This window comes from Channa argus, chromosome 8, assembly GCF_033026475.1.
Source record: "Channa argus isolate prfri chromosome 8, Channa argus male v1.0, whole genome shotgun sequence".
Lineage (NCBI taxonomy): Eukaryota > Metazoa > Chordata > Actinopteri > Anabantiformes > Channidae > Channa > Channa argus.
The window spans coordinates 19,107,144-19,168,091 of NC_090204.1; the positions used below are offsets into that span (position 1 = coordinate 19,107,144).

At 38.4% G+C, this 60,948-nt stretch overlaps 3 protein-coding genes across 23 annotated transcripts; 1 reads left to right on the forward strand and 2 right to left on the reverse strand.

The window, feature by feature from the left end:
• Nucleotides 1-1,337: 1,337 nt before the first annotated feature.
• atg4c (autophagy related 4C, cysteine peptidase) lies at nucleotides 1,338-11,833 on the reverse strand. Of its 2 annotated transcripts, none has more exons than XM_067514344.1 (11): nucleotides 11,673-11,833; nucleotides 11,429-11,554; nucleotides 10,699-10,782; nucleotides 9,875-10,105; nucleotides 7,959-8,298; nucleotides 7,367-7,437; nucleotides 5,544-5,746; nucleotides 5,270-5,348; nucleotides 4,415-4,491; nucleotides 3,864-3,983; nucleotides 1,338-3,416 (listed from the first exon to the last, which is right to left on the reverse strand). In XM_067514344.1, the coding sequence occupies exons 2-11, from the start codon at nucleotides 11,502-11,504 to the stop codon at nucleotides 3,249-3,251; spliced, it is 1,449 nt and encodes a 482-aa protein (XP_067370445.1). In that variant the 5' UTR covers nucleotides 11,505-11,554; nucleotides 11,673-11,833; the 3' UTR covers nucleotides 1,338-3,248. The 2 variants fall into 2 exon arrangements, with proteins under 2 accessions (XP_067370445.1, XP_067370446.1); XM_067514345.1 differs by lacking the exon at nucleotides 1,338-3,416 and adding an exon at nucleotides 3,516-3,542.
• A 1,115-nt stretch (nucleotides 11,834-12,948) lies between these two features.
• On the forward strand, nucleotides 12,949-60,728 carry dock7 (dedicator of cytokinesis 7). 20 transcript variants are annotated; one of them, XM_067514326.1, is made up of 53 exons: nucleotides 12,949-13,106; nucleotides 16,574-16,673; nucleotides 19,106-19,281; nucleotides 19,903-19,971; nucleotides 20,057-20,186; nucleotides 20,462-20,674; nucleotides 20,823-20,908; nucleotides 21,033-21,099; nucleotides 21,624-21,773; nucleotides 22,111-22,191; nucleotides 22,394-22,556; nucleotides 22,966-23,108; nucleotides 23,280-23,373; nucleotides 23,564-23,726; nucleotides 36,516-36,633; nucleotides 36,872-36,942; nucleotides 37,585-37,723; nucleotides 37,941-38,042; nucleotides 38,226-38,312; nucleotides 39,068-39,299; nucleotides 39,972-40,136; nucleotides 40,339-40,359; nucleotides 40,711-40,880; nucleotides 43,171-43,263; nucleotides 44,782-44,871; nucleotides 46,692-46,787; nucleotides 46,883-47,023; nucleotides 47,221-47,334; nucleotides 47,681-47,848; nucleotides 48,203-48,342; nucleotides 48,807-48,976; nucleotides 49,328-49,506; nucleotides 49,647-49,829; nucleotides 50,185-50,344; nucleotides 50,600-50,696; nucleotides 50,998-51,015; nucleotides 51,944-52,040; nucleotides 52,168-52,302; nucleotides 52,419-52,571; nucleotides 52,997-53,155; nucleotides 53,236-53,336; nucleotides 53,483-53,675; nucleotides 53,801-53,944; nucleotides 54,127-54,258; nucleotides 55,277-55,291; nucleotides 57,672-57,797; nucleotides 57,883-57,972; nucleotides 58,090-58,326; nucleotides 58,535-58,678; nucleotides 58,903-59,009; nucleotides 59,217-59,384; nucleotides 59,547-59,566; nucleotides 59,895-60,728. In XM_067514326.1, the coding sequence occupies exons 1-52, from the start codon at nucleotides 13,069-13,071 to the stop codon at nucleotides 59,560-59,562; spliced, it is 6,444 nt and encodes a 2,147-aa protein (XP_067370427.1). In that variant the 5' UTR covers nucleotides 12,949-13,068; the 3' UTR covers nucleotides 59,563-59,566; nucleotides 59,895-60,728. The 20 variants fall into 20 exon arrangements, with proteins under 20 accessions (XP_067370427.1, XP_067370419.1, XP_067370426.1 ...); XM_067514318.1 differs by lacking the exon at nucleotides 59,547-59,566; XM_067514325.1 differs by lacking the exon at nucleotides 59,547-59,566 and having other exon boundaries at nucleotides 50,209-50,344.
• On the reverse strand, nucleotides 24,710-31,457 carry angptl3 (angiopoietin-like 3). The gene is made up of 7 exons (XM_067514343.1): nucleotides 30,783-31,457; nucleotides 30,247-30,357; nucleotides 29,970-30,081; nucleotides 29,376-29,489; nucleotides 28,522-28,617; nucleotides 26,396-26,668; nucleotides 24,710-26,198 (listed from the first exon to the last, which is right to left on the reverse strand). Exons 1-7 carry the CDS (start codon nucleotides 31,389-31,391, stop codon nucleotides 26,014-26,016), a joined length of 1,500 nt encoding a protein of 499 aa, XP_067370444.1. The 5' UTR covers nucleotides 31,392-31,457; the 3' UTR covers nucleotides 24,710-26,013.
• Nucleotides 60,729-60,948: the final 220 nt, after the last annotated feature.

Sequence of the window (60,948 nt, forward strand, 5' to 3'; positions counted from 1 at the left end):
CACCCCTGCACCTGGTGTGAAGACAGGGAGAGAGTGTGACACCTAAGATTTAGAATGACTTGCACACAAGCTGTACATGTGTAAACTACACACTCATCCATATAAATTTACACACTACTTATGAATGGGACAGACCAGACACATCACTTTTTAGCTCTTTACGATCCACACGGCTCCACACACATTTACAGTGACACACATACACAGACCATGCATATTACATTTTCCGCTGTGTCTTTTCCTTTTTGTTAAACCTAATTCTCGTGGATGTTCTCAGTGTCATCCATCAAGGTTGGCTGGAGGAGATCCTGAGAACCGGGGGGGGGGGGGGGGGGTGGGGGGGGGGGGGTCACGGTCTTCTTCAGCTCAGCTAAATGACAGAAATTTGATAATATTTTCATGCTAAAGAGAATTGTTTTATATGTTGACTTTGTGTGCACGAGAAGCTTAAGATGCCCCAATTAGTGCTGCTTCCTTCCAGGCCAGCTTCAGTATAGGCTAGGAAAGGAAGCTAATGCATTAAAAAGCACCTTCTTGCATTATATATGTCAATACCATTAATTTCACGGTAAAATTACATAATTAATCTTTTATTACATGCATTCACATTAATCTATGTTACTGCTCCTTTTTAAAATATCTAGAACTTTTGTATTACTGACGTTTTTCATCATCTTCTGTGTATCAGTAGAGAACTCCCGTACCTGATCACATCGTAGATGTGGTAATTGATAAAGGTAATAAAAAAAGTTCTTTTGACTCAGTTTTCTCGTGTTTAATATGTTTAGAGAGACTGAAACCTAATAAGCATTTTACATCTTATCTCAGGCAACTTTGGATTGTGGAAAAATCCCGAATGACTATAAGCTATAGATGAGCTTAAGATATTGTTGATCCCTCTAAAGTCTAAATGCCACGAGGAAAAAATGTATTGGTCATCTTTGTCTTTACATCCCCCCCCCACCTGTGGTAACCAGCAGGGCATGGGGTCTGCATTTCCCCTGAGCCTGTGACTCCCTAATTAAATATTCATACATCCCTCTGTAAATACATGAGAACTTCCAACCCTCAGAGCGCTCTGTGCCCCCCCCCCCCCCCCCCCCCCCCCCCCAAACATCCACTATAAATGTCCTTTCACGTTTTAGACAAAAATTCCCAAATGTCCTTTGTCACTCCCTACATCTCCACACTGTTCATTCAACCTTTCCGTCTCCCTAAGTTGAAATATGTCACTTCTCCTTCGCTCCTGCATATTTGATGTCCAGCTGGCCGGCCACTGACGAGTTAAAAAAAAACAAAAAAAAAACAAAAACAAGGATGAACACACATATCAGACAGAGGGTCTAAATGATGCCTTTATGAGCTTTGCCATTACTTGTCTCTGCTAGTGAACAAATGAATCTTTGTGAACAAATCATCTTTGCCCTGGCTCCCAGACAGAAGGGACAGTTCCATCCTTTAAAAAGCAGGGCTCATCATAATAAAAGAATTTGTACTGTACAGGAAAACAGTCTGGCACAGCTCAAACTGAGGGGGCAACAGACAGATTATCCATGGTAACAGAGCTTTGCACACAAGGATATTTTCTTTTCCTCTGCAGAGCAACACAATTGCTGCCAGTGACACGGGGTCACATTTTTCCCAGTTCTTGGTTAATGGGCTGTAGAGATGGTTAGCACGTACGATTAGTTTTAATCTACTACATTTGACTGGGAGAAAAAGGGATTGAATACATTTGAACACACCACTGAGGTTTGTATCTAGCACGATGCTAGTGCAGATGTAGTAATGTAGCAAACTATTGTTTTTCCTTATTCAACAAAAGTTGCTTCAAATTCTCCAAGTGGAACTAAAAACCTCAGATTTTGAATATCCGTATTAAAGCATTAAGGCGTGAGCACACTGACGCGTAGTTGTTTTGATGCAGGAAAGATTCAACAGTTGTAATAAATCAGTATTTTTGTACCCTAAACTGTATTGTTCACTTTAAGTTTATTCCAAAGGCATTCGTAAGAACAGTGAAAGATCATTGTGTCACAAAAAAACCTAACTTGAAATGTTGAAATGACATCAAAAAATACTTTGTAATACATAAGTGAGAGGCCGCAGGTTCCTACACAGCATCAGTATTTGATGCCCTGGATGGACTAATGCTAACTGTCACGCTACCACAAACTTGATTCCCACAGTTGCATATTGTAGCTTTAAGCATTTTGTTTTGAATGTGTTAAGATATATACAGTACACACAAATCAAAAACTTTCATTTGTAAAGTGTAAGTAATTACTTAGTGAGGTATAGCGACACTTTGACAAACTCTTCTGTCACCACTGGTCATTTGCACTGTGATGAATATTTCAGTCAAAATGGATACAACTCACACATATATAAGACTCGCAAACAATCATATCACCACACAACACCGTGATACATCACTGCTAGGAGAAAGAAATGAGCTCTAGGAAAGAAAAAATAAAGAAATGTTGGCAAAATAATGACAAGAGTGTCCTTCAAAGCATGTGTTATTCAGATGTTTCAGGCGGGTGCAGAAATTCGTCTTGTTTGATGAAATGTTTTTGCAAAGAGGTTTCAAAAAGTTCCTTAGTGCTGTCCATCCTCAGACTCTGCTCGGTCCATATTAAATATGTCTATGGCTGCTCAAAAACACCCTCTAAAGAATGTTTGAATGCTCTTCGTGTGGCCCAGTGAAAGTGTGGGCTAACACTGATATTTGCCCTAATGCTGTTCTGTACAAAGTGTGCTGACATAAGGATCTAGTGATTATTGTAGGTAAATCCCTTTGAGAACTCAACATGATGTAAGGTGCAAAAAACAAACAATCCTTCATAAAATCTCTAATCTCGAGTGTGTTGATAAAGTAGCTCTCAACATCCTGTCTTAAATCCAAAGCAATACAAATGATGGTGCATAATGAATAGTGTTCCCCTAGATGTTCGATGAGTTTATAACCTGCAGAGCACCAAAAAACGTATAAGGCTCCCTGACAAATTATTCAGTGTGCTCAAATTACCAGGCAACAAATATGTCCAACCTCTTAATAGCAGTTTGAGGTAAAAATGCCGGGTAAGAAAGCTTCCAGAGTGTATAAACTGAATTATTATAGTTTTAAAAAGTTGAAAAACCTTCAATGTCACAACATTCGGCAAAAGGATCTGAATACTGAGCAGTTTGAGTTTTAAAAAGAAGATAGTTCTTTAGACTTTTAGATAGACTTTTAAGCCGTGTGGTCATAGCAGAACAAAGTCCCCGGCAGCGATGACCGTCCTCTTTGGGTCACGGATGAAGGGCCACTCTCTCTTCTCTGGGGTCAGGCCTGCAGACAGATCATAATCTCTGCCATGACCTTGCACGAACGTGAACGCTGGGTATTTCTCCTTTGCTGACGGTTGCAGCACCTGGAACAACAGTAGGCCAGTGTTTCGGAGAAGTGCTACTTTTACAGCATACTGTACAAGTCTCAACAGACTGCCTTGAATTTACACTAACCATAGCATGCGGCTTCTTTTGTCTCAGATCTCCCACTAGAGAAATTATATTGATTGTAACGCATGCTATAGTGTTACACAGAAATCCAGTCCACTTAGCAGAGGCATAATAAGTTTTAGGAGGTTAGATTCTGGTTTACATCTACCTATGCATGGGGACTGGTATGGGAGGGAAGTCAGATTCATGGCTAAATGTTGCCACCTGCTGGTCAAATTCTATTACACCCTCACAAACATTTGCCAGTACACACACACAGCATAGTAAGTATACAGTGGCACTGAAATAATGATGGTAATTAGTATAGTTTCAGTGGTGAATATATATTTAGGAATATGAAGAAAAATTGCTTTCCCCACCTTGGACAACTCCTGGCTGATCTTCTCGTAGTCTTGGACACTTCGAGAGTAGAAACCTATGGTGCAGCTGGGGTCCATCTTGCTGAAAGGCATCTTCTTTGGTGAAGGGCAATGAAAGGACTAGACAAAAAAAGAGACATCTGAAAATACTCTTTAAGCTGAAGGGCTGGCTAACTGCGTACTGTGAACGACTTGATGAATGAAATCCTATTTACCTGCTGTCATGGCATCAATAAAGTTACAACTCTGGTGTGTTGTCAGATTTTATACCACAGCATGCAAAAGCATAAAACAATGTTGCTGTGCAGTACTGTGTCTTGTATTTTATGTACGAGCCCTGAAAAATTTAGGCTCACAGCACCTGATCTGTATTTGCCATATTTTTCTTAAGTGGCAGCTTCACACATCTGAGCAGCAAATAAATCAGCAGATAGGGACTCTGTAATTGGGCCGAGGGCTGCTTTAAGATTCATACCCTTAAGTACTAACAGAAACTATTAAATTCACATTACTGGGACCCCAGTCAGCTCGTCTGTGTAATTTCACATTACCTGGAGAGGGAAATCGCTGGTGCTGACATCCACAAAAGACTGACAGTAATGAGGGTCCATGTAAATCAAACTGTCATCTGCAAGGACAAAACAAAAGACAAGTTATTCAAAAACATCGGATTATTATAAAAGCGCACTTCTGTCCAATTTCTATGCAGAGTAGCTCAAAGTCACCCACTCGGCCCACTGTTAGGCTTCTGTGCGTCAAATATGCCTCCCAGAAGGTTGTTGCTTTTTAATATCCACCAGGGTGGATTAAATTCTGCATAATCAGATGCGTTTGTACAAGCACATTCTTTACACTCGCAAAAAAAAGAGCTTGTCATTTAATTTTTGTGTGGGGGAATTACTTTTACAAACACGCAATTATATTCGACCATTTGCATATGATAAATGCAGCGCCGAGCCGCGCCTTGGCAGGGAGAATGTATTGCTTGTCATTTAGACATCATCCACCACTGTATATCAAATTGGTAAAATGTAAATGCGTAAATATTGACTGCCAAGATGTACAACTGAAGGTTCTTCCTGGCTCCTGAAGGTGATGAAGAGTGGCTCACTTTGGGGCCCCGGTGAAATTTAATGCATGCCTCCTATGGAAATCAATTACAGCTCACAACTTGGGAGGTTTACTTGTGATAAATGAGTGAGGCTTTGATGGGTCAGAGAGAATAAAGCAAGCCCTGCTTCACTTTATTCCATCTCCACTCCTCTCCAGTTTCCTCATCCAAACAGGAATACATTAACTTACTTTGTCTCTCCACATATGAAGGGTATATTATGCAAAATAACCTGCTGTTCACACCAACCCCTCTCTGTGTCTCTTTCTCTGTTTAACATTACGCAAACACTAACCTTGAAATCCCACAAAGTAGCAGGCCTGTTTGGGCTTCCCTCCGATGATGCCTAAGCAGTACTCCAGGCTCAGTATGCTCTAAACGAACAGTGAAGGACGGAGAATTATTTAGCATGTCCAACTCAGTTGACGCTTTTTTATTTAAAGTATAATTCATCTCATTTACTTTACCAATCTTACAATCTTTGTTTAAGTACATAAATTCAAACCTTTCACAAAATTTTTTCTAAAAGTGAGATGTGAAGGCCAAACTAACTGAGGTGTGTCTCTCACCTTTGTAAACTCAAAATACTCCGGGTTTGTCTTTTCCCCTCCCAGTCTCACAGGGATAAGGATGATGACGGCTCGACTGTCTGGCAGGGTGGAGGCAGACGCTGGTTGGTTAGTTTGTGGTAAAGGCGGGGAGTCTGATCTCTCAGCAGAGGTCTGCCCCGCTTTTGGTGCCCTGTGGCTATCGATGACATCGGCACTGTACACTATTGGGGATCAATAACACAAAGGTCAGATGGAGGTCATTGTGTTTGCCTCGTCTATCAGCCTTCTGTCTGTTCATCGGGATCCCAATTGGCCCCGATTTTTCTTTTTGTAGCCTTCCCGCATTTGAAATATCAGCAAGCTGTCTATACATTACACTAGGTTTTTATATGCATAGTTTATCATTATACAAATTAGATATTGTTCTGGTTAGTTTTGAATTTTTATTGTATGCCTTGTCAATCCCTAAACATTTTGAAATTGAATCTTGATTTGTTCACCTGTTGTTTGGCTCGTGTGTGTCTTTTGGGATCCTTTTTAGGTTCTAAGTTTAACGTAACTGTTGGGATTATGATGCCCTTATTAAATGAATTAAATTCCAAGATGTGAGCTGAGAAAAGTAAGTCTTTCTTTAGACCCTCCAGTCCTACGTATGAGCGTCGTCAGTCCAAAAACGGACCTCTGTTTTGGCTCTGCACACCCACAAAGTAGACAGTCTCACTCATGCCCTCTCATCCTACATCCATGGCTCACTGCTCTGCTAAGCCCATGGGCAGGCGGCTGCACGCTGGCCGATCAGAACAGGGAGATCATGGGGGGAGGGGGATGTCTCAAAGACACGGGAGTTATAATAAACCGTTTCACACAAAGCTAAAGAAGAGCAACATAGTATAAAAGGTGTATTACAAGATAAATAAGCAGTCTTAGGAACAGTAAATCATCTAAAAACTGTTTTAGTTTAACAATTAAAAAATAAACTCAAAATGATGTATAATATGGCCTCGTTTATCTCTGAAATGTCACAAAAAAGTGTAATATCTCAGTATTCTAAAGGCCAAGGTCAGGTCTGTAAAGTGCTCATTATGTCTGATCAATGCAAAGATTCTCGGTTAACTGCACAATGAAGAAAAGCGTAAAATCAACGGTGGAAAACGATAAAATCTATTTGAGAAACTAGAGCCAGCAAATGTTGGCATGATGACAAAAGCAATTTGATGATATTAATAAGATTGCAGATTCCATTTTTTGTTGATTGATTAATGTTTGTCAGGGTTCTCTGTCTTTACTATTACGTCCATTTGTCTCAGGTCAAACAACTCTTTGATTATCCAATAGAAATCTCATACTCAAAACAATTCAATTTATAAGTTAAACCGCAGGGAAAAACAGCAAATCTCAAAATCAGCAAAAGCAGCAAAAATCAGCAAATAAATTTCAAGAGGAAAAACATTTTTGTTTGTTTGTTTTATTTTGGCTGTAAAATTATGTCAGTTATCAAAAACGTTAAGAACAAATTTTGTGCTGATTGACATTTCCCTGATTAAGAATTCATTGAGCCCTAAAATTTCAACAAATACACCCCGTCATAGTGTCAAAAGCACACAGCCTAAAAGCCCTCCTATTTTCTCTCCGTGAATCTTGAGAATCAAATTTATAGTGGAACCAGACACTCACTCTCACACAAACATATCTTCAGTTTTAGCTATTGAGAGGACGAACATGAATCAAAACACAGGTTATTGAGGTTAAGAAGAGGTTAGAGCGGGACGTTATGGATTTGGGTCAGTGTGGGCATCATGCCCAGTATCCTGCTTTATCAACAAAGGGCTCATATTTCATACCTGTGCAATCCTGGGAGACATAAGCACTTATACCCGCTAAGGCAGGGTCCATCGCATTCTCGACAGCTTTCCTGAGGAAACAAAAGTGAAGAGAGGAGAACAGAGTGTATTCGAGGTTATACTACTATATTACCACAACCTTGATGAGTACTAATATTACTGATTTTATATGTTTAAATTAACTAGTGTCAGGTTAGTGCAACTACTCAAAGATTTTTACAGCAGTATATTTTTTACCAGTTTATGAGTTTGACATTTATGAGCATCCTTGCAAAAAAAAGTTAAACATTTAAAATTACGGAGTCATACAAACTTTATTGCTCTAATAAAAGGGGTTCAAATGGCAGCAGTGTGGCTGCAAGCTCATTTCGATTATATTTATTTATCCGCAGGGTGTTAAAATTGTTTATACAATTTCATTGTACATTTATTTGTTACACACACTGTATATGATTACAGTCACTAAACTTACACAGTCACTAAGTAGGGAAGTATAAAATTCTTGCTGTCTCTTTATATTATCTGCATTTTACAAGAGTTTTTTTTATTTATTTTGTTAACTAATCTGCAAATTACAAGTGTTTAGACTTACTTTAGGATGTGTGCCACCACAGCAGGTCCATACCAGTCTCCGGCCCGTTTCCCCGTTGTCAGACCTAACCAGACCAGCTTGTGGAGGCCTAGTTGAGACGTGGAGGTGTCCCCAAACCAGGACACCAGATTGCGGTGGTACATTTCTTTTAAGTGGGCGTCTGCCTCCTCTGCGGATCCAGCAGCCTGTGTTTGGGGTATGGGGGATGATTCATGATCTGAGGGTCTGGGGGAACCTTGCAGAGATGCCTCCAGTGAGGCCACCAGACGTTTCGCGGCAGTGGTGGTCCACGTCTCGGTGTCTAACGGCTGAAGCCTCAGTGCCTCTGACCAGGTCCAGTCTGTGCAAAATGTGTAAAAATAAAAAAAACAACTCCTCTGAAATACTTTAGAAATTAAATGAAAAACTACGATTTACAACTGCATTTGGTTACAAATTGAGCAAAATATCTTTTATTTCTTAAACAACGTATATATTGAGATTTCCTATAATCAATTTCCCACATTTACATAGATGTGATTGAAAATGAAATCGCCATCTTACTGCCTGCCTAAAGCCATTGTATGTGTTCATATGCCACGCTATTGTACGCATAATTTTATGTTCCAGACAGGGTTGTATATAGGGTTTAAATGGTTAAAACTGTCATTTGCCTATCAATACAGAGACTTATATCAGAAGACGATTTCATCTGGATAACTTTCTAAAGATGCATTGCATAAGTGTACCAACATATGAGGACAGTAATGGTTACATATTTAGTATTAATACTGAAAAATAACTCTTTTAATTTGTGACATTTTGCAGATTTCAAAGGACATCTGAGACTTTATGTTTTTGAAGTTTTGAGTTTTAAGAACTGCCATCGAAGGGCTGCATTAACTTTCTCAAAGAAGCAGACAACAGCTAAACAAATAATATGTACTGTAGTTTTAACTCTAGTGAAAGGAAAGGGGGCCAGTTTTCAAACACCATTATTATATTATATTATTAAATTCATTATGAAATGAATGAAACTATGTCTACAGGAGCCTTTGAACCTAAATAATTCAACACATCAAAGTTGACCATGTCCATTAAAGACAAAAGGTCTTTCAGAACTTGTGAATTTAAAAGCTTTTGCCTTAAACAGACAGAACCTTGTGCTCTTCAGTCACAGAACTGGAGCAATACTGTTCAATTATAAGTTTAAGTGTTGCAGTATTTCACTTTAAGGGTGCCTTACCCTTACAAACAGGGTGGGAACTGAGGGCAGAGAGAATGGGAGTGGCTTAGGCAATAAAAATGGGACATAGTAGATTCTAAGGCATTAACAAAATGACCTTGATCCAAAGTGAACTAAAGTGAAATTGATTAATAAATATCCTTAAGTGTCTATTAGTCATTTTATAGAGAAATATTTCATTAGTGACATATTTTAGATTTGACTGAAGAACAAGTTTTAAATATTGTTTTCTAAATGGCTGCATTAAATGGGCAGTCATCTCATTATGTGGATCCATAAAGTCCAGGACACTTCACAGGCAATACACCTCACAGAGATGTGAGGAATTCACTCATTTTTAATGGCTCGCATCATCGAAATTAAACTTCTTGTATAAGGTTGAGAATGAGGAAACTCTCAAAACTGAATACATACTTAGAACTTAAGTTAAGATAAGTTTAAAAAGATGAACATAACTGGATTAACAAGATATATAGTTTGTACTGTTTCTTATTCTATCCACAATCTTGTCGTTTTATCATCCATCATCTCTGACCACCGTAACTTTAGACTACCACATGTTCCGGCTGTGACTTTGAACTGAGAAGAACAAAACTCCACTTTTGGCTTTTTCTGTTTATACTTTTCATGCATCCATACTACTGTACAGGGTTTTTCTGTATTTCAGGTTTGGTGCAATCCTTTCCCTCACCTCTGCCCAAGAAGTGTAAAATAAGCGCCTGTGCCAACATCATCTGCCCGGCCCTCAGCATGCAGCCCCAACCGCAGTCGGAGGTCAGCGAGGAGCCAGGCAGGGGAGGGAACTCCTCCCTGTACGTTAGCCATATTCGAGATGCAAAATCCTTCCGGAAACCCTCCACATTCCCCATGATGAAGTCCTCATCGGGTGATTCATAGCCGGCTTCTGTGTGATTGTCGTCATCTGGGACAAACAATATCAAAATCAGGCTTTGATCCAAATCCGCAAAGTCCACTGAGAACATTTTTATCTTATGTAAATTTGTTTCAAAGGGCTGCACAAGCAAAATATTTCCCGCTGTTTCACTACCTTAATGTTTGTGAAAGATGCCTCCCCTTACAGCGTGCAAATTACTGACAAAACTTTTTTTTGAATTAGTGGCCTGGCTTAAGTTACAGTAATACTGGCAATGGCATCTGTTCTGGTTCATGCAAATAATGTCCTGTAATGTCAATATCCTCATCAGACTCTACATGTGTCTCAAATATATCAAAGATGCCAAATGTAGTGAAACATTTCAAATTAAGAAATAAATCAAAAAATCGATCCAAATGGCAGCAGCTCCTTTGAAGACACATGATATTTTAGGTATGACTTTAGAATCTTCTGGTTGTTTTGCTTTGGTTCTTTGGGAAATATTTAGCAGGTTAAAGTTTTTGCTTATTTAACAGCTTAACATGGCAAACATCAGTGTGTGTGTGTGTGTGCATTAGTATGGATTTTTATTGTAATGATTGTAATTGTACATGTGCGCGCAGATTCATGTGCACCCATACCTTCAGCCTTAAAATGGTAACATTTTCCCAGAAGAAGCACAGGGGAATTTCTGCTGAATGAGGTTTTGGACTTCAGAGCCCAACCTACAGTATGATGCACAGTAACAAGACAGTATATCAGGGGTTGGTAAAGAGAAAGAAAAAGATGTACTATTTACTTAGCTGACAAGCACACCTACTCTACACCACCCATCAGTCATCATTCTGGCTCAGTCCCAAATTTCCTATCTACCACAGTTTTTTTTTTTTTTTTTTTTTAAAGCACACCTCCCCATTAAAAGAAAGACGAAAAAAACTATTGTTCAGAAAAATTAAAAAGGAACAACAGAAACTTAAGTCTTAGTGAGCTGAAAAAAATACAGTTTTGCACACAGACCAGTTTGGACAATGTGACAAAAGAACTATTTTAAGGGCTGACTCAACAGCATTAAGTTCTTGTCTCATTGAATTCTGGTGCTTGTTTTTATTTCTCTCCTGTGTCCTCAAGGCATGTTACTGTGGATCGCTCTCCAATTATACAAAATCCAACTTAGAGAACCTACTTTTTCAAATTTAGCCAAGAAAATAAAACTATACTATAAAACCATAGATCAACAGGTCAAAATAGCACAGCAGTGATGCATGAAATAATTGGAAACCAAGTGGACACAGAGAAATGAGCATGGGTGCCTAGGTTGTGTGTGTGTGTGTGCGTGTGTGTGTGTGTACTGGCCTCAAGCGAATTACTTACTGTACTTCACACTGTGCCACACCGACAAGAACTTTGTCTTCAATTTTTCCACCTCGTCGCTCCCTTTATTCTCCATTTGGACCAGCAGGAGATGGAACCCATTCCCAGACACACACCACACGAACCCTGGCACAAAGCGAAGACAGACAGACAGACACACACACGCAGTGGAATAAGTGAAGTACTTCCCACTTCACAGTGATAGATTACATGAAAACACACCCTGCAGTAAACATGTCGTTACCTTTAAGCCTCTTAGATCCAGTTGTTTCTACTAACAGCTAAAAAGTTAAACGTTCATATTATGTCAAACAGATATTTTACACAATGTATCGTCCATGACTGGTTCTGTTATTGCCCATATTCACATCTTGAGGAAGTAGAAGAGTAACGTCATCTGGTCTCGCGATGTTTCCGCCGGGACCAAGGTGAGGAGGAGTGGGGTGTTGATCATTGTTGTGTTGATCTCCGGAGTGGGCGGGGTTCAACTTTTTCACGCTTTCCAACATGGACACCAAGGCTTGGCCGGATTGTTCCGTATAACAAAGTAAGCGCCCCTGCTTGTCTACAAGTCAGGACCAAAATTAAAAAGTGAGATGCATCTCTGCCATTTACATTCAATCAGATCTGAAAAACAAATCGTTTCGTATTTATATTGATTTATTAACCAATCTTAAAAAATTGTTAATAATATCCCCACCTTTAATACCTGCTGTTTTTGCTCCTCACCGTATCAGAGGTAGATTTAATTTTAATTACTTTACTAGAATTCTTTGCCACATTTTTCTCCTTTGATTTTTTTTTCTGCAGTTTACACGGGACATAGTTCACAATATTTTCTCTGGCTTAGTTTAACGTGTAATGTGTACCTCACAACATAGTTTTAATAGCCTAAAGGTTGAATCATTTTTTTTGTTTCCTACACAATCTGTACACGAATTTGAACTAAACTCAAACATTATATCAATTGCCATATTTGTTTTTAAAATGTTCAACTCAAGTCCTATAAATTGCATGTTAACGGCAAAATTCTTTTTGCTGTTTTTTTTGCTCTCTTTTGCACACAAGCTTCCAGATTGTAATCACTTATATAACATTTATAATCAAAGCCTAAACTAAGCATTTTTATTGGTTACCTAAAGCACAATGATGTGTGTGAACACTATTTCTCCCGAGAAAATGGTTAACTAATTAAGAGAGAAATGTCTGCAAATGATTTAGCTAATATTTAAAGTTTTAGCTCAAATTAACGATTGATCATTTGATCATCATTGATTTTAAAGGGAGTTTTGATTTTATTTTGGCAATTTGATTGGGAAATTTAAAATCCAAAGTATGCAAAACCGGTATAAAGTTGTTGGTTTATGCTTTTTCGGTTGACTAAAATGTCTTTCACATTTCTAATGATAAAGTAGATGTAAACAAAGCGACCCAGCTCATGTGGTCCTCATAGTGCAATGCGCACGGGCTTTTGACTGGGCGTGTTCTGTTGCACGCGATAGCGGTCATTACGGTAATGATCCCATTCTCCCGTTTCCCAGTGTTCCCTGTGGCCGTTGTGAGTGAGTGGAAAACGGATCCTGGCTGCTGCCTGCCTGCCTGGCTGGGAATTTCTTCAAAGCACACCAGCGGGCACTGCCATGGCTGAACGCCGCGCCTTCGCCCAAAAAATCAGCAGGTAAAGACTCGGCACCCCGAAACGAGCTCGATAAAGACACACCGAGGACTTTGTCTCCTTTATGTAGGTCGTCCTCAGACCACCGCTGAGGGAAAACCCTGTGAGGGAGGCCCGGCCGTAACCATAGCCAGGCTGCTGCGAGCTAGCCGCTTGTTAGCCATAGAGATGCTCAGACCCACCCAGACAGACAGTCACACCGCTAGCGTCTCCTTTTCTCAGTGACCGCTAACAAAGGGGCGAGGTGCAATAATGTTGTGATGCATTTATTCCGAACAGAGAGAAACGCGGGTCTGAGTTATTCTCCCCAACATAAAGAACGAACTCCAAATAGAAAACATTTTTAATTTGAAAAGCTAGTTGGCTAACCGTTGCTAACGGTGACCAGCTAGTTCTACTGGCACTGGTGGATGTCAGTGAACTTCTCTGAATTATCTTTGTATTAAGATCTAATTTTACAAGAGGTTGTAAATGTCTGTAAGACAACAAGTCTGCAAACAAAAGCCTCCCACAGCAGCTATCACATAGCGATATGATTATCTCTTCCTCGCCCCTCAGACAGATCAAAGTAATCTCTTTAACAAAGGGCTTTGTGCTAGCTGTCAAATACCATGTTATAAATAGATAGATAGTTGGATAGATAGGCCTAAATTGATAGATGCAGAACTTTGGTAGAGATGAACAGTTTTGTCTATTATTGCTAATAAATACATGCTTGGTGTTATTGTTACTGCCGATCACTTAATTTACTGTCAGTTAAGTCATCCTGGCAACCACTGAATAAATAACATTACAGAAAGATCTTCCACTTTAATGGTAAAGTGTTCCCAGCATTAATGTCACATGAAACAAGCTGATGAAATAACATTGAACAGTCACTTAGGGTGGTTGTCACCAGGATCCGAGGTTTTTAAAAAGGAGGAATTCCTGCTTTCATTACTGTTGTCATTTCCCTCATTGAATAGCTGCAGATAATTACAAATTAAATTACAAAAAATGCTACTTACCTCTGCTTGTAATGATTTTCATCATTCATTCATTCATTCAATTATGGCTATTCTAAATCAATTACCTTTTAGTTTGAAAATCAAACCAGGTTTGCGGTAAGATTTAGATTTTGCTTGTATGTATTTGCAAAATGTAGTTTCTTTGTTGGTGCCATGATTCAACATGTGTGCATTGCGATAATGGTGTCCAGTTCCCATTGGTCAAAACCGCATCCAGTTATTGGAATTTCATGCACAGTTGTAATCTGCTTACAAGACTGGAGATAAACATTGACAACGGTTTAAAGCTCGCCACACATACCTCACAATATACTGCCACCTTTTACAACTATATGTCAAACTATGGCCTTGAAATCTATTGTAGAGAGAAGGCAACAACTTTGTGGCATAGCCTCAATAAGAAAATAACATTAGAATTTTTAGAAATGGCACATTTGGTGTTGTTTTTTGTATTGGATTGCATTGCAATTTGCACACCTTTGTGATGTAATCTCTACTGTCAGAATTTGGGAAGCTTGTATCCCAACTAAACTTCCCTGAATTCATGAAGTTAACAAATTCTTAACTGTTTCTCACAGGCTTCTCAATTGGTGGACTATGTTAACCTTTCTGATATTATTTGGTAGTAAATAAAGCCCATCTACTGTTTGGGATTGATTTTAGTTATGCGCTTCTAGTAGCCTTCCTCAGAAGTTTTCGTTCAAAGATTTCCAGTTGTCACCAGTTTATATTTTGTTTGTGGTATATGTTGTTTTCACTATCTTGATGTGATAGCAAAAACAGCTGTTTATTTAATGAAGTTCATCCTCTGTGTATTGACCAGTGCTAAGTAAAGATCTGGTTAGAGGCACTAGGGATGACTGTGGAATGTGTTTGTCATATCATATCGCTTCTTCCTTTCTCCACTGGTGACAGCACTGCGCTGCAGAGGTCACTGGATCGTCACTACAGCCCATTATCATGTTTGCCTAAGCTGACAAGTAGCCTTCAAACTAGTTGTTATGCTGCATTCAGGATAAAGAGCGACTACAGGCAGGCAAAGTTGAAAGCTTGTTGATTATGAACAAACATGTAATCAGAACACATTGTTAATCATAATTGTGTGTTCTCATAACACTGCGGTGTTGTTTTGTTCAAGGCACAATTCTCAGTAGTTTTGGCAGTTGTTGTGATTTAAAGGAGCTGTATCTGTGTGTGGATACTGCATCAGTTGAACACCAAGAACTTTGTGCTGACCGCTGCGGTCCAGGGGGGTTTATTTGTTTCTTTTATCTGTGTCTTGATGTAATATATGATTGTGTCAGGGTGACATGGTAAGGTCGTGAACAGAGAACACCAAAACCTCCTGCAATAGAGTCTAAATAATATTATTGGATATTATAAGCCACTTTATGATAACACTGAAGTTCCATATGTTCTTCAGAAATTGCTGTCTTTTACTAAAATAAATCATTTAAATTTGTTCTTTAAATTCTTGTAATTTAATTTTCAGCAGAAAAATGTCACCTAGGTTCCTCAGGTAATAGCTCTGTAGCTATGAAGAGAAGTTGGCTTTGAGGCTTTAACTTAAATATTCATTGCCCATTTATTCCTTGTCAGAATATAAGAAAGAATCAAAATCTATAATGGGAATCTATATTGCAAATCAGTATTGATAAACTGGCACCTAAATCTCATTTACATTTAGTCATTTATTTTATTCAAGCAACTTAAAACCAAGAGACACATAAGATTCCTTTCCTTGCGCAAGGACACTTGAGCATGTGGACTGGAGGAGCAGGAATTGATCGATTTAGTGGACAATCGCCCTTTTACCTCGTGAGCTACATGTCAGATCAGTACTATTCTCCATTCTAGTAGTTTATTATTTGTTCATTTTGCATTGGTTTCACATTTGTAAGGAGAAAAACAACCTCGTGTAAAAAGGTTTAATATGTTACTTAAACTAGTTCTGGTTCATGAGAAATCGGTCCACTCTGCTCTGGCCAGCTCTCCCCCTCCCTGTTCTGCTGGGCTATGCTACATTGTCCAACACTGTGAAATGCTTTGTCTATCACACGGGTAGTTGTCATTATGGAATTAGAATAAAAGAGAATGTTCCGATATTTATAAATAAAGCAGAAGTAATTGAGAATCTCAGATTGGTTGGAGGAGCACAAATAAAATTCTATTAATATTTTTATTATATAATATAGTTAGATGTAGCACGTTCTTATTTGCCAGGTCAATCTTTCTGATTGTCTACATTTAGCCTAGAAGAGGATTTGTTAATGGACTCTAAGAAATCTGGCAAAAAGAAAGCCCCAACCAGAAGCTAATGCTATTTTGGGGGCCTTGGCGTGGGAAAGTTTTGGAATATCTGGTTTATTATCCTAGGGTTTTTATACCTTGCAAATAGGTCAGCCACGTCTGTCTATATTGACCGTACTAACACTCTCTTCCCCCTCTCCCCTCTGTTTGCAGGACTGTGGCAGCAGAAGTCAGGAAGCAGATAGCTGGCCAGTATGGGGGATCCCCACAACTCTTTAAAAACCTCAATGTTGGTAACACATCAAGCAACACAGTGAGTAATCTTACAGAGGCTCAAAGGCCAGAGAAAATGGAGAAACTTAGTTCAATAACTTTGGTTTTACAGCAACTGAAACTACATTGTCTACAAAAATTGCAATGTATGTATGTTGTTCTTCACAGTTTAAATACTTTTGACTGTTTCCACTTGGTAAAATAAAATCTTGACATCCACTGTATTGGGAGAACAAACCCAAAGTGATAAAGTGTTATTTCACATGCCTTTATGCCGCTTGATGTAAAGAAACTGCAAGCTCTGCCCCTTTGAAGACAAGCATGTGCTGTGCTCAGCTCACTAATATATGATTTTTGGGTTTTGTTATTCTGACGACTGTCAACCCTCACTGGGTAAATGTTAAACATCCCATCTATTATCCCTCACTGCTTATACTATTTTGGTGTCTTTCATAGCATTCGTTACGTGTCTCTCATTGGGAACGCCTACAGTCTGATCTCTTCAGATGCTCCTATTGCACTCTGCCAGCAGGGATTGGCTGGGACTAAGCATGTCAGCGTCAAAGAGGGACAAGAACTCCCCTATGAAAGGGGGTGACACTGCATAAGCTGTCATTCAAAAACCTCTTCTCGCTACGAGCACAAGTCCCATTATACCCCCCTCCTCGTGCCAACTGTCTCTTCGGGACCTAGCTTAGCTGTTCAAAGAGACAAGAGCAAACTTGGTCACCGGGTGCGTTGTTCTCAGCGAACAGTATCTTGAGAGATTTGCTCATACTAGTCTGTCATCAAACAGTAGTTTGAACCTCGGACTGTGGAAAGGACATTTTCCTGCAGGACATGTTGGATAAAGGGGAGTCTTTTTCTGCCATTAAGGTGTACTTGGCAGCTATTTCTGGAGGGGAAGACTGTGAGACAGCACCCCCTGGTGGGCCATTTCATGAGGGGTGTTCGGTGTAAACTCTCCGTTTCCAGACTATTGACCCCTTCTTGGGACTTTCCTGTTGTGTTAGAGGCCCTTTCAGTTACACCTTTTGAACTATTAGAACCGGTGGTGTTGAAAATGGTGTCTTTAAAGTCACTGGCTCTCACTTCAGCGAAACAGGTGGGTGAGATTCAAGCCCTTCCAGTACAGAGTGACCTTACAACCTAACCCGGCCTTCATGCCTAAAGTTGTGGGCTCATTTTTCTCCAATTGAACTTGCGTCCTTCTTACCTACGCCATTTCCTCAGAGGAGCATCAGCGATTTCATATGCTTTGTCCAGTTCGGCCCTTGCATGTCTACATAGACAGAAATAGGGTTGTAGGACGAGTGAACAGCTTTTTGTACCATGGGTAAAGAACCAAATGCAGAAGCCTGTTTCTAAACAACTTCCCTCTTTGACACTGACATGCTTATTCCCAGGCAGAGTGCAATAGGAGCTTCTGATGAGGTCATGCTGAAGGCGTTGCCAATGTGAGGCACTCACTCATGTTACTCAGAGCGGTGGTTATGTAAATAACCCAAATTTCTGTTTATGTTTTGTAAAATATCACACGTGGTAAAATTGACTCGCCTTTTCACCACACCCATTCTGCTGCACTGTTTGTAGAACGAACAAAGTACATCCCCTCTCATTCTTAATTAGGCTACAGTTGGCTTTTAATTAAACTGTGAAATGCTTATGTGTTTAAATTCCTCAAGAGACAAGCATGCGCACAGACACACTTATTTCATTTGCACATTTGCCCTGCGTTAAAATTTTAGTCCTGCTTATGAGTATTACAAACTACTATGTTTTGTTTTGCCATCTCTGTGGATCCAACTAGGTGATCATGCTAAAAGATTCCTCAGTGTTTTATAATTTTTAAATGGAGATTAAGAAACCATCTGTCTACAGTTAAAGTAGCACACTTGCTAATCTTTAGCAACTGTGAGAAGTCTCACTTCTCTCACTTTGTCTTCAAACCATCCTACCTGTGCTTTTACTCTTAAAAACCCATTGCTTACCCTGTACATCCTTGTCGTTCCAAACGAAAATCGCAGCGTCGTTAACTCTGCCACCTCAAGTTCCTTCTCTTGTCTTTTTGTCAGTTCCACCTTCTCCAGGCCATACAGCCACGGCTGGACTTACCACTCTTGTCTTGTAATCTTTACTTTTATTCTTGCAGATACCCTTCTATAATCTAGAACCTCTTTCTGAAGTGAAATTATAGCATTGATGTCATATGTTCGACCTGTTTATTATGTGCATGGCGTAGATTCATAGAGAAACTAATAACTACTAATACTAATTATTACTTTATTACGAGCTTGTTTGAGATATCCATTCCCAAATCTTTTACTGAAAACTACAAATTTTAAGACTTTACCCAGTATTTACATTACAAAATAAGGAGTGGTGCCTGGTGCAGACAGTAGAACTAAACGGCTGGCTCTTTACAGCCAATTAAATTTCCCCATCCGTCTGATCTCTCCCTCTGCCCCTCAGGTTCCCCTCACAGAGGCGGTGGAGCCAGTAGATTTTGAGGAGTACCTCATCACTCACCCTCCCATTGTCGAGTCAGGTCCCCTGAGAGATCTGATTGAGTTTCCCCCAGATGACATTGAGGTCATCTACACACCCAGGGAGTGTCGCACAGTGGTACCAGCTGTCCCGGAGGAAGGGTAAGGATACTGTATGATCTTAAATCCACTATAGCAGCAAAAGTTTTACAATAATTGGTTATAACATGTTATAAAGAAAAATAATTTTGCATAGATTTGTTTATATGGCACTTTCATAGACTTAATTAGTTATAGCTTTTTTGAAAGTTGAAGCAACTTCAGAAAAAGCCAAAGCCAAAAGAAAAAGACATTATATTCATGTTTGCAGATTGGTGCTGGTTAATCACTACAATATTTTATGAGGAAAGCTGAGACACGTTTAGTTCTAATCTGACGTGTCTTTAGCTTCGACTGCTTTACCTAACTTAACTAAGGTTGTGTGTTCTGTAGGATTTTATTATTTATTTTAATTATTGGAAAAGTGTTCCAAATATTTAAAGATAAAGGAACTGCTAAATTCATGCACGATGAACACTTACTTTAGGTCTGGCCTTTGATATTTCAGAAGAGGTGACAAAAACATAGCAAGTGTTCTCGACTGTTTGATGTACGCACCAGAAAGATTAAATTATGTCAGTCACGTAGCCTGTCATCTTTATTTACTTGGATCAATGCATTTAATGTCTGATTCCTGTTATTAAAATAAAGCTTATCAGACTGATTGCATCTCTCTGGCTGCAGGGACACTGATCCACATGTGAGAGACTGCGTCAGATCCTACACAGAAGACTGGGCCATTGTCAGCAGAAAGTAAGGCTTTGTGTTGATGTCTTTGTCTTTAGACTACTGATTTATTTTTCTTTAGTTAATGTCCTGTGAAAACTTGCTTCTTCAGGTATCACAAGCTAGGTACAGGCTTTAATCCCAACACATTGGACAAGCAGAAGGAGCGTCAGAAAGGCCTGCCCAAACAAGTGTTTGAGGCTGATGAGATGCCAGAAAACAGCAGCTACCAGGATGACCAGGTACAATGCCGTTCAGTAGTAAATAGGATAATATCTGACTGCTAGTGTACTGAAGTGTACAGGTACACTTAAACATTTTTAGGTGGTATGAAGACCACAAGCAGCTAGGGATCTTTGCTTTTGTCATTGTTGTTGGAAAGATGTATCACTAGGATTGGTCTTAATTTTAAAACTGTGAGAATCTGGCTATATGACATAGCTTTGAATTTGATGGTTATACAAGTGTGTCCTGCAATACTGTGTGCAAGCTGTTACAAATGTTGGTTATTTTGTAGGATGACCTGAAGCGTCGGTCGATGTCTATAGATGACACTCCACGTGGCAGCTGGGCCTGCAGCATATTTGACTTGAAGAACTCCCTTCCCGATGCTCTCCTCCCTCACCTGCTTGACCGTGCTCCCAATGAGGAGATTGACAGGCACAATGAAGAGCAGCGCAAGGCCAACCGCCACCGCGAACTCTTCGCTCTGCACCCTGCCCTCGACGAGGTAAAATATTTGTCTATTTTTAGAACCAGTCCCAAAATGTTTATTTTTTTAGTAATGAATACATTTGCATGACTATTTTGTTTCTCATATCAGCATGGATATTATTTCATATTTTTAGTGTTTTGTTATTTTCAATTTAAATATGTAGGAGGAACCAATTGAGCGCCATTGTGTGCCTGAAGTACCTAAAGAACATTTTGGCCAGAGGCTACTTGTCAAGTGCTTGTCCTTGAAGTAAGTGGTGGACAGCCTTTTTTTTTTTTTTTTTTTTTTTTTTTTTTAAAGAAAAAAGGCCTTTAACTCATTTTATTTAACTGCTACTTTTTGCTGACCAAGTCATTTTTCTCTCCCCTTGAAGGTTTGAGATCGAAATTGAGCCCATATTTGCTAGTTTGGCCTTATACGATGTCAAGGAAAAGAAAAAGGTAAGCTGTTATGCTTTTCTTAGTGCCTCCTCAGCCCTGAGTTGTTGGGTCACTTCTGGAAACCGTTAAAACTGTTTGGGAAGCCAAAATGAATTTGATGAGTAGACTATAAAATTTTATGTTTTGGCCCTGTTATGTTTGTGGGAACGCAGTTAAATCATACACTGAAAATACGTATCTATCTGAAGAATCCTATCCAGTGCAGCCTCTTTGTCATCTCCTTTAGCTGACTAACACTAGATGGTAGTAGTTGCCTTGATAAGTGTGTGTGTGTGTGTGTGTGTGTGTGTGTGTGTGTGTGTGTGTGTGTGAACCGCTCTGAACAAGAGCTGTATTCTAGCGAGTTGTGTGTCTCTGAAATGTGAATGTTGTGTTGGTCAGCAACCACATGGAAGAAAGCAGGTTGTACTTATTCACTCAAATATAGTCATTAAATACAAATGATTGTCATGCTGTGGTCAGTGTTGCATTTAACGTTCATGTTGCGATAATATTATATTTACCTGTTTGTTTGTGTCCTATAGATATCGGAGAACTTTTTCTTTGACCTGAACTCTGAGCAGACAAAGGCAATGCTACGTCCACACATTCAGACAGCTGCCATCTCTACACTGGCACGCTCTGCTATATTTTCTATCACTTACCCCTCCCAGGATGTCTTCTTGGTCATCAAGGTCAGGCAATTATGAAAACAGTTTCTCTGTTTTGTCCAACCTTGTTTTTTAAAAATAAAGGAATTGATGATAATCCATTGCTCTAAATGTAAAAGGACCCTAATTATATATTGCCACCCAGAACTACACTTTTAGGGCTGAAAAGCTCTAAACAATATAAATTGATTTTCCCACTGGTACCTTCTCCATTCAAAAACAATATGATCTTGTAAATAGTCACATACAATACATCCTGCACTTTTTCAATATTCCAGAAGACAGCGTTGTATTATATATGCAGACCATTGTTGCTCTTTGTGAGTGTGGTGACTGAGAACTCTGTGTGCTCTTTCCTCAGCTGGAAAAAGTACTGCAGCAAGGTGATATTGGAGAATGTGCTGAACCATACATGGTCTTCAAAGAGTCAGATGCTGCCAAGGTATTATCACTTAGATTAATTGTCTGGATGGCATATAAAATAGTGCAAATCCATATTCCAGATATGATGATATGTATGTTGTTTTTTGTGATTATGTTTTGATGAATGTATGAATAAAAAATAAACTTGAAGTCAATTTATAGGATGTTGTTCTTGACTACAAGTCCTACATGTAACGGACCTACATGTAATTTTGTTGTAGAACAAAGAGAAACTGGAGAAGCTTCGCAGCCAGTCAGAGCAATTCTGCCAACGTCTGGGACGCTACAGAATGCCCTTTGCTTGGACCGCCATCCATTTAATGAACATTGTTAACAGTGCTGGCAGTCTTGAAAGAGATACTGAGCTGGAGATGAGCCTCTCAGGTCTGCCATTCCTTTTTATAATAACCCTTTTGGGACTTAGATATGCATGTCAGCATCAGGTTGGAAACTTCAGTTAGTGTTTTTTTATCCTTTTGTCCACTACACTGTCAGGCTCATGGTCCAATTATTACCGCATTTTAAAATGTTTTTATCTAAAAGCAACTTTCAAATAGCACATTAAGCAAATGAAACAAAGAACAAATCATCCAAAGCAAGTACCCAGAAATATGGATCCTTGGCATTATTTTGAATTTTAGCCATCAGTTTGTTTAATCTTTGACATCATGTCTCGGTCACATGGGACTGAAATATGGTGGTAATTTGAGACTGTTGCAGCCTCCCCTAGAAGAAAAAGCTGTGAATAAACAGATGAAATTTTTTTTAATGCTGTTTTTATGCCTCTCTGCAGAGAGAAAAGGCTCATGGTCCGAACGGAGAAACTCTAGCATTATGGGAAGGCGTTCCCTGGAGAGGACCACAAGTGGTGATGAGTCATGTAGTTTGACAGGCTTTAGACCTGCCACTCTTACCATCACCAACTTCTTCAAACAGGTCACCAAAACTGCACATACTACACACAAACGCACAAGTCTGAACTATTTTAATTTTATGCACCGTTTTGATGCAAATGCACTGACAAATAGAAATATGTCCTATAATTTCTAGACGGTGCTATTCCTTCTGTCTTTTATTAAGTCTTTATATTCTGCATGCATGTTTTAGGAGGGGGACAGGCTGAGTGATGAAGACTTGTATAAGTTCCTAGCAGATATGAGAAGACCTTCTTCAGTTCTCAGGAGACTCAGACCCATCACAGGTACAATCATCGCAGAACTCGATCCCATCCCAACAGTTGTTGACTGACACTCATCTCTATTTGGAATCATGATTTTCTTGAATTACCTTGAAGAAGATAACAATTTGTGTTTCACATAAGCAGCATCATTTCTATACCTCCTCGTACACTCATTCACTTCTCCTTATCTGATTTCTGACTGTCACCACAGCCCAGTTGAAGTTGGACATTTCCCCAGCTCCAGAAAACCCCCACTATTGCTTGACCCCTGACCTACTGCAGGTTAAACCTTACCCAGACAGCAGAGTACGCCCCACAAGAGAGATCCTGGAGTTCCCTGCCAGAGACGTTTATGTGCCAAACACCACATACAGGTACAGATAAATCATTTGCAGAGTGAAAAATGAACTTCTGTCTTTGACCTTAATTTATTTAGTTATTGTCCAGACTACAGCATTTTATTTTACAATAACCTGGCTTTCCAGATCATCTGTCAATAAGTTACAAAGACACAAGCTACAGTATATAAATAATAATCAGTGTTCACACGTGATTTCTTCTGATAGATTTGTCCTGCAGAACACTCTATTCTCTGGCATAACAATGATTTTAATCATCATACCATACGATAAAAGACTACAGACAGGACAAGAAGAAATATGAAAGGGGCTTTTTTTAAATAAAAAATGAAAAAAAGAAGTAGCAGCTTTTGTGGCTATACAGCTACAGTCTGTGAGATGCACTTCTATAAAAAGTCTTTGTATGCAGATTCCCAGTAACCAGGTAAATACAGTGCATAAAAACTTGTTTCCGGTGACTTGAGAAACCTGGTTGCTGTAATGAGTTATCATTGAACAGACTTTTCTACTAATTTTGTGAGAGAGCATCCGCCTACATTACATGCAGTTTCAGTGTAGGGGGATTGGGAGTTCAGTGTTTTGCCTTGTTCAATGTCTTAATTTGCTTCTTAGAAAATGGCCAAAAGATGTGGAAAAAAATATACCGTAGTTAAAAATAGACAAGATTCCACATGTAAATCTTATTGAAATTGGTGCATATCTTTTCAAGCTTGGCACAGCAATGTCACTGTGGAATGGTAATGTTCTCCTCATGTCTGCTTTTGTACTATGTACATATTGCATCTGAGCAACTGCTATTTTTGTAAGAGTGTAAGGGTTGGAGAGATGTTCTTCTTGCCAGATTTTTCTGCTGACACGCAATGGCAGGCCTTGCTTGTCTGCAAATAGTGGGTGGCTTATTGTTGTAGATTAACTATTGCCAGATCTGTTTGATCCACCACAGAGAGGTAGGGGGGCTGGGTGAAAGGAAATCACAATTTAGCATTTTTTGTGAGCAGTTTTTATTTTTTTTAAATCATATTTCCAAAAGGAGATTGTTTGGTATAACAAGTATTCTGCAATATTTTTTTCTAAAACAAATTTTGAATAGACCAAAAGAACGCACTGCTCATAGCAAGCACTGAGCTAGAAAGCATAGGTTTTGTGCCTATTGTAAAAGTATAGAAGCATGCATGTACAATCTGTAGGAAATACTATTATATTGGCAATCTATTTACAGTAAAATTGTATTTAGTTCAATTCAAAGTTACTAAAATAAAAACTACGCTAAAGTAAAACTTTAGTCATGTTAGTCATTCAATAATGGTAATTTTTATTTTCTCTTAATAAATATGAGTTGTTACAACACATAGCTTCTTGACAGGGTGACATTTTTTGTGAGGACCATTTACAGTACAGTTATGTTGAAATAATTGACAAGAGTCAATATGACTCAATATAACATAGGACATGGACTGAAATTATGGTTTTCTAACAGTAACGGCATAAAGAGTATACAAGTGTGAAAATAGTTTAAATACAGGGTAAAAAAAAATAAAACAAATAAAGGGAAACCTGTCAAAGCATTGCCTATTCAGTTCTTAGTACTGAAAATAACAATGATTTCCCCCACTTTATAGTTGTTTTTCTATGAAACTGGGTATGAATCAATGTTAAGTACTAGGAAAAAATTACAAGGCCCCCACAGGAATTAATGTTAACGGCATTGGCAGTTTTTTCTTGAACACTTCATTGTTTGTATATCTTTTGCTTGCTTTTTACAAAACCTCCTGGTTTGTGTGCCTGTGGTTCCTGGGACCATTCAAGATGAGGTTAAATGCACACCACAATGCTAAAATGCACTTTAAATAGCTTAGTTGATATAGAAATTGTGAAATATGTTAAGTTCACCTCATAGCTTTCTCCCCTGCTACAGAACATTGATAGTTTGCTGCCAGCACGGAATCTGGTTGCTGATGTAGATCAATTTGACCATTTTGCAAATGATTGCAAGTGTTGCATAATAACAAATCTACTGTCGTTACTAAATCAGACCAATAGGTTAACGACCTGCATGGCATGGTTACATCATTGCTACAGTTCAGCATTTTATAACTTCCAATATTTTCCAACCTCTCAGACAAAGCTGTGAGTATCAGTATCATGTGACAGATGAACAAAGAATTTTGTGCCATAGATGTACTGTATAATGACTGTGTTACTTCACTGTACTCTTCTATGAAACTTCTTGGCTGACCATTATATATTATCAACGTTTGTGAAAAATGCCAGTATTGTTAGAGAAAGTATGAGTTGTGGGTTTTCAGTTGAAGCTTTCAGCAGCTGAAGCTGGCCGCATACTGATTTTGGTGATCTTAAGGAAATTGGAGGGTCCTGAGCCAGACTTCCAGTGAATGCCCTTCCTCCTTACAGAGCGTCCCTTGGACTTTAGCCACAAATATTTTCCATTAAGGTTGGTCTCTCCACAGCCATTGAACCACCAACCACCTGAAAAATGGTCAGGGCAGGATAAATAAGTTATCTAACACATTCTGTAAGATGAGAGTTTTTATACTTCCAAACAGTCATTGATTGAGAACAGCTGTATCAGTGCATCTCCTTGTTTAGGTCATTGGTTTCTATGCAGTGTGGATACCATGGAGACACTATAAGGCCATGCAGTATCAATTTTGATAACTCTTTACCTGTGGAATTGCGAGTGCAGTTGAAGTTTCTGTTGATGTCATCATTTCTGTCTTTTGTGGAGAACCTCATGCCGGTGCAGTTGGCCATTGCATCAGGCGAGTCACTAGAAATATGGCTAACGTGAAGGGTGTAGTCCTTGGATGGACCTTCCAGTGAGAAACTGTACTCAGCCCACTGCTTCTCCTCCCTCCAGTCCTCCAAATCAACACGCAGGATGTAAAGTCCTTGCTGTGCAATACTGTGAATCTTCTTTAAGCCCAGCCAGAAGTCCTCTGCATTACATAAACGTTAGTTTTTATCTTGTTTGGAAATTTATTATGCAAAAGAAAATCTTTTCTATAGTTGTCTGTTGTCTCTGTTAGTTGAAAATCATCAACAAAAAGTCACACAACTATAAATTAGGTAATGTAAAATTCTCAGTAGGCTTTGAATCACCAATATTTAATTGGATACAGGAAGCAATCCTGTCAGTACAGGGAACCCAGCTTCTAGAGTTTTAGGTGTGGAATGTTGTCCCATTCTTGTCTGATGCAGAAATCTAGCTGCTCAATAGCCCTGGGCTTTTGTTGCTTCCTTTTTTTTTCTCTTTGTTTTATGATTCACTAAATGTTTTCTATTGGTGAAAAGTCTAGACTGCAAAAGTCTTGACTGCAGGCAGGCCATTTCAGCACTCAGACTATTCTCCTTTGAAGCCATGCTGTTGTGATGAATGCAATATGTGGTTTAGTCTTGCTGAAATATTCAAGGCCTTCCCTGAAGGAGATATTCTGGACGGGAGCACGTGTTACTCTAAAACGTCTATGTACTTTTCAGCATTGATGGTGCCTTTCCAGATGTGTAAACTGCTCATGCCATAGGAACTAATGCACCCCCATACCATCAGAGATGCAGGCTTTTGTATTGTCAGCCCATAACAAACTGGATGGCCCCTCTCCTCTTTAGTCTGCAGGACACAGTGTCCATGGTTTCCAAAAGAATTTAAAAGTTTGATTATTCTGACCACAGAACAGTTCATTTTGCCTCAGACCATCTTAAAAGAGCTTTGGCTCAGAGAACTTGGTGGCCTTGTTAGGTCGCGTTCACATATGGCTTCTTTTTTGCATGACACAGCTTTAACTTACATTTGTGGGTTTCACAGTGAACTGTGTCCACAGACAGTGATTTCTAGAAGTGTTCCTGAGCCCATGCAGTAATGTCCAGTATAAAATCATGCCTGTTTTTAATACAGTGCCACCTGAGGGCCCCAAGATCATCTTCGTACAGTTTTGGCCTTCGACCTTGTCCCGTGTACACAGAAATTCCTCCTGATTCTATGAATGTTTTGATGATATTATATAATGTAGATGGTGGGATCTTCAAAGTCTTCGCAATTTTATATGTTGCACATAAAATTTTTACATTTTGGGGGGGAAATTCTTCCAAATTTTTTAGACGCAGTTTGTCACACATTGGTGAACCTCTGCCCATTTTGCATTTGAAAGGCTCTGCCTCTCTGCAATGTTCCTTTTACCCAGTCATGTTACTGACATGTTGCCATTTAACCTCATTAGTTGTCAAATGCTCTTCTATTTGTTTTTGATTGGTGGCAAGGACTTTTCCAGCCTTTTGTTGTTCCTCTTATAACTTTTTTGAGGTGTGTTGATTTCATCAAATTCCAAATTAGCGAATTTTTTCCATGAATGAGACATAGAATGTCTCAGTTTCAACATCCAATATGTTGTTTATATTCTATTATAAATAAAATATGGGTTGATGAGATTTGCAAATCGGAGCATTCTTTTTTTTTTTTTTCTTTTTTTTTTACACATCCTCCCAAACTTTTTTGGAATTGGGTTTGTAGTATTTGGTATAGGTTGTCCAATGTTTTATTCAGATGCCTTTTTTTTTTTTGTTGATAAAAATAACTTTATTACTTTGATTCTGTAGCAAAGTAGACTGTGGCTCTTGCTAGGTAATTCTTAAACTAAGTTTAGCACAACTGTCTATTTTTTTACATATCCCTTTTAAAGTTAATGACTAATATGTTTCATTACAAGAAAGGAAAAAGTCCTAATTAATTTTTGTGTTTTAGTCAATGCTGAAGTTGCATATTTCACATTCAAAACAAAATTTAAAAAATACTCACTTTCCAAATCTCCAAAGCCTTTCTCATACTTCTCCCATGTCTCGTCAAAATCCACTGAACCATCGACCCTTCGTTGGATGATAGTCAAACCCCCATCTATAGATTGGGTGGAAAGGGTGGAAACTCTAGTTTATTCAAGAGTGGAAATGGGTTATCCACCAAATTGTCTTACCAGCCAATTTTAGTTGTGTCTATTTACTTTGGGAACTTTACTTTCCTTCTCTTTTTGTGGGAAAAACACGTAAATGACAGTGCTTCATTTAACACAGTTTGATGCAAAAGTTTGCACCCCCTTAATTTGAAGTGGCAAGATTTGTTTTTCTAATCAACATAATATTTAATGCACATTCACAAGTTTTTTTATTTTTTATTAATTTATCAAGGGGGATGCATTTGTTATTGTGTTATGTTAGGTTTAGAGTTAACTTTTGATAACTTTGATCATTATCTAAATTAATTAAATTGTCCACAATCACCATAGAGATATTAAAGCCAACACTGAAGAGTGCAAACATTATTTATGAGTGTCTTGCTTTTCGGAATGAAGAAATATGTCATCCAGTGGAGTGGTGCCTCTGGCTGATGTGTTTTTAATAGTTTTTGGACAACATCGAAGTCTATGGCATCAACATATGAATCCAGGCTGACAGCTAATCAAACATGAGTAGGGAACATTTAATGCTTGCCTTAACACCTGCATGGTGATTAATTTGAACAACCAAAGTTATTCTTTAAGTTTGCATCTCCTTATGTTGCAGTGTAAGGGGATGCAAACTTTCCCAAAATAAAAACTAACTTAATTAATTTCTGATGCAAGAACGTTTGTACTAGCCCACTATTGTAGTGTCACTCACCTGAGCCCATGTCACAATAAACATTGAATGGATCTGAGTGGTTTGGCTTAATCACATAAATTCCACTATTTGCCTCTCCTTTGTCAAACAGCTCACTGCAGTCCAAGGGCATGTCTGAAATACAATAAGAAGATCAGAATTATTGGATTCAAATTTCCACTAATATTCACATTGTGCTTTAAATTTTAGCAGGGATCTGTATTGAAGTGTTGAATTTACTCAAAATATTTTCAAATATAGGTTATCAAAATAATGAAAAAGTGACATACTACGCCTAATTAGAAGTGGAATTTTTGTTTGTTTGTTTGTGTTTTGCAGTTTTGTGCATGAGCCTTTTATACAATGTGGGGAATTACTGCAAAAAATGAACAGTAATAACAATTCTACACCGTATTGATTAATAGTTTTCCATCTTACCAGACATATCAGCATATCTGTTATATCTTTCTGAATTTTATATTAAATTCCATTCTAGGTGGTTATTTAAAGCTCTTAAAAATATAAAATTTTAATTTGGTTACATGAAAGTGTGCTTAAGGCATTTAATGTTTACTTTAAAACTTTGATAATACATAAACAGTTAAATAGTTTTACCATTTGTGTGTAGGCCAGTTGAATTCCCTGTCAGATATTCAAGTGTGTGAGGAGCCCCGGGGTCTGAATCAGTTGCCTTATTGACTGTATCTTGAAAACTGTCATAGCTTAGCTGCAAATGAATCACAATGTTAAATGATAAAGCAGCATCAGCATTCTCCTCCCATATTCCTAAAACAGAATTTACCAAAAAATCTGAAAAATACAAAACTACTTTCTCAGAGATAGTAGTTGTTTGTTCCTTAAAGGTAATTGTAGTGAAGTTTTGTAGACCTACCTTTTCCTCCAGGTTTTTAATCTTGGTTTTCTGGTAGTCGAGTTGGTCATGCTGATCCTTCACAGCTTTTAGCAGATTCGTGATTGTTTTATCTTGAGCTTCAATTACTTCCTGAAAATGCCATTCACTGTGTTTATGGTATGCATGGGTTTAATGACATTTATACCTATAAAATATTGAATATGACACTTTTTTTCTTTATTAAGTAGAGTTATATTTTTTTTCAGCAACAAACACAAATGTAATACCAATATGCTAAACAGCGGAACACAAAACAAATTTTTTATGAGTTGGGTTGCTGTTCTTCTGCTAGTATGTACTTTGTGCAGCTGTATTTTGACAAAACCAAATGAAGCTGATGTCAATAATGCAAAAATGGGTAAATGCATTAGGTTAATGGCAGCAGAGTTCATCAATGCATTTTTATTTAATAATTTCCCCCTTCTTTTAGTGTTACATGTAACATATAACACACTGTAAAACCTAAATAAAGAGGAATTTCTGAGGAGTTTCTTCAGCACTTAGCAGTTGCTTACCTTTAGTGTTGTGATTTCACTGAGTTGGTCACCAGGGACCATGCTCTCTGTCAACCCCTTCAGCCTCTCCTCGAGACTCCCCACTTTACTCTGTAGCTGAATACGCTCCTGCAGAATGCCGTTAATCTTAGAGTTGATTTCCAGTGACAAGTTCTTGATCTCCTCATTGTTGGCTTTCAAGAAATTGGTGGTCTTTTTCAACTCCTCCTCTTCCTCCTTGATCTCTGATGTGACCACTGAGAGCTGGTAGAAGGAGCGGTCGAAAATGTTCAGCTTTTGAAAGATGTCGTTGATTTGGGCCTTGGTCTTGTGGACAAACTCCCGTAAACTCTGACCTAGCTGAAGGAGGCCATTCGCAAGCAGGCGAACATCATCCAGCATGGCAAAGGGAGACTTTGCCTCGGTTGGGCTTGGTTCTGTGGAAATCGCCTGGGAGAGCAGGTTTGGTTGCTCTTCTCTCCCTGGGCTGTCCATAGGGACAGCAGCAGTGGAATTAGGTAACAGAAACAAAAACCAAAACAACTTCATCATAATTTTCTTGGCCATTCCTGGATTGTGGAATAACCGTAATCTTTTAACACACCGTTCCACTGCTCCTGCTCTCCTCATAAAGTACTCTTGTCACTCCTTCTGCCTATACCCTAGACTTCCTTGCTGTTAAAATTATGTGAGAGCAGCAAGCTGCCCCGTTATATAATACCCTCCCAGTAGAGAAGGGGGGGATTAGCTGATCATTAAACCCTACTATGTTTTGGCTTTGTACCCCGCCCCCTTTCAAATCCCTCTCGAGCCCTCCCTCTCCTGAACAAACAAATCACAGCAGTGAGCAGAATGATATTTACGCCCCCTCTCTGTACTACCCATTTCCCCCCTCTCCATACCACACCCTACCCTAACCCTATTCTCTACCCGCTGTGCAGTTTTAGCTGATCAGCACAAAGCCAACAATGGCCATTACAGGTTTTTGATGTATAGTCAGTATGATCAGTCTCTAACCTTATAACCCTGCACACACTTTACTCTGATTGATAATGCTTTGTTCAATTAATGCTCTTAGGTTTAATTTAGCATCCTGCTGAATCAGCCCAGCATCAGGCTCTATCCTGTTTCTCTCCCCCTTCTCTGTATGTTCGGAAGAGAGCAGGTCTGTTGTCTCTGACACGATTTACCTTCTCAGGCATGAATGATGTTGGAGAGTTTGGACGGTGTGTACTCATCATCTTGGTTTTATTGCTCTGTCTTGTCATTTTTTTTAACGTTTGTTATGACTTATGTGATATTTGTAATACTACCACACATGAAACCACACAGAATATACATTTACTGAATATATAATATATTTGCAGAATATATATTTAGCTTGCAGCTTTTAAAATACAATTTCTGTTCACTGCCCTGTAAAAACATCTTTATGGGCGTTTCTTAGTAAGTTGTTTCATGAGCCTTGCAGTGTTGGTGAAATACTGTATGTTCGCCTTAAGTCAAAGATAGGGAGGAACTAATTTGGCAAAATGACCTAGTGTGATATATAATTGGAATTTGTTCACTTAGCACTCCATGCTATGTGGTTTCAAACTTCTAAAGTAAAATATGTCATTCTATGTCAGGTAAAAAAAGCAACCCATATATACAGAATAATCATGCATTCACTACATTTTGGTGATTAAAAAAATGAAACTAAGCTTCCTCATACTCATATCTAGGGTTGTGACAGTTCAAGTGTAAAATCTGGCCTTTTTGGTATTTAGTCATGGTTCAGAAAACATGTACCATTCAGTCAATTTAAAATAGGTTTAAATTTGTGTGTTCCTAGTAGCCCAGTTGAGGTTTTATGGTTGTTACCCAGTCTTGAAAATGACAAGACAAAGCTGCAGATTTAGTGTTACCTATGACAACGAAGGGGAATAAAATGGTAGATAAAACCACAACTCTATTCAAGCACTTTGTAGAATGTGTGACTTAAGCTAGCAGAAATATTTTTAATAGGCAAACCACTTTAAGAGACATAAGCCCAGTGTGTCTGTTAGGTAGGAAAGATTAACACCTCCTGCCAGCAGCATTTAAACAGCCTCTCCATGTATATTTAGACAGGAAAAAAATTAATACCAAGAACGGGGTATGTTTAGTAATATACTGTTTTTAAATATGATTTGGTGTTTCCCAAGCTGCTATATGATTTGGTGTTTCCCATCAGATTTTGTGAGACTGTAGTGAGTTTAAGCATGCTCCCCAATTTGTACTTTTTAAAGTTAAATGCATGCATCAGGTGCACTTTGAAAGCAAAAGTAATTGGTTACATCTATTTGAAACTATGTACTTATGTTTATGCTCCCTTGTATTCATTTTATAATACATTACACATTAGTTGATTGGTAGATTTAAAAGATTACACGGCATAACAGTCTACATGCTTAGATTTTTTCGTTACTGGCATTGGGTCCCTAAAAGATAAACAAGAAAAGAAGTATTGGCAGTTATTTATCTAACCTGAATCCAATATTAAATTTGTTTATTTGATCAGGGTGTATTAAATCTTTCCACAGAAATGCTCAGTATAAGTGGTAAGAAAGCAAACACCCGACAGCATTTTTATTTTGGCCTGTCATCTGTTTTAAGTCATGTTACTGAATTAATATTAGGTAGCAAAAACTGATCTGAGCTGCTGTTTGACTGCTGCTAAAGTTAGTTTAATAAGTTTCAGAAGTCAAAATCATGTGCAGACTGCAGTTCAAGTCACTGCAGATTCACATAATTAATGTTCTTTGCAGGTATCTGAAGTTTGCTAACAGGCTAACTGACTGAGAATAAGACATGCTTGCTTAACGCGGGCAACCACAGTCCATTTAATTAATGGGAAATACTAAAATCCCCTCTTGCTGGCACATAAGCAGCATAGTAATTTAAAAAGAATGAACACAACAGTGTAGTTTTTAAACTGGGATGTTACATTGTGTGTTTTATGCTGCACTTTATGTTGATGAGCTCAATCAATGATGTGGCTATTGTATAAGAATAACAAAAATGGAAAACCTATTCTTTATTTTACATAAAGTAAATGAAGAAGTGTTTATAGTCCTTGTGTTCTTATCCTGTATTTTGCCTGCCCTCCTTTGTCTTTACCAAAAATATAACAGACCAAAACCACAAATTGTGATATAAACTAAACCGTAAAGCTTGTAAACTGTTCAACCCCATGCTGGTATCTATGCTTTGACAATGTCCTCTTTAAATTAGTTGTATTATTTATTGGTACCTTAATATGAAAAAATTACATTCTCACAAATAGCAGAACATACTGTGAGACCATAGCTGCAAGCAAGCTTTGGTTTACAATTGAAATAGGTTTGCCATCTGGCTGGTAAAATATCACAGTCATCTAAATTAGCTTTTTATTTATCATTTGTGGTTAGGGGTGGATTGTTTCACTTCTCAGTAATGAAGGCTGTATCTTTAAATGGACTGAACAAAACGAGTGCTAAAGAAAAGAGACATTTGGCAGTGGAAAGAGTATATGAGCCAGGAATTTGTTTGATTGTCATAAAATTGCTAGTGACATCCAGTACCCACCATATTGCCATAGTTGGTTTTGGCTTAACAGCTAGAGAGTTAACAGTTTTAACCTACCCTGGTCTATTGGAGCCTTTCTCTGTGGAGCTGGTATGTTCATGTCTAGGTTCATTGTTTCAGTAGAATTTTCACTTAAATTGTAAAGACAGTGCAAAATCACTATAACAGCTCAAATGAAGGGATGTTCATTGTCCACTGGTCTTTAGACAAGCTGATTCTCATCACGCATAGCATCAGTAAATCCCAAGGCAACGCCATGGATCTTGGTCTAGTCATGCATTTCTAAACATTGATAAGCTGTTTTATTGACTTTTGGGGAGACGACTAATCTAACACCACATGCTGTGACTCATTGTTTAGAGTGGATACTATAATTGCATCACCCTTGGGTTGTTCAAATGACAAACGGGTACATTCACAACTGATTATGTGGAAATCCAGTGCTGCTGGGACAGTGTAAACTTGCCTATATGACAACAACTAAAAGCATAGACACTACAATTATAAATTTAACATGTACATTTATTTTATTATTTCCATATGAGAAATGTCAAATTAACTTTCCATTAGACATGGTCTAATGTTTGGCAATGTTTGAAGTGATATAAAAAGTAAATCATAACCTGTTGAAACAATTATAGATCCTATTAGACCATCAATAGTCATAGAAATGTATTTATTGAATTTATATTCATATGTTTAGCAGTGCGTTTTTCTTTGTTTAAATAATTTGTGTGAAGTGACTCATGCCCCTCAGCAACTTTCAGACTTTAAATTTCTCGCTCATTCCATTGTCTTAGCACGGCAGACTTGCGTGCCACCAGGCCTATTGGTAAGAAACTTTGTCCTGGTTTATGTTTGGATTTAATAATTACTTTGTGACCACTAATGACCATTTATATAGCCCCTTCACTGTAACTAGGGAGAGTTTGTAGTTGCCATGTAACATCTGAGGGCTGTAGAGGTTTCATTCCTGTAGTCATGTGTATTGATTAACCTGAGTTGTATCTGATGAGATGAACTGTCCAATCACTGAATCATCCATTTGTACTTATATGGGTATTTGAACTTTGCCAATGTAAAGTTATCTTGGGGTCTATTTCAGTTCATGTTCAACAACCCACTTTAATTCAGCCATTAAAATTATTAGGACAAGCTTGGTGGAGAGTAACAAAAGAAGAAAGTCTAATCATCATGCAACATAGGTTCCCACGCTTGCTTGTCAGTTGTGTTTCCAGCTGTGGTCTCTATGGGGCTGCCCCCCACAGTTGACTACGTAACTGTTTTTTTTAGCTGTTCCTGAGATACTTCATACTTCCTCTTTTGGGATGTCCTCCCTGTTTACCAAAAGTGTAGTGAGCAGTGCGTTTGACAGCACACTATTATTACTTCTGATGATAACAACAATACTTTTGAAGCATAACTAGCCAAGGCCCATCACACAGCTTTTATTAGTTGAAGGTTAGCTGGTATACAATATAATGCTTTGCATGATGTTGAAGTTGTTGCGCAATTTCTAGTCCAGTTAGATATGTAGAAAGGATAATATAACATTCAGAAAATGGTTAGTGTGATCATGCCATTTCTTTCATTGTTTTACTGAAGAGAATAACGATCTCTTATTACACCTCTTAAATTATATTTGCAGTGAGTGGAACACTCCCTCGCTTTTTCTCCCACTGTTTCTTAATACAGTTAATGACTAGACTTCCGGTATTACTACAAGAGTATGGTGTATCTACCATGGTGGCCATGAATCTGACGTAAGCTTGCTAGGGAACTAGGTCAATCACTTACATTTTCAGACTATGGAGTAAAGGGTTACATACATTATTAAGGTTGTCCTGTCTGCTACTATTCGGTATAATGAGAGGTATAATATATCTTGATTTTGACTGTTTGCTTTCAAAACAGTTAGCGTTATACTTGACACAGTGTGAATATATATGATAAGTCTTTGTATGTAATGTAAGTACAGCTTTTGCGTTGTATACCCATATTCAGTGTGCAATGCATTCTTTTGACAATATTACCAGTTGCTTTTTCGAGAAATTTGAACTTCAATTAGCAGTTTATAATTTGTCATGTGTGCTTGGTGGTTCTACTGATTTCACATAGCTAATCATGTGCTTTGTTCCTGTGTTTTTGTCTTTCCCTGTGTTTCAGGAATCTTCTGTATGTAAACCCTCAGAGTCTTAACTTCGCCAACCGCCAAGGCTCAGCCCGGAACATCACAGTGAAAGTGCAATTTATGAATGGAGAGGATCCAAACAATGCAATGCCGGTACAATACTGCTATGAGATTAATCTGATTTTGAACTAACTAGTGGTAAAAGAGCAAAGTTGTCAACATAATAACTCATTTATTATGTTGACAGCTATGCTCTTTTACCACTTGTTGCTTCCTGAACATTATTCTACAGCTGTATGCATGCAGTTATGTTTGTTAAAAGAGGGCCATAATTATTTGTAATGTGCCTTTTGTGAACATCGGAATTTAAGCTTTTTTTTAAATCCACCAGGTGATATTTGGGAAGTCCAGTTGTGCAGATTTTTCTAAAGAGGCCTACACTGCTGTGGTGTATCATAACAGGTAAGTGCATGTGGCCTCTTTTGGTTGGAATAGTGTTTATAAAATGGAGAAATTAAGAAACTAGTCAATTCAAAATTTACCCTTTTACCCCTAGTGTGTTTTGAACCAACGTTCCTTATGTTCTCGAGTTTTTCATTTCCATCTCACATAAGAGCTGAAGGGTCCCCAATATTAGGTGACCTGAGATCCAGCGGTTTGTCAACTGTCACCCAAGGGATAAAGCTCCAAGGTTTAAAATGTAGAAACTTGTGAATAATGTGCCACTATGATGAAGACAATCATGCATCAGGACTTCAACCAGACTTTGTTGTTTGTCCTTGAGAATTTTTCCTTTCCTGGTCCAGAACCAAATGTTAGTTCCCATTAGAAATGGGTGCTTAACCATTGTTCACCATTCACAAACATAGATTGTGTTGTAGACACCAGCATTAGGGATCTTTTTGGTTATATAATGGTCATACAGTCAGTACCTATAATTAAAATTAATTATAACTATTATGCAGTTAATAAGTGGGTTAGATAAGGATCTCGTAATTACAAGATAGGCCTTTTTTACGGTAAGTAAGCTAATCATGTCTTTTTACCTTTTTTCCAAATCTATACTATTGTTGAATGGGCCTGTGTTGTTACTACTTTCATCAGATCCCCTGACTTTCATGATGAGATCAAGATCAAGCTGCCTGCCTCTCTGTCAGACCACCAACACATTCTATTCACCTTTTACCATGTCAGCTGCCAGCAAAAGCAGAACACACCTTTGGAGACCCCTGTGGGATACACGGTACGAAGCAATTCATTAGTAGTGCCACGATTATAACCACATTGTTATTATAGAAAAAAAGATTATACATAAGGATTATTCCCTCTTCCACACAGGCACACAGTCTTATTACTTTTAAACAGTACAGTATAATTATAGGCAATGTGTGCACTGAAGCCTTGAATGAAATTTGAAAAACATTAACATCAGATTTTGTCCCATTTTCCTTTCTCTGCAGTGGATCCCAATGTTGCAGAATGGGCGCCTGCGTACAGGGCACTTCTGTCTGCCTGTGTCTTTGGAAAAACCACCCCAATCCTACTCCGTTCTCTCCCCAGATGTAAGAAACAGTAGGAATTCAATAAACCAATAATTAAGAATAGATATAACACTAATGTTATATGAATGCACTGGAACTCTTGTGCAACAGACAGACCAAGGTGTTAGTGTCCAATAAGTAGGTTTTCACAATGTTAATTTTGTCCGTGTGACACAATTTTACAAGTATTCTTGTCCTTTTAAGGTTCCTCTTCCAGGGATGAAGTGGGTTGACAACCATCGAGGAGTATTTAATGTGGAAGTAGTAGCTGTTTCAACCATCCACACGCAGGTAATAGTACTGTGTTGTGTTAATTGTATTTTAGGCTGCTTGTAAGTTTTGGAAATCTCAAAAGCATTATATTACTAAGTAACCAGATTTTCAGGTATAAAGAAGAACGGCTTTACTGTAATATCACCTGCCATAGAACACTTTTTAAGCACCACAAAGAGAAAATCATTTAAGATTTCAATTAAAGTTAAACAACCACACCATGTTTAGACGGACATTTTTTTCCCCACCAGTTCATTAGTGGGTGAAGTTCACCTAGCCAGTAATTTACCGAGGTCTACTCCATCTGTGTCCAATGTGGTATGGACGGCTTGACTGCGGTCCCCAGGAGCCTAACGGACTAATGTGCTCATAAATCACTGCTCCTGGTGCCGATTAGATTTGTTGGATGCTACTGTGTTCTTGTAGTAATGTTCATTTTGCAGTTTCCACTCAGCGAGCCAACTTGCTTGCTCTGAGTTACAGATGAATAGATCCAAGCTTATTTTTGTTTGTCAGGTCCCTTCTCCCCTTTTCCCTTCCACCCTTCTCTTACTTGAACATTATTTTTTCCCTTCTTTGTGTCACTTTTCTATTATGTTCTCTTTTTTTTTCTACCCAAGTTTTTAATCTCTCATTTCCCCTTTATTTATTTATTTATTTTTTTATCATCCCCCTTTCTGTTTTCTCTCTCCTTCGTTGCCTTGAATTTGTTTTCTAATGAATGTTTCACTCTGTTTTTTTTACTCCATTTTTAACACTCTTTCTCTTTCTAGGACCAATACCTGGATAAGTTTTTTGCCTTGGTACATGCCCTTGATGAGCACATGTTCCCAGTCAGGATAGGAGACATGCGTATCATGGAGAACAACCTGGAAGCTGAACTTAAGTCAAGTATTGCGGCTCTCAACTCCTCCCAGCTGGAACCAGTGGTTCGATTCCTTCATCTCCTACTCGACAAGTTGGTGTTACTTGTCGTGCGACCTCCAGTAATTGCTGGACAGATAGGTATGATATTGAATTCTTGTAAATAAAACGACACTTTTTGACAGTGAATTTTGAAATATGTTAATCATTTCAAATGACATAAATTAAAATTTTCTCTAGGACTGTAGAGATGATGAATATAAATATAAGTTCAAAAATTGCAATAGTCCTGTAGTTCACTTTTACCTGCTATGTTATTTTTTCATCTGCCTTCACTTAAAGTTCTAAAATTGAACGATATGGGAGGATGGACAACAGTTACAGTAATATTTGTGTACTTGGTGATATTGAAAAGTTTTGTTCTGATCTTTGTTATGAGTCTTGTACATGATGTGTACATTATGCTGTATGACGAACAATAAATGTAGTATCACTGCATTTAAAAATAAATGACAGACATTCCAAATGAACTTTCCTGTACTTTAAACATTTAGAAATATAAGAAACTACCATATGAAGCTTTACTATTCCAGAAATATTTTTATATGCTCTAGAAAGCACCATTTGAAAGAAATACAGTAGAAAGGGTGAAAACAGTTGAGCTAAAAAAATGACCTCTATGACCATCTTTTTTGTTGGTCATTCTGTGCCTACATGCTTTAACTTTGTGTATCTACACCACTCTTCATCCACTGTCGGTATTTTTGCATATGCATCATTTAGCTTCTGACAACTACGTCTCTTCTTGTACAGTGAATCTGGGCCAAGCGTCCTTTGAGGTCATGGCATCCATAGTGAACCGGCTGCATAAGTACCTCGACACCAGCCAGGACATGCATGGCCGCAACAGCTTGCTGTCATCCTACATCCACTATGTCTTCCGGTTACCTAGCACGGACCTCAATTCACCATCACCAGGTACAGGACACAGTTAACTCTTCCTATTTGTCTTTGTTCTTTATTTGTTCTTATGTTTTATCTTTTTAAGTTCTCATCCAACCACTAACTCATACTAGAAGGGTTCTCTGATCAAACCTACCTGTCATAATCTTTCTTCTTTGTTTTAATTATTATTTTTTTTTTACTTCTTCCACATCTGTCTTCTGCTTGCCCAACACAGCCTCCAACTCATCTTTAGCAGGTACATATGGTCCACTACTGTGTATTTTAATCTTTGTGCGATTGTTCTTACCCTAAAAATAAAATTTGCATTCAGTTCTTTAAGTAGAAGATTTTGACGTGTGGTACAAGAAATGGTTTCCTAGAGTCCTCCTGTATTAGTTCATAAACCATCCACTGCCAAGACACATAGATTTTTATCTAGCTATAATAATTTATGAATGCAATTGTTTATGTAATACTACAGTAAATATATGAAAACCACGTGCAAATGAAAGCTTGTGTTTGAGTTCATTTGCTAACTCTTGCTAGTAATAGCTATTCCCATCAGATTCCCAGTTGTCCCATTTTCCATCTATCTGTGTTGTTCCAGGTCCAGGAGGGTTGGGAGGTTCGGTTCACTACGCCACCATGGCTCGCTCAGCTGTTCGACCAGCAAGCCTCAACCTGAACCGCTCTCGTAGCCTTAGTAACAGTAACCCTGACATCTCTGGTACACCAACCTCTCCTGACGATGAGGTCCGCTCTATCATTGGCAGCAAGGTAAGGTCATTAAACACTCTGTTCAGTTTTAGACGAGCCTGTCAAATTTTTTTAAATCTTTGTTCTTAGACATCTGTATATTCTCTCTTAAATATGGAAACCCAGAACAGCTATGGATGCAGTTATCTTTATTTCTGTTGTTATCCTGTGATAACTTCTGTAGATCAAAACTAATGGCCTTTTATTCAGTTTGTGTGATTAAAATGTGATCTTGTTGTGGATCAAAAGTAATTATACAGGGTTTATGATTTTTCATATGATTGTCTTAATGTTTTACTATAATGATTAAGTTATCAGACTGTTGGGAGAAAGCGCACTCCCCTTATCCCCCCTCTTTCCTCTCACACTGTGGCACTGAGAGAATAGCAGGTGTCCGGTCAAATTAAAAGGGCATTTTTAATTTAAAATTTTTTATTTTCTTATTCCAACATCTTGACACGTGGACAGTGCCAGTGTCTTGGACACATCAATTTGTTGATAATGTGCCGCACAGAGAGCACACTAAGGATACGCCATGTACCTTGATTAAAACAACCTCACATCCCTTAACACAAGCGGCTCTGTGATGTCTGTTTTCCCAATGAGACAGATTACTAAAGCTCAATAATCCTATGGCTCCAGACTATCTTTACCAGTCAATTGGAAACGTTATATTCTGGAAAATACTTTACAGCAGTTTCAACTGTGATATTGCAATGTGAAAGAGTGGAAAACTGTTAAAGCATTGGATTTGTGTTGGCTAATAATAAACAATATCACTAACTATTTAGTGATGCAGAGAAGTATTTGTTCAGCTCTCTTAGTTCACCTTCGGGGTATCTGCGGCCTCTAATGACCTTTTTTTTACATTCATTGGCTGCATTTAGCTGCATGGAAACAGTCGCATATACTACTTTTTGGGGGGATGTAATGTGGCAGAGCATCTTTTTGGTGCGGAACTGTCTATTAGATGGACATATTCCAAAAATTCAGAACAAGGAAGATCTCAGATTAAGAAAACCAATTAAAAACCCTTTTAAGCTGGACCTAGCACGTGCTGCTCTTTCAGTACCACAGTGATGTGGGAGATATTAGTTGATATCTATGTGGTGAGATATTAGTTGGCATTAGTGGTGATCTACGGAAGCCTAGGCAGTCATTTGGATTTTAAGAAATGATCTTGTTATCATGAGAAAAAGAGCTATGTTTCCCTGGGAAATCATTTCATTATCACAAGAAAACGAAGTTGCATTAAAAAGATAACTGCATGCATGGCTATTTTTGGCTCGTGTAGGTAAAGCTTAAAGGAGATTTGTCAAACTCGTAATGTAACGCTGACAGATTCAGCCAATAGAGGTATTCATGTTTTTTGGGCTCTCAGCCCTGCTGGACTATTTGGTTTGTCTGCATATGGATGACAGATATCAGAGTTAAATATTTAACATTGCTGTTATCTGGCAGCTCTTATTGATTTGCAATGTGTTCTAGACTGACTTATGTAAGGTGAATGTGTGGAACCTATAGCTCTAAACTGACATCAAGAGAAGCCTTCAATATTCACAGTGACCCAGGGTACCATTTTTTTCAGCATGTAAACTTCATAGCCAGTGGATAAGCATAAGCTTGGACACCTTATCTCTCTAACCGCTGTAACAGCAACCTGACACACAGATACATGCATGAACATACAATGCCCTGTGTGCAGATTTTAAAAGGCATTAGAGACATTCAGTCTTAGGAGTAAAGCAGATGCTCAATAATTCAATAGTTTATTGTTTTAAAGACCTTATGAATAGCATAGTCTTGTTAGTGTCAACTGAACTTCTTTGTTTCCTTTTTATTTATTTAATACAATTTTATTATGTATTTTGTCTGGTATAAATTGTGATTTGCCACTTCAGACATTTTGTTTTAATTTAACCTAAACTGTATGTGATCAGTGGATGAATGATGATGTGTGCCCTTTCTAATCCTCTTGCTGAACTTGTAGCCATAGTATGATGGATGCACCCCCCTGTTTGATGAATGTTCCCTTTGCTGCTAATACATAACTAAACCTTCCTTTGTTGTCTCTGAGGGAGGGTTAGTTATTTCTTTCACGGAGAGAGAAAGGGAGAGAGAACCTATGTGCTTTGCTCTTCTGTGGTGATGATTTGGATTTTTACTAACCTTTTTTGGGTCCTTGGCATCTTCCAGCAGTCCTGGCTTTTGAACCTTTGTAACCTGTCATTATTCCTTCCCTTCTCCTTCCCCCGTGCTCCTCGCTCATTCCCTCCTCCTGCCTTGTGTCCTTTGACCTTGGCACACCTAGGGCTTAGACCGCTCCAACTCGTGGGTGCACACCATGGGCTGTAAGAGTGCCCCCTGGGGATCCAGCCCTGGTTCTGCTCCAGAAACCATGCAGGTGGTTTAATGAATGCCCCGTCCTCCACTTTGCCTCACAACAAAATGAACTCACCCTATCCACTGTGAGGGGATACTGGGATATTTGGAGTTTTGGTTTATATCTGACATATTGATAGAAGATTAATTGTTGGAGCATGGGGGTCAATCCTTATCCTTTTTCATTTTTGGTACGCTAGTTTTTATGCTGTCATGACCTCATTGAGTGTCTCATCATTGAGTGTCTCAGCCTATTGTTTAGCTGTATTTAGTCACATGGCTATGGTTGCCAACAATTTCCCTGTCTTTCTCAAAACTAGAGAGATTTGAACCATGCAAAAAGTGACCAGTGTAGCGCAAGGACAAAAAAGACCAAAACTTCAGAATATTACAGTATTCTAGTATATTTATATTTACAACCCTCCCATGACCTCTGGGAGTCACAGCCGCCTCCATGACCGCTACCTTTCATGTTAGAAACTCAGGTGTCATCTCTCTATCCTCATCACATCTAGCACCCCTCTTTTTCTCAGCAGTTGCATGGAAAGATGCATATTCTAAATCCTGATACTGAAAAGCAATATTTTAATTGACACCATATTTATAACATGGCCGCAATTATATGGCGTGACAATTTTCATGTCAAGCTATTTCTCACAGAGGATGTTGAAATGGTAGAGAAAAAGAGTGGTGTTAGACAACACCTTCATGAGCAGTGTAGTTTTTTGGCATTCATTTGATTTGATTTCATTATTTCTTTTCTAATTTCTGCTTATTCACTCTCACTGTCTTAACTCCATAGTCTCAGCTAGTATCCCTGCATGATATTTTTTTCTAACCCTTCATAGCATTAACTTGGTCACTGGAGCATGGTATATCTGTGTGTGTGTGTGAATGCGTATCAAGATGTGTTTAGTGTTTGTCAGCTTCACTGCCATCTTCATATGATTTTATGTCCTTTGTCACTTCAAGTTGTCATGACATATGCCTTTTTTAGTTGCTAATTCACACAAACTAACATAAATATAAAGAAAGGAACAAATATTGTTATCATAACTACAATAACATAAACATGTGATAGGATGGTGTTGGTATACTTACCATTAACAATGCCTTTTGATAGTGCAGTAGTTTTCCCTTGTAACTTTTTTTTACATTGAAAGAATGGCAGATTATTAATCAAAGACTGGAACATCAAGAAAAAGTAATTAATCTACTGTTTTCATTTGATCCAAGGGCTCTTTTTATGCAGTCATTTTGCATCCCTCCTCTAAATCACCCGGACTACAATCTGTTTTTTGATGTTTTAGTTTTTTTTGTTTAGAACATTTTACCTGTTATGACCCCGTCCTGTATCTGTGTTGTGTGTCTTCATGTGTGAAGTACAAGTATGTGCAAGAGATCACAAAAGTGTGTAGTGTGGGTATGTGTGTGACTCAGCACACATTTTCCTGTGTGCTGGGGATAGAGGTGAATCTCCACGCTTTTTTTTTCTTCTCCACTAACCTTATTGTCACCGTTCCATTCATCCCACCCATAGGCCATGGAGCGCTGTGGCAATCGCATGTCTTCGCACACTGAGAGCGCCAGTTTCTTGCAAACTTTAACAGGACGGTTACCCACAAAAAAGGTAGAGCTACTTGCACTTGGGGAGGAGCCAACCCCACCCACCTTTTTATTCGCCTCCTCATCTGTCTTGTCTGTGGATGTGTTCCTCTGGATTGATTAATGTTGTCTTTGGTGGTTGTGGAGTCTTGTTGAATGCTGAATGTCACTGAGCTGCCTCTTGTTTTAAATGTGTCCAGGAGTTTTTAATGTGACATGAATTTTGGTTGTAGTCTGGCTAATGCTGACTTTGTGGTACAGCAAGTTGCACACATGTAGTCTAGGAAGTCTTTCTTTGAATGAAGCTCTGAACTGACAGAGGCTATACAAATATTTGGCTGATGATAGCTAGTTATTAAAATATTTTTATTTCGTTTTAATGGGTTACAAATTCACACAAATTCAAAATCTACAAAAGGTTAAAACAATGTATTTTTTCTGTAGGCAGCACTTACATAATATATTTATTTAAAATTAGAATGTCAATCTGTTTCTTATGTCAAGGGGATAAAGGAAGACATTCCAGAATACTTTTTGCTAGGCCTAGAGTCAGTGTGTTAGCCAGACTGTTTGGATGTTGGTTTTGCATAAATATCAACACTTGTATAAATGCAAGCTATTAATATAGTACTTATAAATAAAAATACAGAGACTAAGTTCTTCTCCATGCCGAAAAGGAATTTTCTCTTATTATTATTAAAATGTTATACAACCAAAATCTCCATTTGCATGGTGATATGATTGTATTTTTCTTCTAAAAAGAATTGCTAAACAGAATTTATAGTTATAATGTTTTGGTTATGTCTAAATTTTTAATGTTGGTATTTATATTTGTATGGAAGTTGGTAACTTGAACTGTAATCTCTTTTTATCTTTTTTATCTCTTTTTCTTTAATCGATAAAAGGGCTTCACTAGTATTTCTTCATTTAGGGAATTTTAGAACAATTTGTTTTGATAAAATAGAAATCGTTAAACAGATGAATTTTTTGTCTTAGGTGAGTGTCCACTATGTATTGACATATACAGTCATTTCCAGACATATCTAGATTCCTTTCTGATTTTAAAAAACAAAAACTGAAATCTGTCAAATGTATTCAGACCTGTACTGCAGCAGTTTATTGGAAGCCTCTTTTACTTCGATTTTCTGTTCAGTGTCCCTGGGTTAGTCCCTACAAGCTTGTCGGACCTGGATTTGGATAGTTTACCCCATTTTTCTGGCAGATCCTATTAATGTGACATGTCTTTGAGCTGACATCGTCAGTTCTCTCGGCACATGTCAATCAGACTTCTCACAAAGGCACTCCAGCATTGGCATGACTTTATGCTTTGGGTCATTGTCATGACTCCTTGTGGTTCTAATAATAACTGAGGCCGCCACAATTGTACAGTGGAGGTCTATAGTTTCTGGGACATCATGGACAATTTTCTATTCTGAAATGCAGTCTGAGTTGCAAGAGTGTGGGCCTTTCTTACGTTATTTTAATAGGTTTGCTACAGGTGGACGTTAGTCAGGTTCTAGATGACGCAAGCTTGACTTGATCAAACAGGGTGCACTTGACCCCAGCAAAGAGTCTGGATACCTTTTGTGAATGACAGATTTCAGTTTTTTATTATCAAAAAGAGAGAAAAAAGGATTATTTTTTTAACTTTATATATATAAATATAATATTGGGTGTGAATTGATGAACCAGAATTGCCACTTTATCCATTTAAAACAACATGTAGACTTTTATTCTGGTGCCTCACATTCTTTCTTTCTGGCTCTACCGTTTTCTATTTCCCCTTCTGTCTCTGTCACTCCCTCTCCCCATCTTTGTTTCTTTATATTCTACCCTTCTACTCAGCTCTTCCATGAGGAGTTGGCCCTTCAGTGGGTGGTGAGCAGTGGGAGTGTCAGAGAGGGAGCTCTACAGCAGGCCTGGTTTTTCTTTGAACTCATGGTAGGAAACAAGATGTGTATACAATATATAAAAGCTTTATTCTTATGAAGTATCATAGTATAATAGTATGTTTTTCAAAATAACCCTATTCACAGGTGAAGAGCATTATCCACCATTTGTATTTCACTGACCGCTTAGAGTCCCCAAGGAAGAACCGTTTCCCAGAGCGTTTCATGGATGACATTACAGCCTTGGTCAGCACCATTGCTGGAGACATTGTGTCTCGCTTCCAGAAGGTAACTAATGAACCAGACTGATATCTCATGGTATCAGTTTTTGTTGAAAATTTAGTGCAGTATGGAGTAGAGACTGTGTTGGGTCTACTGTTTTCCTATTTGTTAAATCCACTTTTATACAATTTAATAAAGCAGAAACCTTGTTGAAATAGCCAAATCTGGAGCCTTCTTTTAATACATGTTCCTCATCTAATCAGGATCTGGAGCTGGTGGAGAGACTGAACACTAGTCTGGCCTTCTTTCTCAATGACTTACTGTCAGTCATGGACCGAGGTTTTGTTTTCTCCCTAATCAGGACATACTGGAAACAGGTGAATTTCTTTTGATTTTTCTAATTTAAGAAATTTAGTTGTTAACCTTGTTAGTTGTTAACCGATCAGATACAGGATACAGAAGTATCCAAAAAAATATTCATCTCAAAAAAGCCCCATCTCTTATAATTTGTGATTATTATCTCCTTTTATTATAATAAAGTAGAAGCAACTGTCAGGTGTTTCATTAATTTTCTATGTTCTAGTTATGTGAAGCATACAACACAACTCTGGGTCTTGTGATTCATTCCCAAATTTTATCTTTGTGGTTTTGTGTCTGTATAATGCATTTGTAAATGTGTTTTTCTTTGAATTTACACTAATTTGGAATGCATTCCCTCCCCAGGTGTCCACAAAGCTTTACACTCTGCAGAACCCTACTCTTGAGTCATTGAGGCTAGATTTTTTGAGAATTGTTTGCAGCCACGAACACTACGTCACCCTCAATCTGCCCTGCAGCCTTCTCACACCGCCTGCCTCACCTTCTCCATCTGTTTCTTCAGCAACTTCACAGGTCAGACTTAAAAAGGAGGCAATATAAAATACACGTATGCATGTGCTGTGATGTAGTGCTAAATGTAAAAAGATAAATAGTGATTCTAAATTGAGCATGGGTGATATTGTGCCAGTTAATCATTTCTAATGACTATGCAGATTTAACATCTTCATTATTTTAAGCAGGTCTAAGCACTTGTATTATCAGCTCATAGTTTATTTTAAAATAAAATAATAAAATAAAATTCTAAAAAAAATTTAATTTTGACTTAAATAGGCTTGAACAGGAAATGAAGGAGTATGTATTAGTTTGATTTACAGGTAACATAATTACAAATAAAACATCTCTGTTGTCTTTTTTTTTTTTCTACAGAGCTCGGGGTTCTCTACACATGTTCAGGACCAAAAGATAGCCAACATGTTTGAGCTTTCTGTCCCCTTCCGAGAGCAGCATTATCTGGCTGGACTTGTACTGTCTGAATTGTCTGTAATACTGGACCCAGATAATGAGGGGTTGGTATCCTCCTATTTCCCTGTAAAGATAAAAATGAGATGGTGTAATTGGCGGACAGTGATTTATAAGCTTTGAATTATAGATGTGTAAACTTTAAAGATTCGTACATTGTTGGAGGGTCCTCACAATACGTGATCTTAATAGATTTGTTGCCTTTGTGTTGGCTGTTTGAGCAAACTCTTTAGCCATTAAACGTCCATAGCTTGCAAATAAAGAACAATACTTTACGTTGGAACCTCTGTTTCTGTGGGTAAAAGATAAGCCTGTTTACATGTTGACTTGTGAATAAGTGCATACGTGCTCGACACACATTCGAATGAGTTGTGGCTTTACAGTCACATCAAAGTTTGTTCAGACTGTCTTGTTCTCTTTTACCCTGTCATAGATAAACGGACATCTGTCTTTGCTCATCTCGTTACTGTGTTGTTCTCTTTCATTGTTTTCCACTTTTTTTCTTTCCTAGGATGTTTGGTTTACATAAAAAAGTGGTGAGCGTCGTACATAACCTCCTGTCCAGCCATGACTCTGACCCCCGCTACGCTGATCCTGAGGTCAAGGCACGGGTTGCAATGCTTTACTTGCCTCTCATTGGCATTGTCATGGAAGCACTCCCACAGCTCCATGACTTTACAGGTAAAGGATCGGAACAATATTAAACATGTATCGATTTAGTATTCAGTATTGAACAGTATATTGCTTGACATATTTTATGAATTTGTCTGTCAGTTTCTCATTTTTCATATTTGGTGTCTGCTCTACCCAAGTTAGCAGTGTACTGATCACAATTATATCAGAATTCAATATTTTTTTGTCTAATTTAAGCAAATCCCATTATCAGCATCCCATTAGATTTAGTATAAATATACACTCATTCTATTCGTCATTTGTGAACAGAGTGTCATGTTCTTATTTGATTTTATTTCTCCAATTCTCATTAACTGGTCAAAATGCCTTTTTCTTTTCCTCTCGGTTTTGTGTCATTAGAATCCCATAACCAGTGGGGTCGGTCAGGTGGTCCCCAAGGGGCAGTGGTGGGCACCAGTGGAGAAGAGGTGGAGGGAGAGGGTAACAGCATGATAAGCCAGACTGTTGCCATGGCAATAGCAGGCACTTCGACCGCCTCTCCAATGTCCCGGCCAAGTAGCTTTTTGCTCAACTCGCAGGTAACCTCTTGATACAGATGAGTTGCGGGCCAAATTAGTGACTATTTGCCACGTTTTACTAGTCTTTCTTTTAAATCCTACTCTCCTATCAAACGGAAATCTTTATTATTCCTATATTTCCCTACAATTTAAATCTGCAGGCTACTCGTCAGCATGGAAACTTCTCAGGTGAGTCAAGCCGTAGCCTGCTCATTTGCCTGCTGTGGGTCCTGAAGAACGCTGATGAGTTGGTGTTACAGAAGTGGTTCACAGACCTATCGGTGTCTCAGCTCAACCGGCTGCTGGATCTTCTCTACCTCTGTGTCTCCTGCTTCGAATACAAGGTAAAATAATCTAAGTGAACAGCTTAAGCACTACATTGTTGGTCTGCAGAAGCTAGGATTTCTTTCTGGATGCATGTCGTGTTCCATATAGAATGTGTGTTTATTCTTTGGCTACTGAATGTGGTGATAAAATAATAACAGATTGCTTTCTGCGTTCTATGCATTACTCAGTATTCAGCCCTCTGTATTTGTGCTCTTTTTGCTATCCTGTGTTTGCTGTTTGCTCTTTTGTGCATGCGCATTAGCCTTCATGCTACTAATGCTACTGCTTTGCTTGCTGGGTGCTGTGCTGCAAATAACTTCCCCGCGGTGTGTTCTCTGTTTATCTACTCACTCTCTACTTCATGGATACAAGGCCCATGTTGTATTCACCATGCAGGGGAAAAAAGCCTTTGAGCGGATGAACAGCCTGACCTTTAAGAAGTCCAAAGACATGAAGGCCAAACTAGAGGAGGCCATACTCGGCAGCATTGGTGCCAGACAGGAGATGGTGCGCCGCAGCCGTGGACAGCTGGGTAAAAAAAGGCGTTTACTCGCACAAAGACATCACAGAACAACTGCAAAGTAACAGAAATTATTTACCAAAGAGACACACAGCAATATAAACACCTAATCCTACTTTTCATACTCCACATGTGCATATACACCACACATTCAGTTGGACACTATGTTAGTATTTTGGATACAGCCACTCAGCCAACGCCAGTCACATTTTTTCGTGTACACGTAACCTCTTTAAAAAAGTAAACAATTGTTTCTCCAATATTTAGAGCGGAGTCCATCTGGCAGTGCTTTTGGTAGTCAAGAGAACCTTCGGTGGAGGAAGGACATGACCCACTGGAGACAAAACAGTGAAAAGATGGACAAGTATGTTATTTCTATCACTCGCTATTGTGTATCAAAAAAGTGTATAAAAACAAATCATCCACCTCCTTTTCCATTTTTTTTTTAATTTAAAATCAGTCATTTAGAAGCACATACATTTTAGTCTTTGATTCCTCATAACACACATACGTCTTACATCATTTTTGTTTGGCAGATGATGGCAAAAACCTGGCGTGCTTTTTAGCTCACATTTTTTTTTGTGTGTGTTCTGTTGCAAATTAAGTTCCATCATTTGTTTTCTGTTTTCTCACTTGTTCTCTCATGTTGATGTGTGTTTATGTAGGAGTCACAGATCAGTCAGGTATTGTATGGTCCATATTTGCTGTGTGCACCTTTTGAAATCCTCCCCTGCTTTAGTTCCTTATTTATGGTGTATTCATGCATGTGGGAAGTTAGACAGTTGAAATGGACAAAATCATGTACAAGTAATAGTCTGTGTTAGATTTCTGTCAGATGATCTTGGCTTTGAACATCTTGGCTTTGTTTTTGTTTTTTTTCCTCGAGCCACTTTAATGCTGTAGCAGGTTTGTTACATTTATTTTATTGTGTTTCTCCATTTTAATTTTCTGAGTTCACACTTGTACATGAATGCACCAGTGGAGAACCCGTGATCTTGGTTCTCACCCTACAACCTCCCCAATCCCTTTTGTCCATCTGTCCTGGTAACAGTGCAGTGGGTCTGTTTTGCTTTTTAACCAGTGTGCTTCTTGTTTTGGGGTTCTGACTCAACTGTCTCCCTGTGGAGCAATAAAACAAGACAAACATGGGTATAGCTCTTTTTTGTGATAAATTGTTCATTTGAAAATTAATAAATTAGTGTCATGTACTTGAAGGATGTGTAGATACTCAGAATTTGGTGTTTCACCTGTAGATAAGAAGTGGATAACTTACAGCCTACTTAATATCCTTAAATCTCTTAACCCTCTAGTAAGTGAACCTATAGGTTTAGACTGTCTGTAACCGGATCAGCATGGGGTTTATTTGAAAAGGTTAAGATCTTTGCTATGCAGACTAAAATAGGACTTACAGTGAAATGTTGGATTTTACTTTAATGAATTCTGCACTGTATGACAGTATTACACTTAAGCATTCAAACTAAAACTGGCTGGGGTTTCACTCAGAACAAACCCTTTTCTTCACATTTATTCAGGTGATAAAACAACAACAAGATAACAATTAGTAAGTTGATGATAAATGTCTGAATTTGGTTTCTGGTTTCTCGGTTGTAGGACCAGAGCCGAGTTGGAACATGAAGCACTTATTGACGGTAACCTTGCGACAGAGGCCAACTTAATAATTCTTGATACTTTGGAGATTATTGTGCAGGTATGCGAGCAAACAAGACTTACACATGTATGCATCCGAAGTAGAAATGTGTTACTAACATTGAAATTACTGTTGTAGTATTACAAAAAGTTAATGTAACAACTGCTCATGTCTGTCCTTTCTCCAGACAGTATCAGTCACTGAGTCCAAAGAGAGCATCTTGGGCGGTGTTCTGAAGGTGCTACTCCACAGCATGGCCTGTAACCAGAGCGCTCTCTACCTCCAGCATTGTTTTGCCACACAGAGAGCACTCGTATCTAAGGTTGGACCACTGGAATTTATTCAATTATTTTGACTTCAATCAAGTGCATGTTTCATTTCATCCTCACAGGACTTTATAATATTATGTTAATGTGTGTGTGTGTGTGTGTTGTGTAGTTTCCCGAACTGCTGTTTGAGGAGGAGACAGAGCAATGTGCTGACCTGTGTTTGCGACTACTGAGGAGCTGCAGCAGCAGCATAAGTACTATCAGGGCCCATGCCAGCGCTTCCCTTTACCTCCTCATGAGGCAAAACTTTGAGATTGGCAACGTAAGTAGAATACTGCATTTTACATTTCCAACATAAATTGTTGAGCTCACGTTTTGACAGAGTTACTAGAGTAGGTGTATCAGTGGCAATGGTTAAATATTAATTTTAAAAATACATTTTCTCTACAACACATAACTCCAGGACTGAAGTTTTTGCATAACAAGCCTTATGGAGCCATGCGTTGGCTGCTTTTACTTGAAATCACCAATGTTAGTACAAAACCAAATACTGCAATCAGCAATCTAATTTAGGCATAATTACTTGTGCATGCATCATTTCTTTTGGTACAATACAGACAGACGTTTCACACAGAAAAAAAGTGATTATTAAGCTAAAAGGAAATCTGCTCTGCTGGTTCTTTCTTAGTAGACTTTACAAAATATTGCTATTTCAAATGTTTCTTTTCTTTTTGGACATATTTTTAGAACTTTGCAAGAGTGAAGATGCAGGTGACCATGTCTCTTTCCTCGCTGGTGGGAACATCTCAGAACTTTAACGAGGAGTTCTTGCGTCGATCGCTGAAGACAATCCTCACATATGCAGAGGAGGACCTTGAGCTGAGAGAGACCACCTTCCCAGATCAGGTACTAATTTATTCATGAAATTTGATGTCTATGACTGGATGAATTGTGTTGTTATTTTATTTGTTTGTTTGTTTTTTCAGGTCCAGGACCTTGTTTTCAACCTGCACATGATCCTGTCTGACACAGTAAAGATGAAAGAGCACCAGGAAGACCCCGAGATGTTGATAGATCTTATGTACAGGTACAGAATACATAAGCATGCAAGCAAACCTCTTTTGATTCATTGTATTTCCACGTACATTTTCATTTTTTTCTACTGTGATCTTCATTTGTGTGTTTTTGATATGTTTGTTGTGTCTGTGCCTTTGCAACTGTGTCCATCTCTAGGATTGCAAAGGGTTATCAGACATCTCCAGACCTACGGCTGACGTGGCTTCAAAACATGGCTGGAAAACACTCGGAGAGGAACAACCACGCTGAGGCTGCTCAGTGTTTGGTGCACAGTGCTGCTCTTGTAGCAGAATATCTGAGCATGTTGGAGGACCGCAAATATCTGCCTGTGGGTTGTGTCACCTTTCAGGTAGGGACCGTTCTAAATAATGTTTGTCTTCTGAAGTAATCAGCCTAAATTCCTGTCCCAAAGAATGTGTTAATATGCGCCTTTTTGTATTCTTTTGTGTATGTATTTATGTATGTGTGCTGTAGAATATTTCTTCTAATGTGCTGGAAGAGTCTGCCGTCTCTGATGATGTGGTGTCACCAGATGAAGAAGGCATATGCTCAGGGAAATATTTCACTGAGATCGGCCTTGTGGGACTCCTGGAGCAGGCTGCCGCCTCCTTCTCAATGGTAAGAGGAAGAAATGGACGAGGTGGTTAATTAGGGAAATGGATACTGTCAGATGGAGCAGGTGGCTTCCACTTTCCTCCTCATCTTACAAAAAGAATAAAATCATCATGTATACATTTAGACCAAAGTTGTGCTTTTGATTGACTAATGCACCATGATATTTCTCCTCCTCTCCGTCCCAGGCGGGCATGTATGAGGCAGTAAACGAAGTGTATAAGGTACTGATCCCCATCCACGAAGCCAACAGGGATGCAAAGAAGCTAGCCACCATTCATGGTAAACTACAGGAAGCCTTTGGGAAAATTGTTCACCAGGTAAACACACGCACACACACTGTCTACATCTCGCACATGCAAGGCTCCAGTTGCTTGAGGTGAGAGGTTCCTGCGGGGTTTGTACAAGGACAAGAAGTGAAAGCGTTTTCCTTTCCTGTGACCCAGATTTGATTTCTTAATTCCCAGTTTCATCTGGGTAACAAGATTAGAAACAATTTGCTTTCATTTGTTTTTGTGCGAATCCAGTAAGAGCCATCTAGTATAAATGTCGACAAGGATCACTGGACAGCATGTTCTACAATCACCCTCCAACACACAGTCACTGAATGGTTTGCACAGGTTCACCTTTATTATACACGTTGTCACATTTATGAGGCATTGTAGAGGGATTTCATAGCGTGGGGGAGGGGGTTTATTAGTAAATAGAGAGAAGACACAAAAGGAGCACAAAGCAGTGCTTCTCATCTGCAGTGCCTCACTTGATTTAAGTAACACAGAAATACCACCTCAGGTTAAGTATTCTGGTATTGTTGATCCCTGCACACCAGCTTTCACACAGACACAGCTTTGCATGATTTTATCATTTGGCATTTGATTTTAGTGTATTTCTGTATTTGTTGATTATTTCTACTGTATCTTGCATGTTTTATTATAGTTTTGAAGTACAAAACTAAGGTTGCATGGGGTGTGGGAAAGACTCCAGCTGTGGTTTTTGTTAAAGGCCAGTTGTGTGACTCATAATGATGATGTCAAGTTACAGTGTGGGCAAGGTTACAGTCCCCTGGTGTGCAGAGCAACATTTACTCAGTGAGAAAGAAATTGATGTTCTTGCCTGTTTCTCCAAGCACAAGATTACGTTTACTTGCGATAGAAGTTTCTTCTACTTCAGTTGCTCTGTTCTCTAGCTCGACATCCAGTAACCTGGATTTATTTCATAGTCCATTCTCCTTGCTGTAACTGTTTTGTGTGTGTGTGTGTGTGAGTGCCACACTGGGTGTGGGTGGGTGTGTGTGTTTGTGTTGTCTTTCATATGTCCTGTATTCTCTTTGTCACACAGAGTACTGGCTGGGAGGTAGGTGGATAAATGGTTCCTGCTTGACCCTGCTCATGTTTAGCTTTTTGTATTTTTAGTTTTTTATTATTTCTTCACATCTTTTTATTTGCTAGCTGGGGGCATTCTGTTGCTCTGTTTGCTTTGTTACGTACATGAAATCTATTAACAAATGCAGACACTGGACTGTCTGCCCCCGCTGGGGATACTAGCTGCACGACGACAGCAGCAGGCCGACTGTTGTCCCCTTTCCTCGCTCCTTTTGCTCTGCAAAAGGGGCTGTTTTGTAATCTGACAGTGTTGGCAGGCTGTGCATGGAAGCCACAGTGTGTGACACTAATGACAAACGTCTCAGCGAATGCATCGCTTGCCCAATCCACACTTTTCCCATCCTCTGTCTGTCTGCTGGTGTGTCACTCATGGACTGGCACCATCTGCTGTCACACTTCATCTCATCTCTTCAACCACAGGGCTCGATTTTCGTACACTGTTTTTAAGCGAAGGCTATCTGTTAAACCCCCCTGCTCTGGCTGTGGGCCTTTCTTTCCACACACCGTTAAACACACACTTTGCATTGAGTCGAATCTGGAACCAAAATTCAGAGGCAGACTGGTGTTTTTTTAAGGGAGTTCAACTCAGTAATCTCAGGATTACTCGATTTATCCCTTTTGATTTTCATTAGTTTGTATTGTTGTTCTTTCTTTAAAAAATGTAAACTAAATCGACCCCTGATATTTTTTTCATCCATTCTGTTTCTTTGGTAACACAGTATTAACCATTTGAGTTCTCATGGTTGGTTGCATGACATGGACAGAGCTTTCCTTTTGGACATGCACTGACAGTGCATGCTTTTTAAAAGTTGTGGATCTTTATTTTCTCACATCTTTTTTTCTTTGTAACTGTCTGCCTTTGCATGGTCTGGATCTTCCACAACAAGTTTATGTTTGTTCTCACTATGAGTGGGAATATTTTTTACTGTTGTTTCTCAGTTTGTGTCTGGAGGAACCCAATCCTGATTAAAGTTTGTTCTGTTTTCTCCTTTTTGATTTCCCTGGTTGCCGACCCTTCCTTTCCACTTTACTTAATTGTGTCTTGTGGTAAGTTTCTTAGTTTTCAGGGCTTTATAAATTACTGCTTACATTTCATATAGAATCAGCAGTTGAAACATATACATACGTTTATATTTTTGAAAACGATTGTTACCAAGTAGGTTTATCTAGAAATGTTTGTCTGTCATGTCAGATTTCTATAGCTTCCCTCTTTTCCATGCCAAACGCACTTTCCCCATTCACACACACACACACACAGATTTGTGTCATACCTGATGAACTTCACCTGGATTTTATTTAGTCATACAGGTCTGTGCAGAACAAAACCATGAGTTACTAGACTGAATTTGATTACATTTAGGTGTCAGTTTGAACAAGTAATCACCATGTTTGTTCTGTACAGACCGTGTTTTAGTGGTAATTTTTTTTCTGCTCGTGTGGCTGATGCAATCTAAGGCTGCCTTCAGCAACCTTCCATGCAACTTTGATCTTTGAGCTTGGTCTTTTTTTTTTTCTCAAAACAAGAAAAAACATAGAACATATGAACTGCACAAAAAATACACCCTGGTTCAAGTTGACTTCAGTTTTTTAAGCTACATGCCTGTTTAGATATACCCACTATACTTGCACATACAAATACTCTGCTTGCTGGTAAATAATTTCAAATATGCTTGGCCCTACTGATTTATTTATTTATTTATTTATTTGTGCTAAATATACTGAGGTGAAACACTGCACCTGCCTGTCCTCTGTTTTCTCCAATTGTAGCGTTGAAAGAACATTAGAACAACCTTGAAAAAAAAAATTGGAAACCGCAATGGGTGCAAATATGCCGTGTCTGTTGTACTGTGTTCCCGATTGAGTAAATGTGTGGAAGGTGTTCTGGAGGTTGCTGACCTTACCTTGGCTGGTTTTTACCTGCTGACACGGGCATCCATAGACATCCTTGAAAAACACGTGTATTCACTTACAACACAGTAGAATAAGCAGAAGGTTTATGTATTACAAAAAAATAAAAATGTCTTGAGCTGAATTTTTAATCTGATTGTCAAACTGTTGACAAAACTTATTTTGCAGTTTACTATTTTTATAAACTGGATTAGTGGATCAAATCGTTTTTAGTCTGTAAAGTGTTTTTAGTCTGTTATTGCAGGACAGATTTGCTATAACAACATAAATCAGTTGTCAGATTCAGATGATGCCTTCTGATAAATTATACTTCTCTGTTCTTCGGTAGTTTTTTTTTTTTTTACTCTGAATCAAAATGTACACCTCATTTTGAGTGAATGTAATTACTATTCCTGCTCAACACTAATCTATACTGTATCTTCCTCTGCCCACAGGATGGGAAGAGAATGTTTGGTACATACTTCAGAGTTGGATTTTATGGCTCAAAATTTGGAGACTTAGATGAGCAGGAGTTTGTGTACAAGGAGCCTGCCATCACAAAGCTGGCAGAAATCTCTCACAGACTAGAGGTAAATATAAGCATTTCATCTCAGGACTTAAGTAAACGTTTGTCACATTTTAATCCTGGCCAATGATTTTGCTGACTCTTCTCAGGGTTTCTATGGGGAGCGATTTGGAGAGGACCAGGTAGAAGTCATAAAGGACTCCAACCCAGTGGACAAGTGCAAGCTGGACCCAAATAAGGTCAGTGTTGGCCAGAGTGTGAGCTTTCTTATTGCTGAATAAATGGCAGATTGATTTTAGTCAAGCTGTTAATCAGCCTAGTTGCACATACAAAGTAAACCATGTTCCTTCCTACAGGCATTTATCCAGATCACATATGTGGAGCCCTACTTTGATACATACGAGATGAAGGACCGAATCACATACTTTGACAAGAACTACAATTTGCGACGTTTCGTCTACTGCACCCCTTTCACTCTAGATGGTCGGGCCCACGGGGACCTGCATGAACAGTTCAAACGAAAGACCATCCTCACCACCTCCCATGCTTTTCCGTACATCAAGACACGGATAAACATCATCCACAAAGAGGAGGTAGACGAACAGCTTACAGCTAGTTCGCACAATAACAAATTCAAGATCAGATTAGACTTTGACTTATTAAGAGTAGTAGTGCAAAGCAACAGGGCTTAACATAAACCCACGCTGCAAATGTAATGAGGTGGAGCCTTTTGTTTTTTTTTAAATCAAATTGTTGCTGCAGACATTTAGTCTGATCACATTGATTTCTTTCACATTGCAGATTATTTCCACACCCATCGAGGTGGCAATTGAGGACATGCAAAAGAAGACTCAGGAACTTGCCTTTGCCACCCACCAGGACCCCGCAGATGCCAAGATGCTGCAGATGGTCCTACAGGGATCAGTTGGCACAACTGTCAACCAGGTAAAGTTATATATTTAAACATATCGAGATTTTTAGATATGTATTTTAAACAAATCCCAGTGGAAGTGCATCTTTCATGATTTGCTTATTACATTGGGGTTTCTGTTATGAGACATTTTGACTTGCTACATTAGTATAAAGACATCTATTCTTAAAATGTGTGTACAATAAAACGTACATTTAAAATTTAGTTTAATATCGTTCAAATAATCTGGTTTCCTTAGGGTCCTTTGGAGGTGGCTCAGGTGTTTCTGTCAGAGATCCCTAGTGACCCAAAGCTCTACAGACACCACAATAAGCTCCGGCTGTGCTTCAAAGACTTTACAAAGAGGTATGAAGTGTGGAATAGACACACACACACTCACACACACACCTGTGAATGTTATGTTATAAAATAAAATGTTATACTGACATTGGAGGAAAAAGGAAATCGCTCATGCCAAACAAATAAGTGTTTGCGTTTTAGTTTTTTTCCCCACAAACACAAAATATAGTGCTTAATTTACAAACCTGTACTTCATGGTCTTTCCCACCAAAGGTGTGAAGATGCCCTGCGCAAGAATAAAAGCCTGATTGGTCCAGACCAGAAAGAGTATCAAAGGGAGCTCGAGAGGAACTACCACCGGCTGAAGGAAGCACTGCAGCCCCTCATCAACAGAAAGATCCCTCAGCTTTACAAACCTGTTCTGCAGGTCAACTCTCACAGGTAGGACTGAGCAGGCCACTGACTGTGTGTCTGAGAAAGAGCGAGTGTAAGTCTGTGTAATACTGTAGGATGTGGATGTTAAATTAATTTAATGTGTGGATGTTAATTTGTTTTTTGCCTCTGCAAAAAAAAAAAAAAAAAAAAAAAAAAAAAATCATGCAGCAAACGGACAGCTTGACAAGGTAGTTTAAGAATCTGAGACTACATTTTGTGATGATGTGTTGAGTCCATAATGTTGTTTGTTTCATTTGTAACGTTTCCACTTCTCATGGAATTTCTTGAATATCAGGGCTTTGTCAGAGTTGTGTTCCTGAAAAAACATTTATGAATATTACTTCAGTTATTGACTTCAAGCCACAAATAACATTTTTTGGGTCTGTGGGCCAGTTAATTGTTGCAGTCGCGTTAAACAAAAAAAGCATTGTGAACTCATGTCATTCATATCAAGAATGTTGCACATAAAACATCATGAATCCTAATTTTTTTTATGTCTTGTTTTTCCATTTGCAGAGATTCCTTTAGCAGAATGAGCCTTCGCAAGCTTGACATTTGAAGATGAAGAGAAAACACACACTCAACACAACAGAAATTGCAATATTAATTTATTCTTGTGTGTAAATAGGAATGTTTCTTCTAAGTTGGTCAATGTTTCTGAGACTGAGCTAAAAGAGAGGCTACATGTGTTGCAGCTTGGTACATCATTCCAGTGTCTTAATTTGTTTACAGGTAAACTGTTACACAATCAGAGGGACGAACAAGTGGTTCTTAAAGATTAAATGGATACCTTGGCATGTAAAATTTTTCTTTGCTGGCTATTTGTCACAAAACAAAGTATTTATTTTTATTTTTGTTCTTAAGTTGTTATTTTTTTTAAAGCCTTCACTCTTGAAACCGACAGAAACCACTAGCTGTAAGCTAAAAAAAACAAACACAACGCTAAGTGCTTTGAAATCTGTTTTAATGGTTAAAGTGCCAAAAAAAAGCTTTTTTTTTTCTTGCCAAATTCTGACAAGTGACTGCAGATAAAGGTGGATTTTAACAGTCAAGGTATCTTTTTTAATTATGTACGACATGTCAAAACTATATATTCAATTTCATGTGTGCACTTTTTTATTACGGTGTAGCAATGCATTTTACAACTTGAAAGTTTATGTAATTGAAAATAAGGAGAAGGGGACACAAAAAGAAAAGATGCAAAAAATGGTACTATTATTTATCATAATGCTTTATTATTGTTTTTAGTTGAGGCAGTGTTTTAAATGTAGGTACTTTAAACATCCTTGTATAATTTTATGTAGTTTTGTTTATTTTAAATATTTTACAAAATAAATATTTTAATGTTGACTTTGGTGTTCACTGGACATCTTCTCGCTCACTTGTTTTTGCTTATTTAGGATTATGTTGGGAACAAATCAAGACGTGAAAGAGAGAGTCATGTTTAGCAGCAGCAGTGAAAAGGAGCTCGCACCAGTGGGGGATATGAAGGTAAAAAAAACTTTATTGCTTATAGTGGGAGCTTACCAATATTAGCATAACAACAGCTGGAATGAGTGCAGCTTAAAAG

Excerpts from the sequence above, each read along its gene's own strand:
- dock7 (XM_067514318.1), top strand. The coding sequence starts at position 13,069 with ATGGCTGAACGCCGCGCCTTCGCCCAAAAAATCAGCAG. Across the intron at positions 19,282-19,902 it reads CCAGCTGTCCCGGAGGAAGG|GGACACTGATCCACATGTGA; the intron begins GTAAGGATACTG and ends CTCTGGCTGCAG. Across the intron at positions 40,881-43,170 it reads GCTCTATCATTGGCAGCAAG|GGCTTAGACCGCTCCAACTC; the intron begins GTAAGGTCATTA and ends TGGCACACCTAG.
- angptl3 (XM_067514343.1), bottom strand. The coding sequence starts at position 31,391 with ATGAGGAGAGCAGGAGCAGTGGAACGGTGTGTTAAAAGATTACGGTTA. Across the intron at positions 30,082-30,246 it reads TTAAAAACCTGGAGGAAAAG|CTAAGCTATGACAGTTTTCA; the intron begins GTAGGTCTACAA and ends ATTCATTTGCAG. Across the intron at positions 26,199-26,395 it reads CTGCACTCGCAATTCCACAG|GTGGTTGGTGGTTCAATGGC; the intron begins GTAAAGAGTTAT and ends ACCATTTTTCAG.
- atg4c (XM_067514344.1), bottom strand. The coding sequence starts at position 11,504 with ATGGAGAATAAAGGGAGCGACGAGGTGGAAAAATTGAAGACAAAGTTC. Across the intron at positions 3,984-4,414 it reads CCAGCGATTTCCCTCTCCAG|TCCTTTCATTGCCCTTCACC; the intron begins GTAATGTGAAAT and ends TTTTTTGTCTAG. Across the intron at positions 3,417-3,863 it reads TCAGCCAGGAGTTGTCCAAG|GTGCTGCAACCGTCAGCAAA; the intron begins GTGGGGAAAGCA and ends CTGTTGTTCCAG.